This window comes from Saccostrea cucullata, unplaced genomic scaffold, assembly GCF_032062105.1.
Source record: "Saccostrea cucullata isolate Sc308-1 unplaced genomic scaffold, CSIRO_AGI_Scuc_v1 ctg3338, whole genome shotgun sequence".
NCBI classification, from domain to species: Eukaryota; Metazoa; Mollusca; class Bivalvia; order Ostreida; family Ostreidae; genus Saccostrea; species Saccostrea cuccullata.
In genome coordinates, this window is record NW_026932468.1 from 1 (window position 1) to 52,975 (window position 52,975).

At 33.7% G+C, this 52,975-nt stretch overlaps 2 protein-coding genes across 2 annotated transcripts; both read left to right on the forward strand.

The window, feature by feature from the left end:
* Positions 1 to 11,187: 11,187 nt before the first annotated feature.
* LOC134235176 (uncharacterized) lies at positions 11,188 to 15,011 on the forward strand. Its single transcript, XM_062717277.1, has 2 exons — positions 11,188 to 11,402; positions 13,571 to 15,011. Exons 1-2 carry the CDS (start codon positions 11,188 to 11,190, stop codon positions 15,009 to 15,011), a joined length of 1,656 nt encoding a protein of 551 aa, XP_062573261.1.
* A 68-nt stretch (positions 15,012 to 15,079) lies between these two features.
* Positions 15,080 to 19,747, forward strand: LOC134235177 (uncharacterized). Its single transcript, XM_062717279.1, has 3 exons — positions 15,080 to 17,788; positions 19,006 to 19,263; positions 19,523 to 19,747. Exons 1-3 carry the CDS (start codon positions 15,080 to 15,082, stop codon positions 19,745 to 19,747), a joined length of 3,192 nt encoding a protein of 1,063 aa, XP_062573263.1.
* Positions 19,748 to 52,975: the final 33,228 nt, after the last annotated feature.

Here is a 52,975-nt window from a genome sequence, read left to right on the forward strand (position 1 = left end):
TATTTATATATTTATTTATCTATTTTGTTTCTCTTTTTGTTTATCTATTGTGTACTTATATTTATTTTTGACATTTGAATTATAATAATAAAAGAATAATTTCAATACAAGGAAAGGACCGAAGGCATTCCGAATAAATCGTTCATCTTGCGTTCACCGTTCGTTCACCGTTCACTTTGCGCTCGCGTTCGCGCTCTGTTCGCGTTCTGCGTTCACTCACCGTTCACCGTTCACACATCGTTCACCAAATGCGTTCACCGTTCGCACATCGTTCACTCACCGTTCGCTCTGCGTTCGTTCACCGTTCGTTCACCGTTCAGGTTGGAAGTAGTACGTTTCAGGGACTGTAGCACCAAAAGGAAGCATATTGACCCCCGTCTTTTTATTTGAATTTTAATTAAACTATGTACTAGTATGTAGAAACGTAAAAATAGTACTGTAGACGTCTTTAATTTCATGTATCTAAAATTTCAGGGTTTGTTAGATAGTTACCTTTCACAATGGTTTAAATTTCACGGAGAATGGTTTGTAAATATTCAGGTACTATGACTGTATATAGGAAGAAATGATGTAAAATAATAATCACGATGGTTTAAAGTTCGCGGAAAATTCTGAAATCGTGAACATAGTGAAATTAAAAACACCTGAATGTTTTCCACCTCCACAGTACTTGGTAAAAAAAATTAAGACTTTAAATATAAGGATCGAACTGTCAAAACAAGCACTTTAAATGCATTTTAGTCCATGGCATATTTAGATATTTCCCAGGTCTATGCCAGTTTTTTTGAGGGGAATGAAACTTTATAGCATGTTTGAAAAGAAAACCACCCATATGCAAGTCGACTCATTTAGATATTTCAAATCAAATTTACTATGAAACTTTGAAGTCTTACAAATGTGTGCTAAAGTTGCATTTTTAAAGGCGTAATATTGTATAATCGCATACATGAATTATTGGCATTTTTTAAACGACAGGTTTTCATATAATTGTTTTTTTTTCTTAGTTACATTTATGTAAGGAAAATGTAGTCTTTTGTCTCGCCCTACCTGGACATACCATTGCCATAAGACATCAACAATTAACTTTGAAAAATATAATTAGTGAGCATAAGTTGATCATATGAATAAAAAAAGATGATGCTAATTAAACGTTAGATAATTCATTGATATACTCGTGTCTTAAGCGATTTTATTTTGATGGTGCTAGTCCACGAACTTTCCACGAACAGCCCTCTTAAAAATAAAACATAAAAGTCACAGAAATGTAAGCTTGTGATCAGTTGTTTCAGAAGTAAAACCATCTTAAAATTTACGAATTTCCAGCAAAATTAAGAAAACTTTGGAAACCACTCAACTTCTGCGTCCTCTTGCCGCTATTTAAACTTTCAATCAAAATTATGGGGTTTTTTTTTAGCAAGAGTATTTTCTTGTTCTTGTAAGAAGTAGACCTTTTAAAGAAAAATACGTTTATAAACCAGAAATTCAATGCTATATCTAAACCAATAAGATTTTAGTATTTAACATGAAAGTATAATAATAATATTTAAAGGCTAATTGAAATAAATCAATATATTATTAATAATGACTGAGAGTCAGATAATTGTTTCTTTTATCTTATTTTTAATTTGATTTAAGAAAATAAATACTCATTTTCCAGATTTACAGAGGCTTATGACCACTGTACAACAAAACAGACATTAACTAGTTAAAAAAACAGAACACTTTTCATTGTTATATTTTAAATCGCAAATTTCAAAAAAGAAATCTACAATTCCTATTAACTAAAAAAATCTGATATTAAATTAACAGTAAATATAGAGAACGTCACCGTTAGCCAATCGCTTTTCAGTCATTGATTAAGGTATATATTTGGCTGTTGAAAGACCATCTAGCAGAATTTTACAGATTAACAAGAACGCAGAATTTTTTATCTTAAAAAAGTAAAGAAAAAATGAGTAGTCAGTGTGTTATCTCCTTAATGTCGGCTTTTTAGCTTTATCTAAAGCGACCATTATATCGCAGAAATATGTTGCAAAAAACTGGAGTTTGATAATAAAATATCAAACTACGAGATTTTAGGAGAACAGAATTCTCATTCTTTGACCGAGTGTGCTGCGATGTGTCAAAGGGAGTGCGTCTTCTTTGATTCTCAACTCTAAACGAAGAAATGTCGTACCCACAAGAAAAGTCTAACGTCTGGTACCTCTGAGGAAGCCGGGTGAAGATCCTACTCAGATAATGGTATGTATATATATTATTTTTTCTTTCTGTTTGCTTCTTTGTTTTTTTTAAGGTTCTTCTCGAAAAGACACGATTTATTCTTTTGATATTTCTTTTTAAGAGGTATATGTGTATTTTCAACATAATTAGTAATAATATTCATTTAAGCTTTGTTATAAGTATCATTCCAAACCATAAGGAAATTATAGCTTGTAATTAACTAAAAAAAATCAACAACAAAAAAATCACCAGCTAGTTTCTCGAAATTGCTATCTTGAAAACAGCTGTCCTGTAAATCTAGGACATGGAGATATACGAACAGTATTCAATCTCAAAGTCCATAAAACAATACAAAATGGGAGCAGAGCAAACTAGGACCTCCAGAACATCAGAGATGGGATCAGGTACCATGGAGGAGTGAGCATCCTGAGAGTGAGATTAAATCTTGTGCCATGGAGGAGTAAACATCCTCAGTCGATCGGCCCCTGTTCTGATCTGGAAAACGGAAAGTTTATAGGACAATTCATTGTAAAAATATAGGCATTTTAATCTGTTAAAAAGTCAGTCTGAATTTGGATAGGATAGACTGTGTTGGAAAACATGGTCATTGTATCAACCTTAGAATTTATGAAAGTTTAATTTCACATACATTATATCATACAAAAAAGTAGATATCATGATTTACTCGATTTTCCAACACCTAATTTGATGGTCCAAATGGTTTATCATCTGATCTAAAATTGCATTCCTCTTAACATTTCTTTCAATCCGCAGGGTATTGAAAATACTGTATATTATTTTAAATACTTTTAATTATGTCATAAATAAGAGATTTGTAGCAATTAGAAAACAAGAAAAAAATTGATTTAAGATAATGAGGAACAGCTTAACCTAATCTGCATGGTAGATGTTGTAAACATTTTAGTTTCAGTAATTAACTTTTATATTTCATGCAGGCATTATATATCCTCTCATTTCTTCTACATAATATGATCCCGGTATTTTTTTTAGATTTTGTTTTCTCTGCCATGCCCAAAGATTGCAATGATCTTAACCATGACGGACAAACCAGTACAGGGATGCATGAAATATACCCCTACAGTACATTAACCATTCCAATCAGTAGACTGCGATATGACGACAATTGGTGGGGGTGGACGGTATGTAGTTTCTTCTAAAATTAAAAGTACATAATGTAACTCATATTGTTTGTTTTAAGATTTAAGATAAAGGTTTAATTTGAATATTTTGAGTTTATATTATAATAAGTATTTGTTCTAAGCAATAAATTGAATTGTTATGCATGTTAATTTTCAAAGACCATTCAGAAACGCGTTGATGGATCTGTGATCTTTGACAGGAACTGGGTGGATTATAAAAATGGTTTTGGTTCACCAGAACAAGATGTCTGGATTGGTAAGTGTAAATCGCTTTCAAATAAGAACTTTTTATTCCTTCAGAGTTTGAAGATAAAATAATTCTGTGGCAGGTAAAAAAAATTATAAAGAACGATAAAGATCTAAATTTAAGGCTAGGTAATGTGTGTTTTACGATTTTCAGATATCTCAAATAACTAGAAAAAAAAAGAAAAGAAGAATTTCATTTAGCGGCATATTACTTTGAGACCAAATATAGCAATTTAGTCTAGAGCGAAGGATTTTTTTTTTCAAACGCAGCACTCTTAAGGCCTACTACGAGAAATCATCGGAAAATAGACGTGCAAAAAAGGGGGATCTTTTTAAACTGAATTTATTTTATTTAAGCTGTTTTATTATCACAGTACACAAATACTGATGGAAATTGCATAGTATAACCCACTCTGTACCGTATGAAGTTTGGTTCCATTGATGGACAGTCACGTGATGAATGCATAGTTCGTGTACTGAATGTAGGTCATGAACAAATTTCAATATTGCAAGGGCATACACTATTTGATATTAAAAATTCAAGCTATTAATTGTTTCTGCATACTTTGTAGTTTCTTAAAAGTGCTGCTGCTTTGAATAGAATTCGCGTTTTAATACATGTAGTTAAATTTTCAGGTAAATAAGCCAATGTCGAAATATGTTTGACTTTTACCAATTATTTTGTGTGTTTATAAAATCATGCCCTCGATTTAAAGAAAGCAGAAGCACTTTTCAAGTTAAAAAAAATATCCTTTATCTATATTCAAAAAAATGGTTAAGATCTATTAAGTGTTTGCCCTTGCGAAAGTAAGATTTTATGAGGCATCTCGATGTAAAATATACGTAACCTGTACATAAGAACACGACATAGTTAATAAAATACGTTCTCTTTGATAGTTAATCATTAATCGCACTAAACAAAGGATATGCACTGGTATTAATAGACTATTTAAAACCTGTAGATAACATTACGTTTAATAATAAAACGCATTTTTCATTGTTTAAAAATTCCTTAATCTGACTCTCACAGCACATGAAATACGTCATTATTATCAAAATGACGTCATGTTTAAAAGTTCATCGCTATCAGTGCTTTGTCTGTAACCAGCTACATGGGATTTAACTGGAAAGTTTTTTAAATGCACTGTTAAGTTTTATTGCTATTTATTACGCTAATACAGTAAAAAAATGGCAAACTATTGAATTTTCAGGTATAATAAGAAATACATAAAAGTCATATTTTTGTTTGACGTTACAGTAAACTTTATCCGTATAAATTAGGCCCCGCCCCCTTATTCAAGCCTTAACAATGCTGCGAAAAGGTAGATTCATATAAAATACGTGGTTAGTGTTTTGAACTATAAGCGATATTTGGGCGAGGGTAAGAAAACGTGATAGAGGGCGAGGCTTGCTTGCTGAACACTCTTACGTTTTCGACCCGAGCCCAAATATCGCTTATATTTCAAGACAGTTGACATGTATTTTATTTATCCTGCAATTATTTTTTTTTTAATTTTGAACGTCCAAAACTAGCTATTTTCGACAGATTTAAGCACATATCTGCAGTTGAAACTATGACGCTATGGCGTAAACATTGCAATATACATGATGTCACAATGTTTTTAGAACGTCGGAATACCTGCACGAGGCTTTATAAGGCAGTGACCGGATAAAGCTTTGGTTTATTATCCCCTCGCGCAACTAGTCGCGGAGGCGATATATCATCGCGAATGTGCGTATGTATGTGTGTTAGTGTGTTAGTGTGTGTGTGTGTTCGGTACCTTGTAGGCAAGATTGACAGAGAACCTTTGCATTTACCTTTCTCAGCGTTTACACACTTGTGTGGCAGTATAAAAGGACGAAGCCTATTAATTTTCAAGTCCATTGATGAAATATTTCTTCAGATATCGCGTTTTTGCTGCCTCGAAACCCTGGCATTTTATGTACGAGTTGACAATAATCTTTTGTGGGCAAGATTGACAGAGAACCTTTGCATTAACCACTCTCAGCGTTTACATACTTGTGTGGCGGTATAAAAAGGACGAAGCCTATTAATTTTCAAGTTCATTGTTGAAATATTTCTTCAGTTATCGCATTTTCACTGTCTCGAAACCCTGACATTTTATGTACAAGTTGACAATAATCATTTCTGCTAGGGAACCAGTTTAAAAGCCGTGTCGAGTCAGTGGGAACCATATTAAAAGAATTTGATGAACGTCGTGGTTACATTGCCAAATTCCAACAGGTGTCTGAGAATTTGAGGTGCACGTTAAATTGAAAGTGTGTTGGGGGGGGGGGGGGGGGGGGCTAAACCAACAAAAAAGGTAAATTCCAATTTTCAATGCATAGAAATTTTCTATATTTGCAAAATGTGGGAGGCTAACCCCCCCCCCCCCCCGGTTCCTGATGCCTATGCCACAAGTTCAAATAAACTCTCGATGTACATTGTTATTTTTTCATTACGAAAAAAAATGCATAATGCCTGGAACTGTGAAATATACTAATTAGGTAGGTAAATAATTAAAATTACTTTAACTTGTACATGAAGCATAAGTGATAGGTTTCTACAACTTACAAGGTATAAGGGAAACTGCCCAATTACGTATGCATAATATCTTTCCCATCCCACCCAACTTAAATGCTATGCAATTGCATTTTTGTTAAAAATAGACACCCCCACCCCACTAACTAACATGCTATGCATGTTGATTTCTGTACAAAATAGACACCCACCCCCTAAAATTTTGTTAAAGAAATAAATAGAGCTGAAAAACAATTTAATACTTTATGTTAAACTTTACTACCTAAAATTAGGTATCAATGTTATGCCCCCCCCTAACCAAAACGCTCCACTAATTATTTTGTCTAAAGTAAGGGAGTTGATCCTAATGCTACGGGTTTGAATCCCACTGTGGGACGTGGACACTTAATTGTCCTTCGAATGAGACCGTGTAAACCAAGGGCCAATGTCGGAATAGATGCTGGTATAAAAAGATTCCTCACTGCTCAATGGCCGTCAGTGCCTATTATAGGAAAAAAATGTGCAACTCTTCGCGGGCAAGCCTTCATATGAGCAAAATATTCATGAGGGACATTAAAGAAGATTACGTTGTACTATCAATCTTTAACATGTTTAACATTTCCCTCTAGAGAATTTATTTTCATGAGATATTGCCATTACTAGTGATGTTCCTGCCGCGAGGGGATGCTCCGCGTAGCGGTTCCCTTGTTAGGTTAGCTTTATTAGGTCAATGCAAGGTGTATTTGCAGGATAAAATTTTTTAAAAGAATTAATTGTATTGCAGTGGGTTAATCAGCTGATCACATATATCTTATTACAGGAAATGACGTAATCTATCAATTAACAAAAGAAAACTCATCATCCCTGTATGTGTCCATCACTCTCCAGATTGTTACAACTCTGTATTTAATATACGACCGATTCTCATTGTCTCCGACGAAGCAGGAAAATATCAACTCTTTCTTACAGGAGCTGCCACGGGGACCTTAGGTGAGTATATTCAGTAAAGTTTCTTAAAATAAGGTTCAAATTACGTTTATTATCATAATGATACTTTTTTTTGTATTGAAATATGTTGAAAAAAGAGAAAAAAAAATTCTGATAGTTTGTATATGTTTTTTTTTATTACACTACAATTAAATATACTAGCGGAAAAAAAGAAACTGTGCAGTATTGTAAACATGAATAGATAATAAAAAGAACAATGACCAAATTTTTATTTCTTGTAATACTATTAACAAATACATTCATAACAACATTTCATAATTCATTAAAGTTAAGGTCAAACAACGTCAGTTTATGAAAACTGGAAAGACACTGGTATTCAAACTTGACTTAACAAAGTCAATAAAGTGTGTGACCACCATTTGCATTGGCGCATGCTTGACAACGGCGCCTTATTGATGACATTAAAGTGTTCAGATATGCTTGGGAGATGTTGTTCCAGACGGTCGTAAAGGCCTGGCCTAAGACAGCCAGAGTCTCTGGCTGATTCAGCGAACGACGTAAGCGTCGTTCAATTTCATCCCAAACGTGCTTGATCGGTGAGAAATCGGGGGAAACTGCTGCTGGCCAAGGCAAGACATCGGCATGCTGTTGAACGAAAACGTCTCTCACTACGCGTGCAAAGTGGGGTCTTGCGTTGTCGTGCTGTAAGGTAATGTGATTTTGCTGTCCCTGTATGAAGGGTATCACATGGCGCTGAAAAATGTCGTCTCGATAGCGCACACCGGAGATATTTCCATTGACGTTTGAAAATGTCGACATCTTCACAAAAAATTGATGTTCAAAGAAGATTATTTGATCGGAAACAACAACAAACAAACACCTCAACGCTTTTCACATTTTACAGTTTGTAATACCTATTTAATGAAAATATTATATTTTAGAACATTTACAGGTATACATCATGTCTTATATTGTTATAATTATGAATGAATTACTCCGTAATACATTTTATACATTTTTAAAGGCGCGGTCTCGGACATATATTAATAAAAGAGTGCTTTAAAAGTGTACCACGCCTGTGGTTTATTGTTACACTAAAAAGGATGCTATGTGGATTGCGCAGTGTTTTGTTAACTTGTATTTTATGTCCCCGGCCCCGCTTTCGCGAAAACGAGGGGACATTAAATCTCATTCGTCTGTCTGTCTGTGAGTCCGTCACAAAAACTTTATCCCTGCCTATAACTTTTGATTTAGTGGAGCTATGACTTTAATACTTCACATGTATATTTCTTGTGATAAGGCGTTTCCAATATGGTACCACCGAATTTGATCTTTGACCTTGACTTTGGAGTTTGACCTACTTTTACACAAAAATTCCAAAAATTTACTTTGGCCATAACTTCTGAACGGTAGATATTAGGACTTTCATATTTCACACATATATTTCTTGTGACTAGTCCTTTTATAAAATATCAACTACTTTGACCTTTGATCTTGACCTTGTAGATTTCCGTACTTATGAAAAAACTTTAACCTTGACCATAACTTTTGAACGGTAAGGGTAGGGCTTTCATACTTTATATATGTAATTCTTGTGAAAAGACCTTTCACTGGATATACGGAACTTTGACCCTTTGACCTTGACCTTGAAATTTGATCTACTTTTCAAAAACTAACTTGGCCACAACTTTTGGACAGTAGATACTAGGACTTTCATATTTCACAGATGTATTCTTTGTTGCAAGACCTTTCATTTGAGATCAACAACCTTGACCTTTTGACCTTGGATATTTTTTGTACTAAGTCTTATGAAAAAACTTTAAGCTTGACCATAACTACTTTTGAATGCTAAGGGCTAGGACTTTCATTTTTCACATATGTATCCTTGTGAGAAGACTTTTGATTTGTTACCAAGAACTTTAACCCTTTGACCTGTAAATGTCATAATTTTTATTTTACTATAATTTTAATGGAGTCTATTTTATTTGCAATATTTTTTGTAAATCAATTTTATGTGTAACAATTTTTGGTAAAAATTCCGGATAGGCAATCTTCTTATATTTGGGTCCGGCTACTATTTGTATATTACGTAATTTCCGCCCAGCATCTTTGTACATCCATTAACGTTAACGCAGAACGATAGTTAAAACGAACTTAGCGACTTGGTCAGGAGAACAAGGTAATTAGCATATGCTTATGTATTCATATGCTCATAGTAACGTTTAAAGTCCCTGATCTCAGAGTTAATGTTTCTGATTTATATATTTATAACGATTACTCTGTATGTAGAGCATTTTTGTACAAGCATGGCTAGGGTGGTTTTATACATGGCGCCATTTTGACCCACGTGTAGTGATATTTTGATTGATAATTATTAGTCCCATTGGCAATTTGTATTTTATATATCATATCAATTTAATGATTAAATAGAACTGATTTATTATGTAAATTATCGGTTGTGAGATTATTTGTTGTGCACATGGAATTTTGTGTGATTTACTTAGAGTTATTGCCCTTTGTACGGTAATGTAAGGCAAGGCGCCAAGTTTGTTTACATGTTTTAAGTGAAGTAGCACAGTTGTATTTCCTGATTGTCACTGGGTAATTAAGAAGTGAATTAAATTAAACGTATAGATATTATTCATATTACATATTACTAGTCAATTAGCTGATATTATTGAATATTGAACTCTAGTCTACATGTGTATGTATACCAAAGGGTCATCTTAGTGCATGTTTGTGTACTTTATGTAATTTTAGATTTTCTTGTTATGTATTAATTATGATAAATTTTGTATTTGTTTTTACAGTTCTTACGTTGATGTTACCATCAATAAAGACATCACCGGTATTATTAGACTTATCCCTTTTTTACCAAGCCACTAATAGTAAGAACTTGACTTCAGTCTCATCAAGATGTCAAAGGTTGATGACAAAACGACCCCGGATGGTACAACGCCTGATGTTACGGATACAGCTAATGGTACAACATCCAACGAAAACTATGATACAACGATGAATAACGAAAACAACGAACCAGTGAATAATGAGACACAACAAACGACAAACAAAGACACTTTATATGTGGGACAGAGGAAGTTTAATGTACATAAACCCACCGACCGAATGTTAGATTACATGGACCAGGAGTCTAAGAGACGTGAAAAGAGGATTCAATTGTGCTTCGATCGATGGAAGTTCAAGGTCAGAGAGTGTAGACAAAATGTGAAAATAGAGTCCAGTGAAGAAGATCTTGGAAACATGTTAGACGAAATATTGAAGCTGGAAAGAGAGGTCATAGAGGCTTTTGAACATTTGCGTAATTCATGTAGTGCACCACACCAAAGTGTAGTTCGGAAAGTGGACGCCTGTGTTGCTATTTCTAAAGACATGACTCATCTCATCAATGAAAAAATCTCAGGATTTGAAGACACCATAGACAGTCGTAAAGGTTTAAAGCATAATGAGTATGCTAGGTCTGTGTTTAGTGACTTAAGTTGGTCTAGTGTCTCGGAGAGTGATTCGATAAAATCACAACTGTCCTCAAAGTTCGTGGATGCCCTCGCAGATGTAGCAACCAAAAGGGTAGAACTGGAGTCGATAAATTAAGGAACAGCAAACAAAGTTTGAAGCACTGCAAGAGCAACAACGAAAACTACTAGAAACTCAGCAGCGGGAAGTGAGAAAATTTCAAGCAGAGAAATCAGTTGCAATGGCAGAAGCAAGACTCAAGGCCTACTCGGATTTGATGCAGGGGGATGTGAACATTGCTGCAGCCGCAAGCAGACGTCAAACTGAACACGACACTTCCTTTAGAAGCCGTCCAACTGACCCCCCGGCTGTTTCGACTATTGTTAGCCACCCTACAATTACACCAGTCGTCACGTCTACTACTCGTCCTATTGTTACACACACTGGGAGGTCTACTTATACTCCGTTCAACCCACCTACTAACAACGCTACAGTCAACTCGAACAGCACCACAAACGATGATTCTACAACAAGTATCTTAGCAAACGGACTCAGTGAACCTTAATAGACTACCTATACCTGAGCCGTCAGTGTTCACAGGAGATCCACTTAGATTCGAGAATGGAAGACGGCCTTTATGCATTGATAGAACGTAAAGGCATTCCTGAAAGAGAGACTATTCTTTTTGAAGAGATACGTGGCCACCAGGCCATAGATGGATTCTTCTACATGGAAGCAGCTCTGCATATGAAAACGAGACAAGTCCTGCAGGAAAGAGGACACCCATTTGTTATAGAAGGGAATTCAAAGGCTCTCAGAGATTTTGTAGACAAAATGTGAGATGCAATCAGGTTCCAAGCCTTAAAAGAAGACTGCTCTGAAAATCAGAAACTATTAAGCAAACTTCCTAATTGGGCTGCACTGCGTTGGAATCGTCAAGTTCAAGAAACTATTGACTCTAGAAGTTTGTGGACTTCGTCGTAAAGGAGGCTCGCATTGCTTGTAATCCAGTCTCGTCAATCTATGCGCTCAAGGACACTGACACTAAACCTGCCAGAGAGCACAACAAGAGGCCCACGGGCCTATAGGTCAAGAGTATTGTGTAACAACTTTCAAACGTTCAGCCATGAAATTCACAATTTACAATTTTGAAAGAGGCACCATTGCTTATCATAATTATTAAAGCATGCTTACTCTATTTACTTAATACCCAGAGGTCATCAATGAAAAAATGCACTTCCACTTTATAACCAGTTTGCACCTCACCCCAAAAGACACCATAGACACCCAGGTTTAAAGCATATTTCAAAATGCAAATTTTATCAGTAAAATGAGTTGATTCATACCAAAAAGCAGATTTCAAAGATTTAAATTTTCAGGCAGTAACCCCCCTTGACCCTGGGGATGCGTTAAAACCCACTTTGCTAGATGCACCTTTCTTCATCATAAATATATATATACTTGGATAATTGGCTTAAAACCCAGAAGCAAAGAAAAATATTTACAAAGAATAAATGTATTTTTACTATATAATCAATAGAGCAACAACGACTTAACACCAGAACCCAGCAGCGGGCCATAAAATTCACAATTTTGGAAGAGAAATCTTGTTCAATAACTAGTGCAAGTCAAGGCCTACTCGGATTACCCAGGAGCAGAGAAGAAGATTTTCAAAGAAATAATGCATTGACTATATAATTAGAGCCCCGCCCTAACACCAGAACCCCAGCCATAAAATTCACAAATCTGGAAAGCAGTTCATCATAACTATGTGCATTCCTAATACCCAGGAGCAGAGAAGAAGATTTTCAAAGAAATAATGCATTTTCACATCTATAGAGCCCTGCCCTAACACCAGAACCCCTGACCCTGGGGCCATAAAATTCACAATTTTGGTAGAGGCACTCTTGCTCATCATAACTATGCACTTAGTTAGTTTATGTAATACCCAGGAGCAGAGAAGAAGATTTTCAAAGAAATAATGCATTTTCACTATATAATCTATAGAGCCCCGCCCTAACACACACTGACCCTGGGGCCATAAAATTCACAAATCTAGAAGAGGCACTCTTCTCATCATAACTATGTGCTTAGTTAGTTTACAACCCAGGACAGAGAAGAAGATTTTCAAAGAAAACATTTTCACTATATAACTATAGATTCTAACAAGAAGACCCTATAAAATTCACAAAAGGTGCTGCTCATCATAACCTTAGTTAGACTATCTAATACCCAGGAGCAGAGAAGAAGATGTTCAAAGGATAATGCATTTTCACTATATTCTATAGAAGCCCCGCCCTAACACAGAACCCCTTCCTGGGGCCATAAAATCACAAATCTGGAAGAGGCACTCTTGCTCATCACAACTATGTGCTTAGTTAGTTTATCTAATACCCAGGAGCAGAGAAGAAGATTTTCAAAGAAATAATGCATTTTCACTATATAATCTATAGAGCCCCGCCCTAACACCAGAACCCCTGACCCTGGGGCCATAAAATTCACAAATCTAGAAGAGGCACTCTTGCTCATCATAACTATGTGCTTAGTTAGTTTATCTAATACCCAGGAGCAGAGAAGAAGATTTTCAAAGAAATAATGCATTTTCTATATAATCTAAGAGCCCCGCCCTATGAAAACCCCTGACCCTGGGGCCATAAAATTCACAAATCCATTTGTTATCATAACTATGTGGAAAGTGTATTTAAAATCAGGAGCAAAGAAGAAGATTTTCAAAGAAATAATGAATTTTCACTATATAGCCTGTCGAGCCCCACCCTAGCAACGCCTGACCCTGGTTCCAAGAATTTACAATTTTGGTAAAGGACTGAAAATGCTTATTACATTCATGCCAATATTCCTGCTTGATGTCCAGGAGTAAAGAAGAAGATTTTTAAACACTTCATTAATTTTAGTGGTTTTGAATATCCATATATGCTGTCCAAATTTGGTGAAATTGGTTCGTGGTTTCAGAGAAGAGGCTGAAAATGTGCAAATGTTAACACAGACACACGACACATCTATGCGACAAGGACACTGACACTAAACCTGCCAGAGAGCACAAAAACTCGAGTCGCAAAGCAAACATCCTCGCAACGAATTCAACTCATCAGCACAATGCAACGGGAACTGACATGAGACTCAACTTATGTGATTATTGTGAGAAAGAAGGACATCCCTTGTTCAAGTGTGAGAAATTTATTAACTTGTCTATTGAGGATAAACGAGTGGTAGTGCGTAAGAAAAACCTGTGCTTTGGATGTCTACGCAAGGGCCACAGAAACAAGGACTGCAAGAAGAAGCATACGTGTGGTATCTGCAAGGGAAAACACCCAACCTGCATGCATGAAGATGAATCACCAACAAGAAAGCAACAATTAGAGGTCAAGGAAGCCAGTTCCTTTCGTGTGAGCAGAGGATATGGTCACAGCACCTCCATGATCGTTCCAGTGTGGCTTTCTGTTCAGGAGAACCCCTCGCACGAGATATTGACATATGCTCTCTTAGACACACAAAGTGACACTACCTTTGTGCTAGACGAAACGGCTGCTGCCTTGCATGTGAATAGACAACCAACGCGTCTCAGCTTGTCTACCATGACCTCACAGCACACTATCATTAACAGTTTCCGTATACAGAACCTGAGAGTGAGAGGGTTCAAGTCTACCGAATTTGTGACAATAGACAATGCATATACGAGAGACTTCATTCCTGCGGATCGCTCACATATACCTGAAAGGAAAACTGTAATGTGCTGGCCACACCTGAAGGAGCTTAGCAACGAACTACCACCTCTTCAGTCATGTGAAGTTGGACTCTTGATTGGATACAATTGTCCTCAAGCTCTTGTACCAAAAAGAACTCTAACAGGAAACGAGAACCAGCCATATGGCATCCAGACACTGCTTGGTTGGAGCGTGGTTGGATACACAGATCACACAGACTCGGACGTTACTGTTGTTTGTCACAGAACTTCAGTGAAGGAGCTGCATAGCTGTACACCCAGGGATGTCATAAAAACTTTGGAGAAAGACTTTGCTCATGACAAGAATGAAGATATAAAGATATCTCAAGATGACATCGCCTTCCTTAACTTCATGAAAGAAAACATACAGCAGCATGAGGATAAGCATTTGGAAATGCCTCTACCATTCAAGGAGCGACCCTCCCTGCCCAACAACAAGTCACTTGCATTGATTCGCTTAGATCATCTGAAACGAAAACTTAAAAGAGACCAGACATATCAAGAACATTACAAGACTTTCATGAGAGAAGTATTGGAAAGAGGCGACGCCGAACCAGTATCGTCAGATGGTGTCAGTGGAAATACATGGTATATCCCACATCATGGTGTTTATCACCCGAAAAAACCTGGAAAGCTTAGAGTAGTTTTTGACTGTTCAGCAAGATTCAAAGAGGCTTCATTAAATGAATATTCTCTCTACTGACTGGTCCGGATTTAACAAATGCTTTGACTGGGGTTCTATGCAGATTCAGACAACACCCTGTGGCTGTCATGTGTGATGTGGAGAAGATGTTCCACCAGTTTGTTGTACATGAAGCAGACCGAGACTTCTTACGATTCCTATGGTGGGAGGATGGAAACTTGGATGCAGAACCCAAGGAATATCGTATGAGAGTACACCTGTTTGGAGCGGCTTCCTCCCCAGGATGTGCTAATTATGGACTCAAGTTCTTAGCCAAAAGCCAAGAAGAGCAACTTCAAGCTGCATCATTCTTTGTGCAGAATAATTTCTATGTGGATGACGGACTCACCAGTGTTGAGACGGAAGAAGAAGCTATCAAGTTGATACAAGATGCACAGATTCTGTGTGCCAATGGTGGATTGCGTCTACACAAATTTATTTCCAACAACAAGAACGTAATAAATTCTGTTGCTGAATCAGAGAGAGCGGCAGATGTTAAAGACTTAGACCTTTCACATGAACAATTACCTATGGAACAAGCACTTGGTATAAAGTGGAACATTGAAGAGGATGCATTTTGCTTCAAAGCTGTCGACCAGAATGCATCTCCTACTAGGCGCAGTATGCTATCCATTGTAGCATCAATATTCGACCCATTGGGATTTCTCTCCCCTTTCACTCTGACTGGGAAACGGATACTGCAGGAGATGTGTCAAGGTAACATAGGATGGAATGACCCTCTACCCGCAGACAGACTACTTGAATGGGAAGCTTGGATCAAAGATCTACAGAACCTTGATCTCATCAAAGTCCCAAGATGCCTCATACCAAGTGATTTTGGCAAACCGATAACCTTTGAGCTGCATCATTTCTCGGACGCAAGCACAAATGGCTATGGACAGTGTTCTTACCTTAGAGTTGTAAAGGGAACGAAGGTACATTGTGCTTTAGTTATCGCAAAGGCAAGAGTAGCACCTCTAAAGGTTGTAACGATACCTCGCTTGGAATTGACAGCTGCAGTATTGTCAGTGAAGGTCAGTTTATTTCTGAAGAGGGAGCTGAATCTACCTATCAACAGAGAGTACTTTTGGACAGACTCTAAAGTGGTGCTTGGCTACATCAACAACGAGGCTCGCAGGTTCCACGTATTTGTTGCAAACCGTGTACAGATGATAAGAGATGCAACAAAACCTCATCAGTGGCTATACATTGAATCTGCCAGCAACCCAGCCGATCACGCCTCGCGTGGACTGCGTGCATCTGAAGTTAATGATTCTTCATGGTTGACCGGCCCTCCATTACTATGGCAGTCCATCATTGAAAGCAAAGGTGTTGAAACAGAGTTGCAACTTGGAGACCCTGAAGTAAGATCTGCAAGAACTCTATGCACCAAAACAAAGGCTCATTCTAGTATCCTTGACATTCTATCTCGATTCTCATCTTGGACCAAAATGATATCCTTCATTGCCAGAATGCAGAGACTCTCCAATGGTGTCAAGGGAACCTATCCACCAAATCCGAATGAAAGACTTCAAGCAGAACAAACTATCATCAAGCACGTTCAACATGAAACCTTTCAAGATGCTATCAGCGCTCTCGAGAAATCTGAAGGGCTACCAAAGTCTAACTCCCTGAAACCCCTAGAGCCTATTCTACAAGATGGGATACTTCGAGTCGGAGGCCGACTGAGGAAGGCAACCCTGTCTGATGCTTACAAGAACCCAATAATCTTACCCAGAAATGGTCATATCACGCACTTGATTCTTTCACATGCTCACAAGGAAACCTTTCATCAAGGAAGAGGAATTACCCTGAACAAGCTCCGGTCTCTTGGTTATTGGATTGTAGGAGGAAGTAAGACAGTAGCCAGCTACATACGTCAGTGCGTTATATGCAGGAAGTTGAGACGACCGACAGAGACACAGAGAATGGCAGACTTGCCCAAGGAGCGTATGGAACCATCTCCGCCTTTCACATACTGCGGTATGGACTGTTTCGGCCCATTTATTGTGAAACAGGGACGGAAGGAAATAAAACGATATGGGTTACTATTTACCTGCATGTGCTCTCGTGCTATCCACATTGAGATGTTAGATGACATGTCTACAGACGCCTTTATCAATGGTTTGCGCTGTTTTATCGCCATTAGAGGAACCGTGCGACAGTTGCGCTCAGACCAAGGAACCAACTTCATTGGAGCTAAGAATGAGTTCCAGAAAGCACTTAACAAGGAAAGAATATGTTCATTCTTGGCAGAGAAACACTGTGAATTTGTGTTTAACGCGCCCAGTGCTAGTCATACAGGAGGTGTGTGGGAACGTCAAATAAGAACCGTCCGTAACATACTCAACGCCATACTATTACTTTGTCCTGGAAGGCTAGATGATTCCTCGCTGAGAACCGTATTCTATGAAGCGATGTCTATTGTAAACGGTCGCCCACTAACGGTTAGTGAGATAGACAACCCAGACTCACTGGAGCCGCTTACTCCGAACCACATCTTAACTGGGAAGACCACTTCTCCCCTTCCCCCTCCTGGAGAGTTCGTGAAGGAAGACATATATGCCCGTAAACGTTGGAGACGTGTACAGTACCTTATGGAACAATTTTGGTCCCGTTGGAGACATGAGTACTTGGCTCAGATCACCTTACGACAGAAGTGGCATGGAGTTCGTCGGAACATCAAGGAAGGTGACATTGTTCTGGTGAAGGACGTTGACCTGCCACGCAACCAATGGCCTCTCGGTAGAGTTGTCGAAGCCAACCCAGATGATGATGGTCTCGTACGGAGAGTCAAGGTGAAAATGCAATCTGGAGTCCTGGAGAGAACAGTTCACAAGCTTGTGCTACTCATTGCAAATTAATGTAACTGCTATGTTATAGTTGTATGTTGTATTCTAGACGATATGTAGATTGCAAGCTTAACACCTTTATTGATACTTTGAATGTCTAAAATCATGCTGATTTTGGTGGGAGTGTAAATGTCATAATTTTTATTTTACTATAATTTTAATGGAGTCTATTTTATTTGCAATATTTTTTGTAAATCACATATGTGTAACAATGTTTGGTAAAAATTCCGGATAGGCAATCTTCTTATATTTGGGTCCTGCTACTATTTGTATATTACGTAATTTCCGCCCAGCATCTTTGTACATCCTAACGTGAACGAAAGAACGACAAAGGTTAAAACTTGGCGACTTGGTCAGGAGAACAAGGTAATTAGCAATTATGTATGCATCTTATATATGCTCATAGTATTGTTTAACATCCCTGATCTTGTTAGTTAATGTTTCTGATTTAGTATAGATATAACGATTACTCTGTATGTAGAGCATTTTTTGTACAAGCATGGCTAGGGTGGTTTTATACATGGCGCCATTTTGACCCACGTGTAGTGAAATTTTGATTGATAATTATTAGTCCCATGGCAATTTGTATTTTATATATCATATCAATTTAATGATTAAATAGAACTGATTTATTATGTAAATTATCAGTTGTGAGATTATTTGTTGTGCACATGGAATTTTTGTGTCATGATTTACTTAGAGTTATTGCCCTTTGTACGGTAATGTAAGGCAAGGCGCCAAGTTTGTTTACATGTTTTAAGTGAAGTGGCACAGTTGTATTTCCTGATTGTCACTGGTAATATTTTATTGAGATTAAGAAGTGAATTAAATTAAACGTATAGATATTATTCATATTACATATTACTAGTCAATTAGCTGATATTATTGAATATTGAACTCTAGTCTACATGTGTATGTATACCAAAGGGTCATCCTAGTGCATGTTTGTGTACTTTATGTAATTTAGATTTTGTTGTTAATTATTACTGATAAATTTTGTATTTGTTTTACAGTTCTTACGTTGATGTAACCATGAACTAATAAAGACATCACCAGTATATATAGACTGTATCCCTTTTTGACCAAGCCACTAATAACCACCTGGGAGATTAGGGTTAGTTATCGAACATGATAGATTAAGGCTATTCCTCTATCCAACTTAGGGGTCAGCCAGTCGACCTGTCTACCCGTCGACCTGTCAACCCGTCCACCTGTCTTCCGGTCCACCTTTCAGGCCGTCTACCTGTCAACCCGCCGACCCGTCTACCAGTCGACCTGTCCAGCCGTCGACCTGTCTACCCGTCGACCTGTCAACCAGTCGACCTCTCAACCCGTCGACCTGTCTACCCGTCAACCAGTCAACCCGTCGACCTGTCTACCAGTCGACTTGTCAACCCGTCGACCTGTCAACTAGTCGACCCGTCAACCCGTCGACGTGTCAACTGCTGGAAAACTTCTTCTAATTTCCTTTTAATTATCCAACAACGCGCATTAATTCGAATTTGGCGCATGAATCCGATTATAAAGCAAGGCGCATTAATTCAAATTTGGCGTTTGAAAATATTTTTACCGGGACTACTTATCCATATATCCTAGTTGAGCCAGATCTGTCTCCACCCCTGACAGAGATAACGACAGATTGACTGGAGATGACTGTTGTGTCTTTTTTTATTGTTATAGTATTTTATTCCAGGAGACAGCTTGAGAAGCAATGATCCGTCTGGGATGTACTTCAGTACCCCAGACAGAGACAATGACAGGTGGAGTGATAATAACTGTGCTGCTGACTACAGAGGTGACTGGTGGTTTATCCGCTGTAACAGAGCCTTCCTTAACGCTCCGTGGGCCCCTACAGTACGTGGAATACCATTAAAGAGGACGTTAATGATGGTCAAACGTAACTAAGTCAACCTCATTAAATCCTAATGACAAATTCAGTAATAAATGTTTTATTTTAATAGAAAACATATGCTATTATACATGTATATGTGAAGTATTTATTGATTTTTCTTAACAGATGAAAGATCATATATGGTCATATATGGGTTATGCAAACCCTCAAAAGAAGATTTTACATTAATTTTTATCTTTGAGTTCTTTTTTGGAAATATTTAACATCAAGTAACAAATATTTAAACAAATATGTTTTCGGTAAAGGTAGAGGGGATTGAACTATTCTGTAAAGTGATACTAAATGCATTCAGTAAAAGATGTACTTCATGTGTGTTGTAATAAATTTGAAAGTAGAAATATTTCTATTCACAAACACTGATAAATGAAGATGTTTGGACGGATAATAAACCTATTACAGTGGAACCTGTTTTATCCGACACAAGTGTAATACTTTTTTACTGTGATTTCAGCCATTTAATTTTATTTCTCATTTATACTTATGTCAATGATCTTTACACGCTGCAATACTACACCTTCTTTATTCCGTCATATACATTTGTAATCTGTTCCCCGCGCATGTCGGATAACACAAGTTTTATTGTATTAAAGATATTAAGATGCTTATAAAAAAGCATAGGTATATTTATATTTGTTTTGTAGTACAATACATCTAGAATTATGCTTCTCCAAAAACATATCCACATCTTTTTCTATCCATGCAGTATTTTGAATGTATGAGCATTTATTATCCATTAATCTAATAAAAACCGCTTAAATTGAAATTTTTGTTATTTTTTAATATCATGGAGAAAATAAACTAAATAGTTGAAGTGAGATGTACTGAATATTTCTTTCAACAAATCTAATCATACCATAAATATGTTTATTTTGCTTGAATTTTAGGTGTTGCAAGAAACGCAATGATACTAGATCCTCAATGATACTAGATTATGAGAGTATGAAATTATGAAAGTAAAAGAAAAACACATTTTCTGAAGATCAATATCTTTTATTGCTACAGGTACAATGTAATAATTTAAAAAAAGAAAAAGATAGATATTTCCACAATCCACAAAATACGTTATAGCAGACTTATATCGGTATTCTAATTTGTTTTTAATTTCAAAAGGCCAAAACACAGATCGGGGTTGAAAAGGTTAATATGTGTAATATGCGTTTTATTCTGACGTCACAAAGGTTAAATACCGTGCAAGAGCAATGTCATAAACGAAAATCAAAATTTGAATCATTTAGATTTATTGTTATTTAGGTTAGAGATAATTCAAGTACTTTAAAGAAATCAAATTTGCAAAACAAGACAAGGAGTTAGAAAAAAAGAAAATAAGCATTGATTTATTATTTTTGAAAGATGTTATCTTTTATCTGCAACTGTCTCTGCAAATTGAACTTAGCGAGCTAACATTAATCAATATGTTTGCAAATAACTTTGCAATTATGAGACTACATCTTTAAAAAAAGATTCAATGTTTAAGTAATGACACAACTAAACATCGATATGTGCGTTCAAACAATTCATTCTATTTTATGCGATCTGACATTATTGGTTTATATATATCAAAAAAATATATATATACTACGGCTTGGATTTTTGTAGTTATATAAATATTAAAAGTTTGAGGAGCTAAGGATAAAAATTCAAGATGTGTTTGTGAAACATAATGCTCTCGTAATGCAGCTTATGATGAATGTTGTAGGTCAAGAAAAAATTATTCTTCGTACCAAAAGAAAAGTTCCTCACAATGAGCACACCTTCGAGGAACAAAAAACATAAAAGCGGCAACAGATCAATAATTATTACCAAAGCTAGAGATTTTCAAAAGTAGGTCAAACTGGACAAGGTCAAGGAGTCAATAATACTGATGTTAATGATGCCCAAAAGAATTTCACAAAGATTACACAGGCAAAAAATAAATGTCGCGGAATCAGCCATTCGAAACTTCTGACCAACGTTTTTCAAAAGAAGGAAAAGTCTGTGGTCCAAGTAAAATGTCGGTATTCAAGAAAAGCTCTAACAACAAGAAATAAACCGGTAATTATAAAATAGTAAACCCCAAGCACTAAATATCCAGGAGATACGGCAAAAGTTAATTTTTTTGAAAGGTTGGTCAAATCCAGTTAAGTTAAAGGTCAAAGGTCATTGCGGCTGGTACTCAATAGAATGTCTTGTCAAAAATAAGCTATGGGAGTATGATGACACTCGACCTATCTGTTAATAGCTATATATGGCTCAGATTAAAATTTTGAAAATTTCTTTAAATATTAGTCAAACTTTAAGTTCAAAGTAAAAATGTCAAAATGGTCGGTGTAACGCACAATCAGTACTGCCTCTAGAGTCCTTGGTATACAATCATGAGCAATCATACCATGAGGTATCCAACCGTCTGGTATCCTACAGGCGACGCCATTTGAAGCCAAGCGACAAGACTTTGTTTAGGTTCACTAATTTATTTAGTAATTCAGTAAAACCAAAAGGCAGCAGTGATATCTGCAAAGAACAAAGTACAATAATATAAAGTACAGTTATAAAGTATGTTCAAAGAGTATATACTGAATGATGGTTCATGTTATCTTTAATAAACTTAGTAGTTCATCTATATAACTATCAAACTACTTAATACTAAAGTCACATACAAGCGTATATAGTGAGACCTACACTAAATATAACACATTGTACTAATACGTGCTCACAATAAATTGTAAACACTAATATGATTAAACTGGTCAACTTAATATGACACAGATATTGACTTCTATAAAGAAACAACTGCCCTTATACCTAGCTTGGCTCTTATTAAATAATAATATACATAGCCGTTACCAAATAACAGACTTCTACATGTACGTGAATCAGCCAAGAAAAGTAATAGACTTATGCGTCAACATCTTTACCATCAACCTGATATATCATATGTCAGGGTCACAAGTCAAAGTTAACAAAGATAAGTTATTCCCTTATCATTATGAACAGAAATGACATTAAAATGTTTAGAAGTCATTGAACATTTGCTACATCATGAAATCTTATACATACAATCTGTTCTCCATGTTCAATTTACCTTGAATCACTATTAAATGCATACAAATGAAAACAATTAATCGGTAAACAAACAAACAAACAGGAATCACATATCGCCTACTAAAAGTAAAAGTAAAACCTAGACCTAGTTCCGAACTTAGGAATCCGTAATTCCGGAATACTACATACGAATTTCACAAGGTCACGTTTATTACACTAAAGTGAGAAATAAAGTTGAAAAAACCTCATTATTATGCATAAGTATGATCAAGAAGCATATCACATTATTACCTACTTAATAATTCTATAAATTCTATCGATCTGCATGATCTCCTAAACTAGCGCACATGTAGCGTCTGGCGGGAAATAAGTTCACCGAATACACAACTCATGTACAAATCAAGAAATTCTAAGACATGCATAATTATAATGATTTACATAAATCCACACTAGGTAACAATTAGCAAAAATACATAATATGAGGGTCGTTCAATAAGTAATGCAATACTCAGTATATCATAATAGATGTTGAGGCATTTGATTTGATTTTTTCATATTTGAAAAGTTCTATTTAAGATCTACTAAATACAGAAAACCCCACGAATTTTCATTGTGTCTTCGCATAGAAATTCATTTTTAAAGTAAGCATGGTCACTACACTGAGCTGAAAACGGTTTATAAATGATCTCCGCCAAGTAGATGAAAATAAGTGCGTATTTAAAAACTGCGCTTTTTACATAAATTGCCGCAAACCTCATATTTCAGATAAAATTTTTATAAGTTTAAAAAATAATCTTTAAGGCTGTATACTTTTCAGATAGATTCAATAATTCAGAAGAAAAAAATAATGGTTCAAATATAACAGTCAATATGGTCAATTGAAATGTGTTGGGACATCACGAAATATCGACTTTATGTGCCACATGTAATTTGAAAATGCTATATTTACATGGAAAGACATTGTTAAAATACTTGACATTAAATCGTCACAGCATTTTGTAGAATTCAGACAAAGGAACAACATATAACAATATTTCAATCAGACAGATGCCCTCTAAGAGAGAACATTCGTTAAATGTGCATACGGTGTACTTAAAAACACATTTTTAAACAAAATTGAAGAATTGATAAACTTGCTTAATGTATGACGAAACATTGGTGATCTTATTATAGTCGTAAAATATGATTAATGATAAAAAATGAGGAATCTAAGAAAAGGGTGTCATTTAATTAGGATAAAGAGAAGTAATGGCTGCAAACATGTTTTATTAGTTTTCATGTATCTAAAGTAGTCCATTAAAACATGAACATGCATCCAAATGCAGGACTAGTAATAGTTAGTTTTATCTTCAAATCGCATAAAGGAAAGTTGAACAGATTTTTTGCAAAGGAAGTCTAAAATTCGGTGACAATGGTATTTTTCCTGTGCTTCACAATGCAGCTGGATATACTCTTACAGAAAAAATAAAATTTTGAAGAAAAGAAAGTATACAAGACTTTTCAATGAACCATATTAGTTTAATCGCAGCCACTGTGAGATCTTTTCGTCCCCAAAACACATGAAAACAATCAAAGGAAGATTGTACAATGTTAGATATGTCATGGGAAATGATATTCCTCAGTGTCTTTGGGGCACCCCTAAAGATGAGTATGCTGAGGATTTCTGTTCATGGATTTAAAGACTTGAGACACATGTAACTGGTAACAGGGAATGCCTTTAGGGATTGAAATTATTAAGAATATGTATTACGTACTTTTCGTACTTTTAGATGACATGTTGCATTATTTATTGAACGACCCTCGTACACACCTGGATACTGTAGTATATCAAAAATACAAAATGCTAAGGTCTGCGGTTCACTTCGAGATGTAGATCTGGCTGCAGCGTGACGAGTAATGACGTCAGCCTCAGCTCCAAAACATAATAAAAATTACGTTCTGATAAAATTGGAAATATTATATTTGCACTTGTCTACATACTTGCACGAAAGAAAAAGTTCTTACACATGGAATACACCGGTGAAATATCACAGCCATAGCTCAAATGACCTAGGCTCAAATCCCAAAATTAGGGTCAAAATATCAAAAGAAAGTATGTAAACCCATGGAAAGGTCCTTTCATATTAGTCAAAGCTAATATATTTACCCGCTAAAACCTCAGTTACATTTCCAAAACGACCAGCGCCGGACGGGTTTTGAAGCAAAAATGGGATTCTTCGGATTGTCTTGGCCGATTTCGACCTCTTTTTATGTCTGCCGACCAATGTTGTGTCCATCGGTCCAAATTATAATTTTTTAGGCGTCGGTGGCCGATTTCGTCAACTGAAGTTATCCGTCGACCAACCTTCGATCATCGTCCGACCATCGGCAGTCGGTTGTCCGTCGTTGGACAATAAGGATGTTTAAAATTTCGGCCGACGGTTAAAATCAAACTGTAGCTCAAGACAGTTCAGTTCAGTTCTTTATTCCGTGGGACGTACATCCCATAAGCATCATAAGTACAACATTGTATTTATCAATTACATAATAGTACAATAACACCAACTAGTAATACATACATTTTATTATATAGCTAATTGATTTAAACATTCCATTCGTAATTTATTAGCATGATATATATATTTCCCTAACTGACTTACATCTTTGGAATTTGTACTACAGAACAATTGTATTAACTTGAAGACACTTGGTCTTCGGGAGTTGTAATGTTTGATGAACTTGTTTCTTAAATCGTGCAAAACTGGACAAATGAATAAAAAATGAAATTCATCTTCAATATCATTTAAATTACACAGAACACATTTCCTATCACTCCTTATTTAGTTCTCGTATCTTCCAGTTTCAATCTTTAAATTATGTACTGAAAGTCTTAGACATGAAATTTCTTTTCTATATTTTACATGGATGGGTTTCTTTAAATAACCTTGTAAACAAAAATAATCAACTAAATGCTTATATAACATACATTTTGGTGATTTACATATCAGATATAGCCTTCTGTTTAAAAACGTCACACATTCTATTGTATGTTATGTCTAATAAAATGCTATCTTTTTGATTACTATGAAACAAGTCAGCTAAACCTAGAGTGCACATTTCGTTCTTTATACTCATAACCCAGAGATTTTTTTTTCTCTACCATATCTTGATCACATGCACTCAAAAGACAATTATTCCTTTACTTAATTTTAACCAATATTTTAATATTCTGCGCTTTCTGTATATATCTAGTGGTATTTTACCTAACTCATAATAAACAGCACTATTACACGTATTTTTTCTTACACCAAGTATTCTTTTACAAAAATTAATATGTACTCTTTCAACATCTCGTCCTTTATGAAAACCCCAAATTTCAGCTCCATAGCATAACTTTTAACATAAGTATCAAAAATATTGATCTGAGTCTCAACATTGAAATTTAAATCTTTCATCTTACTATAAATACTAAACAATGCCTTGTTACCTTGTGTTGCACAGTGCTTCTGTGTAGATAAGAATTTACCATTATAGTTAAATAATAATCCTAAATAATTGAATTGATTTACAACTTCCACATTTTTACCATTATATGTTCATTTTTCTTCATCTCTTACATACTTTCCATTTCTAAAAACTACAATTTTTGTTTTTTGAACAATTACCGTGAAATTCCATTCTTTTGTTTAGCTATACAGAGTGTTTAACATTTCTTGTAAACTTTCAACTGATTCCGCTATTAAAACTGTATCATCTGCATACATTATTAGAATCAAATTAATCATTTGAAGTTCAACTGAAGCACAATTATTTTCAATAAATGTCGTTCAAAATCATTTAGATACATGGAAAATAATACAGGCGATAATATTTCCCCCTGCAGAACAGCCGCATATATACGAAATGTGTCAGTCAATGTACCTTGGCGTTCTATACAGGCTCTAACATTCTTATATAACGACTTAATAATACAAAACATTGTCCTTGTATACCCTCTGTTTGTATCTTGTACCATAACTTAGATCTGTCAATTAAATCAAAATCTTTTGAATAATCTACAAAGCAACAATATAATCTCTTGTTTTTTCTCAATGTCTTGTTAACTAAATAGTGTAAAATAAAAACAGCGTCAATTGTTCTTGCACCTGGCTTAAAACCAAACTGAGCGTCTGTAATAATATTATATTTTTGGTCCCATTCTAACAATCTATTATTCAAAATACACGTAAATAGTTTCACTAGACAGCTAACCAAAGTTATGCCTCTGTAATTATTTGGGTCATGTAATTCGCCCTTTTTGAAAATTGGTACAATACATCCCTTTGACCAGCTATTTGGATACATACCAGAATCAAAAATTTTGTTAAATAATTTACATAGAATAGGAATCATAACTTCTTTACATTTAATAAAAAAAATCATTAATTACACCATCATCTGCGTTACTCTTGTTACATTTGACTTTCAAAATTGCTTTCTCGACTTCTTATTCCGATATAAAAGTATCTAGTTCCACATAACACGAGGCTGAGTGGTGTTTAACACTGTCGTCAGCAACGTTAGATTCGTTCTTGTTCTCAAAAACACTCTTAAAATGTTCAAAAAATTGATCTGCTGTTATATCATTATCTAGTTTTTTCTTATTCTAAAATAACTTAAAAAATTGTCTTGGGTTATGCTTTCTTAAATATTCCATGTTATTTCCCTGGTTTCTTTCATAGATTTGCCTATATTTCTTTGCAGTTTTTTTTTTAAAATCACGTCTCTTATCACAAAGTGAGTTTCTGTTCACAGAACATTTCTTTGTATTAAATATGTGTAGACTTTCTTTATAGTCTTTATATTTAGACTTACAGATGTCATTAAACCAGGGTTTATCATTACTTATTTTCGGATCTGTTTGTACAAGACCGTCAGTGACTTTACAAAAAGGTGTCATGATATCACACAATATCTTACTGAAATTCTCCACAGAATTATCTACCTCCTCTTGTGGACTGTGTAGCTGAGAGCTCGATGATAAGCTGACTTGAATATTCAACCTATTAAGAATACATAACACAATCAAAATTTTGAGGCATGAATTGATATATATAATTTGAACGGAAACAAAATAAATAAATAATCCGAAAGATACAAAAAAAAATCTTAAGTATTATTTGCTGCTTAGATCTGCACTATTTGTCGTTTTATGCAATTCCATACAAAATTTTGCACACATTTTCAACATTGATTCACATTTTTATAAGAATCTATCACTTTGCCTTGCAAACATTACTCACGTCACCTATCTGAATATAGATCTATGCTATTATTTATCCAAGTCATCGGTTTCCCAGGAAATAATGTGACTGCTCGATACTGTGTCTGCCGATCATGTTCTTTCAGCCAACAAGACAAGAAAAATTTATTTGCCCGACCATCGGGTTAAATGTGACCTAGGCATTACAGATAAATAAAAAAAAAAAATCACAAACAGACAGACGGACAAACCCTCAGAACAAAATATATTTGGCGCTAATTTTTGGATTACAAGTGCAGAAGAATTAATAAAAAAGCACTTTGTGCTTAAGAAACATATACGTATGGTGAGAGGCGATCAGAGTTATAAGTTTCCTTGTGAAGATAACGAGAAGCTATGAATAGTATTTTTTAAATCATGAAGATGAATCTAGATCTCCTCCGAGGAAAGGAATTCACTAGATTAACTCAAAATGACAGTTTTAGATAATTTACAACATTTTACACTGTACTTAATGAAAATATTTTTAAAAAATTGGTTGCAAATGTTTATTTTAATGTAAAGAGAATGAAACATTATGTAACAAATCACTCTTCTGGCTCCAAATAAACTTGAGAAAAGTCACAAAATCAAAGCTTTTACAAAATAAGGTCAAAGTCTGAGAATCAAGTAAAAGGATAAAACAAAATATTGGTTTTCCAGAGAAATAAACCGGTAAAATAGTAATCCCCAAACACTTACCATTTCAGGAGCCACGGCCAAGGTTAAAGTTTTCAAGAATCATTCTCTCTAAGAATCAAAGAATTTAGAAAAAAAAGTCAGAAATAATACATCACATATTCGGCTGATTTTTTGCATGTAATGTAGAAACACCATGTATAGAACATTTTGGGGGTCTTTTTTTTTTTTAATTTTGAGTCCTGGTTGCCATGGAAATCAAAACCATCATTTTAAGCCCAAAAATACAGAGCAACCTAATGAAAGTATACCATCTTCATATAAATTTCATTTTATTTTTACATATTACATATGTTTTTCACATATTCTTTTTTGCATACTCTGATCAACTATTTGTTGGAGTAACTACCACAACTGATAAAATTATTCAGTAGTAGGTCATGAAAGAGTTGTCTTTCAGTCAAAAAGTGTGAATTTAAAAAAAATTAACATATTTGAAGAAATACCAAATGTTTGGCATTTTCTAAGCATAATAGCAAGAAAACGCCGGCAATCCATTACAAACAACTACCATCACTGAAAAGTTCATTCCTTACTCAACAGAATATAAAATTTCTAGCATAGTGTTATTTCTAAAAATAAAAAAAAATTAAAACGGAAATGGTTGCTACGGAGAATTTGTATTAATTTGTAGATTCAACATTTGGTTTCTTTTTGTACATTATAGCTTTCACAAATCAAAAGTAAAACAAATTACACTAATAATCCTCATCATTTTAAAATATTATGATAAAAAATTCAAGTTCATAAATTAGACAAAAACAATGCGTAATTATAGTAACCAAAAAGTCAGGGAAAATCACTATAGCTATTGACGTAATCATTATGCAGAATCTGTGCTCTCAGTGCATGATTTAATTTCTTCAATTCAATAGATAACACTTATTATATTTGTTATTTCACGTATGTACATTAAAAAAATAAATAAACATACAAATGTCTTAAATCACGTTGCTATGGTAGCCAAAAAGTTTGGAATACTTCCTTATTTCCCGAGTTTCCATTCCACAACTTTTTTATTATACCGAAACAATCATACATGATTTAATTTTTTTTTTACCAGATATTCCTACATTTGAAAAAAAACTGTAGAGGCATAATAACATATGCATGCGGTTTAACACATTGTATGCATCGTATCCTAAAACAATTAAATTATTATGCGCCCGGATCGAAAGATCGGAGGCGTATATTGTTTTTGTCCTGTCTGTCTGTTTGTCTGTTTGTCTGCAAACTTTGACCTTCGCCTTAACTTTTGAACCATGAACGTTAGAGACTTTATATTTGCTATGCCAACTCCACTAATGAAGCTCTTTCAAATGACACCAAGATCAATGACCTTGTGACCTTGATTGTGACCTATATGTTAAAAATAGAGGTTTTTTTCAAACTTTAACCTTTGCTATAACTTTTGAACCATAGAAGATGGAGACTTGGTATACATACAACACTTATTAAGCCTTCCTAAAAGACACCATGGTCAATGACTTGTGACCTTGACTGTGGCCTATACGCTAAATATAGCTTTTTTGACGGCAAACTTTAACCTTCGCAATAACTTTTGAACAAAGAAAGATAGAGACCTAATATTTGGCATGCATACTTCACCAATAAAGCCCTTTTACACTACACCAAGTTCAATGACCTTGTGACCTGACTGTATCTTATATGCTAAAAATAACTTTTTTGAACCTTCACCACAACTTTTGAACGATAAAAGATAGAGACTTCATATTTTGTATGCATACTTCACAAATCAATTTCTTTCAAATGACACCAAGATAAATGACCTTGTGACCTTCACTGTGACCTTTATGCTAAAAATATGTTTTTAAAATTTTTTTAAAAAGTTTTTTCACTGACATTTCGAAGAATAAAATGATTATCGTTGTCTTTATTTTGTTAGAATTCAAGTATAATTTTGACATCGCATGTCGAAATGTTTTGACGTCATAATTACATTGCTAATAGCTTGACGTCACAGACTCGAGATTCCTTGAACGCTCCGCCCACTGGACACTTTGATTGGTTTAAATTACTAATGAATATTCTTGAGGTAGTAGTCACAAGGAGTAGCTCTGATTTTCCAGGGAGTAGTCTTCAGATGAGTGTAATAATCTCTTCTCTTTGAAATAGACAGTTTTATGATATTTATTTTATATAGAGTAATTACGGTAGAAGTAAAATAATGCTTGCTACCACAATGTTTATGATACTGACAAGAATACAGCAAATAATATGATAGCTTGAAGTAATTCTTGATTATTTTTCCTTTTTCAATGAAATAAATTGAATTTAATTGTATTAATTTCACTAAATATCAAAACAGTAATTCATGATTTATTTAAAAATGGTTGCTATGGCAGCCAACAGTTCCTTTTCATTGATATGTATAATATACAAAATCTACTGCCCTATTGCAATAAAATAAATCCCATTAACATTGTCATTTCACTAACATGAAAATGAAATTCATAATTTAAAAAAAAAAGTTGCTATGGTAACCAACTAATTCAGGAATGATCCAAATAATTATTGATGCACCCGTATACAAAATCCATAGCACTGCCACCAATGTTTGATTATACTTCTAATTAATTTATTTACCAGGACAAAAACATATGAATTTAAACTTAAACTGATCACATATATCTGAATTACTGCAGCAGGGTTTGTTTTCATGAAAAATAAATACCTACATAAAATTAAGACTGATCTTTTTGAAGCAAGTTGCTTTATTAATTGAAACATATACACGTTTTACCATGTACATGCACTTTTTATTTGAAATAGGACAAGCACATAAACAAAAAAAAAACCACTCCCACCCCTACTCGATTCAACTTGTTTTTTGGTGTTGTTGAAATGATCTTTTGCTGTTCCTTCAGTGAGGAATTATTACACCACCGCTACGAAGGGGAGGGAGATATACTGATTTACCTTTGTGTGTGAAGTCCGTCCGTCTGTATGGCTGCCTGTGTGTCTGTACGTAACAAATTTTTGGTTGCAGTTTTCTCAGCAAGTATTCATTGAAGAAGCTTGAAATTTTAGCACAGTATGCGATTTTATAAGGTCAACATGTTAAAAAAAAAGAATAAATAAAATAAATAAACATAATATTTGAAAAAAAAAATGTATGAAAAAATACTCTAGATTCGTTATTTTTTGTAAGTAGTTATTATCGCGATCGGGCTTTTCAACGTCAAACTGCTAGATTAGTGTTTTGCGAATGGACGGTTGATCAAGAGATTTTACATAGATTTCAATTCCATATTAATAAAGGCGGGTAATTTTATTTTGCGTGTTGTTCTTCTCGTGAAATTACGCGATAATTAATTCCACGGGTATATTGAGGACTCTACATTATATTGAGGACTCTACAGTAGATTATCAATTGGTACAGCTGAAATATCTTGCATGACAATAACTTTTTAGCCCCCCCCCCTCCCCCTCCTTGTTTTCATGCACACAATTAAAAAGATGTTATGAAGTATTTAGCTTTTGTCATATACTGAATTCTTTTAGTTTAATTTGGTTAACATATATAATTTTTATCAATATATGATTTATATAATTTTCATAAACATCTGATATACGATATATCCTGGTGAGCTTGAGATAAAAGATACCACAGAGTCCGACACTTCTGTTTCATACTTGGATATCTTACTTGAAAAAGACACTAATGGTAATCTAACAACCAAGCTATATGATAAACGTGATGACTTTAACTTTTCTATCGCCACCTTCCCTTACTTATGCAGCAATATACCTTCATCACCTGCATACGGAGTATATATATCTCAGCTGATTCGATACGGAAGACGATGTTCTACGTACGAAAAATTGATTGTAATAATTATTTCTTTCGAAAAAACTTTTTTAGTTTATATGTATTAATTTAATCGCATTAAGAACATGGAGAAGACAAGTAGAAGGTGTCTCAGCCCAACTATTTATTCTTATACATAGTCGTCGATTGCAAATTTGCAAATTAAACATGGAATTCCCCCCAAGGTAAGATACAATATTTAATGCCCATATTACATGTACGTATATCTTTGCAAAATATTTGAGTGCATAAGCCCCCTCCCGGTACCGATGCCTTTGCTACACCCAAAGAAATTCATTTGCATATGACGTTGAAAACTTTCAATAAATATTAGGTTACATAAAATTCATGCAAAGTGGAAACATTTGAACAGTTAACATTAAAGAGAGAAATGATTTTTAAAGATTAGACTGAAAAATCAAAAATCGCTCACTTTCACATCCTTAAGTGAACTTAACGCTGAAAAGTTATCCATCAAGTTCAATTATTTGGCATGCCTAAGATTTGCAAGAATATCGATCATACACAATTTTTTCAAAGTGCATTAATATGGTCGATTTTAACGCACTTTGAAAAAAATTTATTTTTTCAAAGTGTGTTGATTTGGTCCCAAAATTAACGGACTTTGAATTTTTTTTTCAAAGTGCGTAATTTTTCAAAGTGAGTTGTAACAGTGCAATCCATTTTCAAACTTTATCACATCTATACGCACACATGTATATCTCTCAAACACAGTAAAGCCTTAACTATGGATAATACTGCACAAGTTGGATTACATTTAAAAATCCTGAAAATATCTAAAACAGACAGGATTTACCCCTCAAAGTCGTTTTCTGCTGTGTACTTTCATTTTCATTTCCGAAAAGGGATATATCTATTGAAAAAATGTGTGTGTAAATTTGGAGATTTTTACAAACATTACAATCAATTTATGTTCTTAAAGTAAACAATACCTCTCCATTTTTTTTCAAATATGTTCTTCATAATTGTTTAAGGTAAAATTCAAAGCATCAGAATATTCCACTACCGCCTGTGTTTTTTGTGTACATCGTTATGTTCAACCCCCCTTTTTTAAAAGCATTTCTTTATATATTATTTGGCATAAAACGACAGGTCCAATTTTTTCTTCATTTTTTTTTTTTTTTTTTTGGTTAAAAAATACAAATGACCAATTATTTCGAGGGAAAAAAGTGATAATAATCCCTTTTATCAATTGAATTTACACTAATGGGAAGAAATGTCATTTTAGGTATTTTCCATCCATGTGAAAAACCAGGTCAGCTGGTCGCCATGGAAACAAAACGAATTTATCACTTTCAATAATATTTTTTTTTTTCAAATCTGGCTTATAATGTAATTATATCACCAAGTTTCGACAAAATCCATGAGAATCAATTTCAAGCCCATTTTGATGCTTACAGAGAATGACTCTTAAAAAGTTGTTTAAAATCCAAGTTCAAGGTCAAAGGTCATTTCTGCTGGTATGCAGGAGAAGGTCTTGTCAATCAAATGAGTTTGAAGAGTATGATATCACTTCATTTAGCCATTCATTAGTTATAGTTATTATATATTAAATTTTTGAATATTTCTTCAAAAGTGAACCAAACGTAAAGATCAAAGTCAAAATGTGAAAATACTTGTACCAAAGAAATGTTCTTACACATGGAGTACATCACTGAAATATGAAAGCCATAGCTCATATGACCAAAGTTTAAATTTAGAAAAATTTCCCAAAAGTGTCAAATTCCAAAATGAAGGACAAAATGTCAAATAAAATATTTGAACCCATGTAAAGGTCCTTACATATAACATACACCTGTGAAATATGAAATCCATACCTGAAACCAATCAAATGTTATAGCCATGACTAATATATTTACACACTTAGAGATCAATCAGAAAAAAAATACAGACAGATGGACCGACCGTCAGAACAAGATATATCTGACCCGATTCTTGGATTACAAGTGCATAGAAATTAATAAAAAAGAACTTTGTCAGTTTTTTTTCTAAAAAATGTATATGCATAGTGAGAAGAGATCTGAGTTGTAAGTTTTCTTGCGAAGATAACGAGACACCACAATATAACCTACATCCTGTCTCCATCTACATGCTATTCATAGCTTATTTTAAATAATGAGGATAAATATAGATCTCTTCCGAGGGTACGAATATACTACATAAACTTGAGAAGACTCCTTTTAATTATCCAAAACATTTTACACTATGTTTAATACAATAAAAAAAATATAATGGGTGCAAATGTTTATTTTAATTCAAAGAGAATGAAACATTATGCAAATTTTTATTTCTTCAGGCTCCAAATAAAATGGAAAATCCTCACAAATAAAGGGGAGTTTTAGTCCGTCTTCTCCTGTATAGTACGTGTAGTTTCTCTCAGTCACCCAGCGCCACTTACCGTCGTTATGATAAGTCAAAGGGAGGCCAAAGATTGGGTCAACTGCTGTCTCACCATCGTCGTTAGGATTCCAGTTCTGATACGTCACTGATGTCTAATTATCAAGAATTAGTCTTTGCTTGTCGCCAAATGTTAAAACATTGGCACGAAATGCAAATAAACCTCTGAGATGAACTTAAGCAGAATGCACAAGCAAATTATTTTTTAAAAAAGACCTATATCTTTGATACACTTCAGAATTATATTTTCCAGATTTAATATGAAGTGTTTTTATTATCTAAAAGTTTAAAATTTAGACTTGCTTAAGGCAAAAAATGAAAGAATGTTATGAATAAATTGTTTAATTATATACCCTTGTGTACGGGGTTAATGTTTTAAAACCTCACTAGAATCCACAGCATGTAATTAAAAACAAATTTTAATTACCATTACGTATATGTTTAAATTATGCTATAAGTAAATTGTTTGAATACCCGGATGTAAACAGTTTACCATAAAATGTACCCGTATCTCTACTAAACATCTCCCATACCCGTTCCCATAGCAGACCAGAGGCTCTGTTCCCGGGTTAACGTCATGTGACGTCATATAGAAGATGATGCTCTTGTACGTGATAGTGATGATATTTTCCAGTGTATATTTGGTGGGAGAATTAAGGAATCGTAACCAGTTACTACAGACCGGATCTTCTGTATCGATATTGTAAGTCAAAGTTATTCAGAAATAATTTAAGCACTGGCTCGGTTGTATCTGTTATACAGGCCTTAGGTCCCCTCTGAAAATTTAAAAGTCCACAAAAAATATTTTAAAAATCATCGACACGACACAAAAATTAAAATTGATCTAAATCTCACCAAGTTCAAGTCACAAAATAAGCTCAATATATTCAAGGATGTAAAAAAAAAACCAATATCAAGAATGCATGTATGGCTAAAAAATAATATATTTTTTACATAACAAACGTTCAAAGTGTTTATTCATGAGTGCACTCTAACAGATCAAATGTGTATCCTCTTATATATAATTATCATTTATGAGAAACATATTTTTATCCGTTTATATCTTGATCTTTTTTTATATGGGAGATATGCTTTAAAGTTGAAGTATCAATTTAAGAGGAATGTTTTTTTTATCTGATGTGTCCTGATATGAGAAATAAGGTTTAAATCAGAAATATAGTTACATGAGAAATACGCTGGGTATTTTAAAGACATACAAATGTTTAATTCGATCTCTCTATTCCAGAGAAAGGGAAATTGTAATGCCTAAAAAATAATTATTGTCATACGACGAAATCAAGCGACTAATGATAGTACATTAACCACACTCTGCATAGTAGTAACAATTAAGGTCAAGATCTAGTAAATGAAAGGTGCCTACAGATTTATCAAACTTGAGAAATAAATTCCTTTATTGATGTTTTACAACTGTAGCTTGGTCAAATCAGGTGTTTCGGGGGCATAATTTGTAGGTTAACAAGATGAAAAACTGTATTTTAAACTGTCATTTTCAATGAAAAATTAAGAAAACCAGTCATAAATATGGGAGTTTTTCTCATATTCGACAAAGGAAATGTATCCAGATTGTCTACATTCTCTCAGAAAATTGTAATTAGTATGTTCAAGGCCTCTTCTCTAAATTAATATCAAATTTAATATAGGTATCCGGTTGACTTTTCATATGATTTCAAACTGAATGTCATTAAAATACCCTATCTTCTACATAATTCTGCTAAAGACGTAAAGTACGGGAAAAAGAAAGTTGAAATCGATTATGACGTCATAATGGATGTAGCACCAAAAAGTAGTCTCAAGTTATTTACTAGATCTTGACCTTAAAGCTATATATTTTTATGAAAACAAGACAGGAAAGGAAGAGCAGCTTCCAAACAATCTACCGCATTGATTTTTTTTAAACAAGGTACGAAGAAAATGAATTTATGAATCTGTTAAATCTATGAAATTGTACACATGCAGGTGTTTTAACTAAAGGTCTCGCGATCGTTCTTGAAATATGTTTATGCTGATAATTAATACGTTTCCGTTTGAAAATAAAAAAATACATGTACAACTAAGGCGCAAAACATAGGATGCATTGGATATTTTCCTCTGTTTGAAGATGTCATAAACTTATTTAAACGGGTAAAAAAAAATACAGTTTATTACCTTATAGAAATTAGTTCATTATTTTTTGAAATGTCGAAAAATAAGCCACTTGCATATTAGGACCATTTATTTTTTATATTTTTCGTTGTTTTTATATAGTATTGCTGTTTTTTTTTCTATATAAAAAAGCCAGGCACAGGCGGACCTTAGATATTGTTAAAAAAAGGAATGACCGTATGTTAGTGATAGACTTTTATTGAACGCATCATTTATTGTAAGGAAGGCCTTTCTACAAGTATCTAATCAATCTTTACCTCTTTTAAAACTATTTTTCTTAGCATTGCGATTTAAATCTACATAAGTCCTTATAAGATATTCACAAACTGACCCAAATGTCCATTTCACGTGCTTTAAAAAAAGAAAAACAAGCAAAATATAAATAAACACTTATTAATGTAGGCGTTATCTATCCTATCAGATGGTTAGCGAACCTTAATATAAACAGTTTTTCTTCTCAGCCTTAATATTCCCTTCCATCTGAGCAATCTTATAGAGTTATTGTCAATGTAATAGAGTTCCAATTAATGCAATATAGTTCCTTTTAATATAATAGAGTTCCTGATAATGTAATAGAGTTTCTGCTAATGTAATAGAATATCTGTTTATGTAATACAATTTGTGTTAATGTAATAGAGTTGTCGTTAATGTAATAGAGTTGTTGTTAATGTAATAGAGTTGTTGTTTATTTAATAGAGTTCTAGTTAATGTTTTAAAGCTCCTGTAAATGTGATAGAGTTCTTGTTTACGTAAGGGAGGTCCTGTCAATGTAATAGAATTCGTGTTTAAATAATTAAGTTCCCGTTTATGTAAAATAATAACTGTACATTCTATTGTAATAGGGTATTGTAAATGTAATACAGTTCCTTTTAATGTTACAGAGTCCCTGTTAATGTAATAGAGTTCCTGTTAATGTAATAGAGTTCCTGTTAATGTAATAGAGTTCCTGTTAATGTAATAGAGTTTCTGTTTATGTAAAAGACTTCCTTTTTATGTAATACAGTTCATGTCTATGTACTGGAGTTGATTTAAACTATTATAACGGAAGCCTATTCCACGTTTTTATTCGATCGATAAAATAACCCGTCTACTCCAAATGAGACACAACAACGAGACACAAAAAACCCAACTCAGACAGGCACAGCATTTAAACATATCACATGACAAACAGCTGATGTACAATATAAATTAAGTCGCTTTCGCTTAACTCAGCAGAAACTCCATACTTACATATACAATACTAGTAGTTGAATTTTCAATTAATTAAAACTCATGCTAATAAAGTAATATCAATATTATTTTGATTTTTTTCGGAATATTTAAGGAGTGTTTAATATGGGAGTCCTTAACCTAACTGTGTTTATGTCTCATTGTTCAATATTAGATATTTTCATTTACAAACATAAGCACTATAGAGAGTGTTAAAATGACATTAGAATAATGACATCTATATTTTAGCTCTGAAATTGAGATATAATTTTGTGTTCTTGTTTAAATGAAGATTATTTTGACTGAAATCCATGGGTTTAATTTTCTTATTGACTGATTGCTTATACATGTACAAGCTTATAATATTAAATATTCATCACCAATTAAGAGATTTACAGAAAAAAAATATTTACAATATTTAATTAAATTTTGATTCGACTATCAGTTAATTATACTTTATCCTTTGATTTTTTTTTTTTAAATCTAACTAAAATAATTTAATCTTTTGAAGTAGTATTTTTTATTTTTTTGTAATTATAATAATTATTTACGCATTTCTTGTTAATTTTATTATAACATTTTAAAAATTTTAGTAAACACATTAAAGACATTTGAACCTCCTCGAACCGTGAGTACCAATTTAAGGTACCTAAATTTTATCACAAGAAAAAGTTCAGATTGGGTAATAAATTTATTCAAAATGTTGTACAGGAAATGTATCTGTATATACTAATAAGCCAGTAAAAATCGCTTAATTGAAACTGAAAAATCACTATGAGGTGGAAGAAAATTAACAGAAAAACGACAGAAAGTTCACTGAAGCACGACAGAAAGGCCACAGAAAGTCGACAGAAAAGTCACTGAAAGTTGTTGAAAATGTGTTCGCTGAATTTTGACTGAGAGGAACCTTAAATGTGACTGAAAGGCAATAGAGAGATCACTGAAATGAATGTACCAATCTGTGGCTGATTGGTTACTGAAAAATCAATGAAGGTCGTCTTTTAGTTTTAATCGAAAGGTCTTATTTCATCCTCTGACATATGACAGAGGAAAAAAGGAAAGTTTGTTCATGAGAATTGATTCCAACCCACCAGAAGATAGGTATAGGGTGTACATATATGTCCATGTACTATCTATCACTTATTCAGTAGTAACGCATTAACTATTGTTATTTTCACAGTAAAAGATTTTAAAATATGATTTATCTTTCCTTCACAAAATCTGTTTGAGGAAATTTAGCATGTTCCTAACCATACTCACAGTTTTAACCTTGTTTTCCCATGTTATAAGTCATGTTTGAAATCAGTTGGCACAAAGCTGACATAGTGGACAGAAAGATATCTCTCTCTCAGCTTCTCTCTCTCTCTCTTCTCCATCTAAACATTTTTATATTGATGATATCTGATTTATAAAAAAAATAAACAAAAAGTACAGTAAATTTAGCATTTTGTCTTTAACCTTAATGACAATCTAGAAACAGAAGAGTGAATCAGTATATAACATAACTTGGGTGAATACAAGAATTGGTTCGGTCAATTTGTTAATATCATGAGTAACATTTTGTGTCTGTTGGCATATTGACGCATGTAATTTTACAAATTAAAGTTCAATTAAAGATATATTAGATTATACAGATTCTACAATTCAGCAATCAAACACATCTTTCCCACTGAAGACATATCTTTATAATGACTTAACCTTGAAACTTACATATGTTTACGTTTTGAGCACACATTTGAATGCAATAATTTTAAATACTTTTTTAGTATTTTTAAAACACTGAAAATGACATTTTGTAGGTAGTGATGATATCCATAAGCTTGCAAAGTCGATCAACTTTTACTTCTATTTCACCATTACTTAACAGATGATGCAATTTTTAGGAACTTTATAAACAGTTCTCTGATGCCGATGAGAGGAACATTTACAGACTCTGTATTGAAAGGCCTGTTTACAATACAAGAGAGAGAGAGAGAGAGAGAGAGAGAAACTTGATTGACTATCTCCTTAATAACATAACCATCAATTTGCTTAACTGTCCAATACTTATTCAATGTCATTTGCTTGTTGTTATGCGGTCTTATATAGATCTAATGTTTATGAAAACCAGGAAATGTTATAGCCAACGAACGGGAAATCTTGGAACGATGGAGAGTTGATTTTCAAAATCTGTTCAACGGGTGTGGAGGTACCGAATTTGATAACGTCCATTACAACGAAACAAAAGCAGATAAAGATATTAGAGAGCATCGGATGGAAGAAGAATTTTATCAGTGTAACGAAGAAATTAATTATGATATATCGTTTCAGGAAATTTCTGATATAGTGATGCGTGCAAAATCCAATCCGGCTTGTGGAATCGACGAAATTCCTTACAGTGTTTTGAAATATCCAGTAGCCATCAATACAATCCGTCGTTTTTTTCAACATATTTTCGATACAAGCATGATACCCTCGGTGTGGAGGAAAGCAATAATATGCCCTATTCTTAAGGATCCCTCTTTAGAAAAACGAGTCCCAATGAACTTCCGTGGCGTGAGTCTGTTGCCATGCATTAGCAAACTGTACAGTTCCTATATAAACAAAAGAACTATGAGTTATCTAGAAAATAACGATATTTTAGCAGATGAACAAAATGGTTTTAGAAGGGATAGATCGTGTGAAGATCATTTATTTACATTGAATAGTTTAGTCCAAAATAATAAAAATCTCTATGTCACATTTATTGACCTTCAAAAATACTTTGATTTTGTCGATAGGGGTATGATGCTTTACAAACTTGTTAGATAATATAGATGGTAAAGTTTATAACTCGATAAAGAATATTTTCCAAAGTTCAGAATCTTGTGTAATAGTGAATAACAAGCTCACCAATTGGTTTAGATGCAAACCTGGAGTTAAACAGGGTGATAATTTATCCCCTACCATGTTTTCAATTTTCATTAATGATCTTGTACAGGATATTAATAATCTTAATTTAGGAATAGAACTAGATGATCGAAAATCGTCCATCTTTTTATACGCAGATGATATCGCTTTAATAGCCAAGTCTCCATAAGATTTACAAAGTATGTTAGATAAACTACATAGTTGGTGTAGACGTTGGAGAGTACTTATAAACATCAATAAATCTAAGTGTGTACATTTTAATAAAACTAGGCCAAGAGCAGCCAATTTTGAATTCAATTCACTAGTTGACTAAATAAGTTAGAAACAGTTGAAAATTATAAGTATTTAGGTATTACATTTACGCACACTGGTAAGTTCATGAAAAATGCAGAAAATCTTGCTGAGGCTGGGGGACGTGCACTAGGAAAAGTTATATCTTCGATTCATAGTAATAAAGATTTCAGGTTTAATGCTTATGAAAAACTATTTTACTCTTGTGTCATACCTGTTTTGGATTATGCATCCAGTGTCTGGGGTTACAAAAAATTCCAGCCTATAGATAAAATTCAGAACAGAGCTATTCGTTATTTTATTGGGGTTCACCGTTTTGCTCCTACATTGGGGGTTTATGGAGACACTGGATGGATTCCAAGTCAATACATACGTTGGATAAATGTAATTAGATATTGGAGTAGAGTTTTATCCTTTAGCATAATCGAATTACATTAATTGTTTTTGAACTTGATTACAATAAGTGTAAGAGTAACTGGTGCAGTGATTTGAAAAATATATTACACCAACTACAGCTGGATTACTATTTTGAGTCAAAGCTCATGGTAGATATAAATATGGTTCAATCAAAAATACACAATTATTACTGAGACCTTTGGAACAATAAAATTTTAGTATTCTCAAACTGCGGACTTATTTTAATTTTAAAACAACGTTTGGTAGGGAAAACTATGTTGTCCTTGATATGCCTAAATATTTACGTTCAATTTAGATGTGGCATTTTACCTCTACGAATAGAAACCGGTAGATACCATGGTGAATCTATTGAAGATCGAATTTGCACACTTTGCTTTAGAAATAATGTAGAAGACGAAATTCATTTTTTACTGCATTGTCCTTTATACTTTGAATATCGATCAAAACTTTTTTTGAAAACACTGGCATTAATCAAATGGGGTGGTCAGATATGGATTTACTATGTGTACTTATTTCAAATTATCCTAGACAGGTCGTAAAGTACTTGTATTTTTCATTCATGCGAAGACAGTCCTTCATTTTCAGAAAATTATAATATATTTCAATTTCATTTTCATCTACCAATATGGCGTCTCCATATGAGTGAAAAGTTCTCGAGAGGGACGTTAAACAACATACAATCAATCAATAAATCATCTACCAATAATCCTTATAACAGACACTACAAATCTTACCATACAAAATATTTAAATGTATATTTATCACAATTATGTTTATTTTTCATGCACTTTTTTGTTATTCTCTTAACATTGTGCTCTTATTTTCTTTATATATTGTATTTCAATTTTGTGTTTTAAGTGGCATACAGGCCCGATTGGCCGGGTGTTCATTGTTATTTTAAACAGTCTGTAAACAAAAAAATTTAAACGTACACCTGTCATTATAAATAAATAAATAAATTACTTACTTACTTACTTTACTCTTAAAGAGGTTTGGTTCATTTGCATAATTAGATGTCTGGAATCCTTTTAGTGTTTTGTGAAGAAATAATTATTGAGATACGAGTGACGTAAACATGTCTTTATCTACAAACTCAACACTTGGTTTAACACATAATTCTAAGCATTGATATTTGTTTGATCCCGGACCTAGAATTTCGTTAAATGGCCTATACGTATATTATATTAATGATAACTAATAACTCATCACTACATGTGTTAACCCTTAGGGAAATAGAACTGTACAGTAGAAGACATTTTCCTTTCCTGAGTTAAATATTTCATAAGTGAAAAAGAATTAAATAGATTATCCAATCTGTATGTAATGGACCCAGTTGGCAAAGCAGGTGATCACATTGTCATTGTTTGTAATTTGTTTAATTGAGTAGATAGAATGCTTTTGTCATTAAGTAGAATTTATTATTGCCCGGTAAGTGAAATACTAACTGTATTATTTCACATAAAATTATCGACAGCTTTTTACGTTTTACGAAATGAGAAGTAGCAAACTGAGTGTGCGACAATCTGCAGGGAATGTTCACTCATCGCTGACCATTACCTAGATGTTTCAAAGGTCAATGTTTCCTCAGCTACTAAATTGTATTGTTTGAGGAAAGTTCGGGCTTGAACACTTGTCGAAATCTGTATAGATTTCCCTGTAAGTAAATCAATATAGAAATCATGGAAGTTCACGACCCACAAAACACTTCCCTGTTGTGAATGCATGTATTTCAGTGTGTTAATGATCACAAATGATACACAGCTTTGCAGTCAACGTTGAACAATATTATTAATAATAATACCTTATTTTAAGAGGATGACTCTATTAGTGCGAGCACTATACTTCCTTGGGGCCTTTTTTAAAAAAATGGAATAAAACACAATGATATAGAGTACACATCCAAAAAGGTCCCGTCGTTTAATTTTCGCTATTTTTGTATATTTAATACATTACTATATCTACTGTATGTATGCACATTTTGGACGAAATCGTTAGAGTTGTTTTTGGTAAGGAAATTCCAAAAGTTAACCCCCTTTAGTTAATTACGAGAAGAGAAAATTCTTTTTCAATGAACTAACTACTTAAACTTTGATTTTCAAAAAAGCCAGGTTAGCTATAACTGTCAACTTTTATTGACTTATTCTTTTAACCTATAAACACAAAAATATAGTAATCTTTTTGGTATGCATATCATGAATAAAATTTTCAAAGAACTTAAACTGAAATACTATGAATTAACTTACCCTTGAAAAATCTGTATTTTTCAATTTCAGAAATTATTTGTGAAAAAGTCTGTCTTTTAATTTTGGTAACAAACTTTCTTTAGGTCGCAGTTAGAACAATCTTCATATTTTTGGCATACTTTTTGTACGACGGTTTAATAGCGGAAAATTACCCGCTCCCCCTTTTCCTTAATCACGTTCCCGCGCGTATTTCAGACTTGGGTCTATTACTACTATCATATGTACAGCGTACTCAAATGTTGATTTTTCGGCAATTTTTGAATACACGCTCCACCCCACCCCCTCCTTTTTTGCGTCGAAGACCATTAGATCTAGTGTTTGACAAAACGTCGGTTACAGTGCGGATATATATTTCATCATATGAATCCCTGAGGTACACACTAGTTTGTTAATTCATGAATGCAGAATACATATTCACTACTTGTTTTTTTTTATGTATCAAGAAAAAATTACAAAAAGATTTTATGTCCAAGTGTTTAGTCCATATATGTACGTTTTATGTATTCAATATCACATGATAACTTCACAGAAATTCAGCTTATGTTGAACATATTGATTTTTTTTTAATTAGTTCTTTATTTTCATTTTATTTATTTAAAAATGACAACAGTGTATGTTCAACTCTCTTGTGGTAAAAATGAAATAATTACAGTTTATAACATGTTATTACTTTAAGCAATACAGTGCATGGCCATGGGGATACATCAAAACGGTATCTCGACACCGGATATGTCGACAACCTGCTTATCTCGACGTATTTCACAGTCCAAAGAGCAAAACTTACCTAGTGTATGTCTACTTGACCTAATTGTTTGTCAGCTGGTTGCTCGTCACGCATCGATGACTCCGTATATCTCGACATATCCCAGGTTGTCGACATTTCCGATGTCGGGATACCGAAGGTTACCTGTATATCAATTCATGCCTACATTGATATTCTTTACGTTTTGTTTTGAATAGCGTCATATGCATGCACACCCCTCACAATATATATTGTCTGCATGCTTCTAACGTAAAGAAAAAATCTGTATTTGTCCACATTAACTTCAATATATCAAACTGTTAAATCCTTCATCCACTTTAATTGATATTAATTCATGCCTATATTGATATTCTTTACGTTTTGTTTTGAATCGAGGAAATGCGAACCGACATTGTTGACAGTGACAGAAAGTCAAACGATTTGCTGCATATTCATAAATCCAGATAATTACAGTACTAGTGAACAATTCCTTTCCAATATCTATACTTACAGTACCGACCAGACCCAACCTGACACAAAGCAGTCTCAGAGCAGTCCCGGGGACTGCTTTCTGGGACTGCTAAAGCAGTCCCACAGCAGTCCCAGAGCAGTCCCACAGCGGTCCCAGAGCAGTCCCACAGCAGTCCCAGAGCGGCCCCAGCAGTCCCAGAGAGCAGTCCCAGCAGTCCCAGAAAGCAGTCCCAGCAGTCCCAGTGGGCGGGGTTTATTAATTTAATGGGCGGAGCTAACTCAGAATTGAGATATTAATAAACAATGGAACTATAAAAGGCAGTAGAAATTGATTCTGGGTAGTATGCCGGGACTCCTTACATGTATGCGAAGGTCATTTATGAACAGTACACGCAAAGAAACAAATTGAATGATTATTTATTGAAGGAAGAAGGGTTTCACACGTACATGTATGACTTATACTGAACATGAACATTTAATCACAATTATCGGAAGTATTAAAATAATAATTCAATTTCTTTATTTTCTGTGATTTATACTGTGTCCCATTTATTTTTTATACAGAAAATTAAACGTGAATGAATTATTTTCCACCAGTAAGAATTAGATTTAAATAGATCTTATTATTATATGGCCAATTTCCATACTAGCGGGATTTTAGAAAATTCTTTTTTTAATTTTGCCAAGTATTTTTTTCAGTCATGATTATTTTTACTGACATGTCAATTTAATTATGGTTAATATCTCTATCTCTATAATACTCAGTTTTAAGCGTTTTATTTGTTAATGTTAGAATGTACATATCTAATTCACCAGAATGGAACCATCAGATTATGTTCAAAATTAATTAATCCTGAAAGAAATTCAAACACATTTTAGTAATCAATTTTATTTTTGCATTATATACCGGTAGATGGAAATTAGGGTCATTGTTGACCAGCATGTTCAATGATGTGAAACGCTGATACGTATACCAAAATAGCATGCACTGATTTTCTGCCCTAAGGCGATTGAAACCGCGGGTGTTGATACCAAGTAATAAACATTAATCGGCCAGGTACATATAAACACAAGCAAAAGAAAAAAGAAATAAATCACAATTCCCGGTATTTTCAACTCTTTATTTATGAAATAAATGTTCTCTTTTGATAACTTGTTTATAAATTAAAAACTACCGGTAATTCATTAATAAATTCCCCGTTGATTATTCAAATTGTTTGAGTTATGGAGGAATGGTAGCGTAATTTTATTTCATGGTCATTTAATAAACTGTTAGGATTTATTTTAGGGCTGCATGGGATACTTTTCTAGAGTGGTGCTCGTAAAACATGAAGCTTTTCAATAAAAAATATTATATCTAACTGTATAAGGATTATTTTTAAATAGTGTAAATGCAAATTTTGAGTGCACATAATTTTACAATAAATAATAAAATAGACCTACATGTAGATATTTTTTCTCATAAACCTGTAGTTTATTTTTAGGGATATAAATCTACTTTTGACTTCCTTATTTGATAACTGTATTTAAAAAAAAAAATATTTGTGTAAATGTACAGTCTCTGAAAATATTAATTAACTATAATAATCTCTTTTTATGGAAAGATTGTAAGAAATCCTTGCTTTTTTAATAGTTTAAACTCCTCTCTGCTGCTAGTACACAAAACAAGTGGGAGCCTGCAAATTCAGAATACACAAGGGGGCGGAGCTATCATGTCACTCAGAACTTCTTTCACGCATGAGTGAACAAAGCAGTCCCAGAAAGCAGACCCAGGGACAGCTGGGACTGCTGGGTCTGCTTTTTAGAGCAATCCCAGGGCAGTCCCATAGCAGTCCCAGAGCAGTCCCACAGCGGTCCCAGAGCAGTCCCACAGCAGTCCCAGAGCGGTCCCAAAGCAGTCCCGGGGACTGCTTTCTGGGACTGCTTTGGTGTCAGGTTGGGTCTGGTCGGTACTGTACATCGTGTGTATTAGGTATATAGTATCCAATTCTCGGACTTATCAGGTCTTGCTGTAAATGTATCTGATATTATAAATTGATGCTGATTCCATTGATGTATGCGGAAACAGTGAATAAAGGGAGGAAAACAAACCCACATTTTTAGAGTTGTTCCTCTTTGATAAGTAAGGCTCTGAGAACGACATCGTTGTTGTAAAAAGTTTTTGTTTGCTTATTGGTGTTGTTATTTTTTAATTAAAGAACAACAAAACAATATTTATATCGTGTATGTGCAAATTATAATATACACAATTACTCGCAACGTTATTATGTAGCCAATTGTACATAACGACATAACGTACATAACGAGAATTTATGCAATGTAGGCTAAAATAAAATTTTCAGGAAAAGAAAATGCTATGCTTTGCTCAAGAACACAATTCATTGTGTATGAAAAGAATTGTTTTCAAATTGTGTAAATTTTGAACACTCTGAAATCTACAGTTTTAAATTGAGGCAACCAATTTTTCTGCTCAAGAGTCAAGAGTTTAATCAAAATATTATGATTCACAAAATTAAAAGCCTTACTGAAATCAAGAAAGGTTACACCGACAAGTTCACCAATATCCGTTGCTTGAAAGTTTTAATCAATTAATTTAGTAAGAGCAGTTTGGCAAGAGTGTAGTTTTTTGAAACCTGATTGTGATTTCCAAAGTAAATAAAAGTCTAATAAGAATATGGGGATGTGATTACCAACATGTTTTTCAATTAGTTTCGACAAATACGGGAGGAAAGATATTGTCCTATAATTACAAGGATTAAGTCTATCTGTATATGGGTGTTGCCTTTAAAAATTTTAATTCATCTGGAAATATTCCTGTAGAAATACTGAATTGATAAAATAAGAGATAGATTTGTGTATGACTGGTGCAGCGTGTTTTAGCAGGTGTGGTATCGGTACCAGTCGATTTTAAAAATGAAGTTCGTTTAATGATTGCATTTTTCCAGTTTAAAGCTATCTTAAAATTGAAAGTTTGTAGTTGGATAAAAAGTATGGAGATAACGAACGGTATTCAATCGTAAAACAAATTTTTGAGCAGAGCAAACACAGATTTCTAAAATATAAAAAAGAAGTTGATTCAAAGAGAAGTGAGCACTGTTATAATCGGACAATAGCGAGAAAATCCAAAATTCCATCGACAATACAGTGTGTAAATAAGTTTGAAATTGGTACAAAAACTGTCAGCTAGCATTTGACTTATTGATAGATTGTATATGCTGACAAAGTCATTTATCGACCATATAACTTAGGAAATTATGACATTTATTTTAAAAAAGACGTTAATGGTAATTTAATAACCAAGCTGTATGCATGAAATAAATTCCAGAAAACAACCCTTATTCAATGTCGACTCTTTCCGTACATCTATTGTATATGGGTATATATCACAACTCCTGCTGCCGTTACAGGAAAAATATTATTAGATCTCAATGTTAAATTACGTCACAAGGCTCCACATGATAATTTTTCTACGTTTTATGAAAGCCCTCGAGATTGTAGAAGCAAACCCCTTATAAGGGAGCATAAGTTTAGGGAAGGGTGCCTTTTTTCAGTTAATGATGGATGCTGCAGTATGTAATTTTAATATAGAATTTTTGTGATTCATGTGATTTTTTAGTGTTTACTTGTCTAAAGAAATATGCATGATTATGTGTTTTAAATCTACATTTCGCTTACCTCCGAGTACTAAACAAGTTAAGACATAGCAACATCGTAATATTGAGCATTAGTAGAAAATTATAGCAAACATTAACTGAGTTCTGAAAAAATCATTTCATCTTTATTATTGCTTAATAAAAAAAACGTGTAATTCAAATGAATTTTTTTTGCCTAGTATATCAAATGTTCTTGAGTACTGCCTGAAATGCTCCATAAATCTTTTTAGCTCAAGTGAGCTTTTCTGATCAAAATTTGTCCGTTGTCTGTCGTTGTCGTTGTCGTCGTAGTCGTCGTCGTCGTCGTAGTCGTCGTCGTCGTCGTTGTTGTTGTAAACTTTTCTCATTTTCATCTTTTTCTCAAGAACCACTGGGCCAATTTTAACCAAACTTGCTACAAAGAATCCTTGGGTAAAGGGAATTCAAGTCTGTTCAAATGAAAGGCCACGCCCTTTTCCAAGGGGGAGATAATTATGAATTAAAGAAAAATTAATGGCATTTTTAAAAAATCTTCTTCTAAAGAACCACTTGGCCAGGGAAGATGAAACTCATGTGGAATCATCCTCAGGTAGTGTAGGTTTAAGTTTGTTCAAATCATGTCCCCCGGGGGTAGAGTGGGGCCAAAATGGCCGATCATAGTTTTACATAAGAGTATATAGGCAAAATCTTGAAAAATCTTCTTCTCAAGAACCACTGGGCAAGGAAAGATGAAACTCAAGTGGAATCATCATCAGGTAGTGTAGATTCATGTTTGTACAAATCATGATCCCCGGGGGTGGTGTGGGGCAAAAATAGCCGATCAAAATTTTACATAGGAGTATAAAGGCAAAATCTTTAAAAATCTTCTTCTCAAGAACCACTGGGCAAGGGAAGATGAAACTCAAGTGGAATCATCCCCAGGTAGTGTAGATTTAAGTTTGTTTAAACCATGACCCAAGGGGCTAGGGTGGGGCAATAATGGCCGATCAAAGTTTTACATAAAAATATACATGTATAGAAAAACCTTTTTAAATCTTCTTTTCAAGTACTTCAAAGCCATAATTAGTAATATTTATATGGAATCATCCTGAGGTAGTGTAGATTCTAGTTCGTTCAAATCATATCCTCTGGGGGATTCAATTTTAACCCCCCCCCCCAGCCTCAGTAAACTCAGTTCCGATCTGATATGTGCCTTTTAATAGTCAATGTTCTCAGGTGAGCGCTGTGGCCCCTGGGCCATGACTTAGGAGTAAATATTAAGTGGAATTTTAACAACTGAAATGTTAAGGATATACTAGTAATGTGGCAAAAACAACAAAAATGTGCTTACAAAACATTTTAAAGTGTCTAATTCAGGTGTGTTATACTGACAAAAATATTTAGATATATTTCAGCACAATTAGAAAACAATACACAAAAATATACGTTGTGAAAACAAATATTAATATACAGCTTAACGAACTTTTTAAGCTCACATTGTTTTTCGCACAAATTGAGGTCACATTGTTATAATGGTAAATTTTGTAACGTGACAACAAAATATATTTCAAAAATGATTTATAATTTAATTTTGATCATATTCGATTACTTTAAACATAATTCTCATATAATAGTTGGTATGATTTTTATATGCTCTTAGGTGATATATTATGAGAATTTCCAAATGTTTTTTTTTTTTTTTTCATGGTTTCTCGTCAAATGCAACCGTCTTTGTATCCATTCATTTTCAAGCATGCTTTTGTCTTGCCTTCATACAAAACAGTGCAGTTCATGTAATTTCTGTATTTTCTGTACATTAATGTTACAGTAAGGCACAAGATGAAAGAAGTATTGCTCATCTGTTCGACTACTTTCCATGTTAAAAAGTTGTCATTTTTAGGTTACTTTCCTGAAATCTAGCATCATGAAAGTACCTTTCAACGCAAACTTTCAAGGTTTCAGGTCATAATTGTAAAAGAATTCTCTTTTAAATATCTACAATTTACTATGTTGAAAGATACACAATACTTTATTATCCAATCCTTTCGCATGATTTCTTAATGCAGTGTGTCATTTTTCGGCGCTGCAGTTCGACAAAACCAAGACAGACAAGTAATAAAAACGTGTAAAGTACCTAGAAAACTACTTATCTGTAAGAAGTCAATTTGAAAATTTTAACCGAATAGTATCAGAGAAAGCTTGATAAATTAATTTGTAAATACCTATGACAAAATCACATATATTAAAACATCATACAATTGATAAACAGATTCCTTTTTAGAATATTGAGTTCTAAATCTTAAGATAATGATTTTAGAGAATAGGCACCTTTAAAGTGGAATATTTAATAATATGAGGGTTATGCCTCGTACTGAAACTCGGTAATTTTAAGTTTTATTGTGAAAAGTGTGTTGAGCTTAGGGAAGTTTTTAAGCTCAAATGGATCTTACTTCCGATGTACTAATCAAGTTCAGACATAGCAACATCATGATATTAAGCGTTAATAGAAAATTACTTTTTTTCCAGATTGACTGATTCCTTATACATGTACAAGCTTATAGTATTGAATATTTATCACTGATTAAGAGAATAACAGAAAGAAAAAAGACAAACATTTACGACATTTAATCAAATTTTGATTCGACTATCAGTTCATTATACTTTATCCTTTCAATTTCTTTTTCTTTTCTAAATCTTTCTATAAAAATTAAATCATTTTGAATTAGTATCATTTATTTTATAAAATGATAATAATCAGTTAGGCATTTTTTAATCACTGATTTTTTCAGCGTATCACAGTTTAACAATTTAGTAAGCACTTTAAAGACAACTTAACCTTTTCTAACCGTCAGTACCCGTTTAAGGTACGTGAACTTTATCACGAGAAAAAAGTTCAGACTGGGTAATAAATTAATTCAAAATATTGCAAAGGAAATGTATCTGACTATAAACTAATAAGCCAGTAAAAATATCGCTGAATTGAGACTGCAAAATCACCGAAAGGTGGATGCAAAGTAACTGAAAGACGACAGAAAGGTCACTGAAGAACGACAGAAAGGCCACAGAAAGTCAACGGAAAAGTCACTGAAAGTTGTTGAAAATGTGTTTGCTGAATTTTGACTGAGAGGAACCTTAAATGTGACTGAAAGGCAATAGAGAGATCACTGAAATGAATGTACCAATCTGTGGCTGATTGGTTACTGAAAAATCAATGAAGGCTGTCTTTTAGTTTTAACCGGAAGGTCTTGTTTCTGCCTCTGACATATGAAGGAGGAATTAAGGAATGTTTATCCATGAGAATTGATCCCAACCCACCAGAAGATAGCAATAGGGTGTACATATATGTCCATATACTATATATCACTTATTCAGTAGTAACGCATTAACTATTGTTATTTTCACAGTAAAAGATTTTTATGATTTCTCGTTCCTTCACAAAATGTTTTTGAGGAAATTTAGCATGTTCCTAACCATTATCACAGTTTTAACCTTGTTTTCCCATGTTTTAAGTCATGTTTGAAATTAGCTGGCACAAAGCTGACATAGTGGACAGAAAGATATCTCTCTCTCAGCTTCTCTCTCTCTCTCTTCTCCATCTAAACATTTTTATATTGATGATATCTGATTTATAAAAAAATAAACAAAAAGTACAGTAAATTTAGCATTTTTTCTTTGACCTTAATGACAATCCAGAAACAGCAGAGTGAATCAGTATATAACATAACTTGGGTGAATAGAAATTGGTTCGGGTAATTAAGGTCTTCCGCTCAGGCGGAAGACCTTCTACTGATTCTGATGGTTAAGATTATTCCTATTATTCTTTTTTTTTCCTAGACGCCAACTTTGAGACCTCGTAACTCGCTCATTTCTTAACGAATTTCGCTCAAATTTTCAGAGTTTTTGGACGTTACAAAACTCAATTAAAATGTTTTCATACATTTCAAAAATTCCCTTCCGC

Excerpts from the sequence above, each read along its gene's own strand:
- LOC134235176 (XM_062717277.1), top strand. The coding sequence starts at position 11,188 with ATGGAAGACGGCCTTTATGCATTGATAGAACGTAAAGGCATTCCTGAA. Across the intron at positions 11,403-13,570 it reads AGAGATTTTGTAGACAAAAT|ACACACGACACATCTATGCG; the intron begins GTGAGATGCAAT and ends ATGTTAACACAG.
- LOC134235177 (XM_062717279.1), top strand. The coding sequence starts at position 15,080 with ATGTGTGATGTGGAGAAGATGTTCCACCAGTTTGTTGTACATGAAGCA. Across the intron at positions 17,789-19,005 it reads GTCTCGTACGGAGAGTCAAG|GGGTCAGCCAGTCGACCTGT; the intron begins GTGAAAATGCAA and ends TATCCAACTTAG. Across the intron at positions 19,264-19,522 it reads ACCTGTCAACTAGTCGACCC|TATTTTATTCCAGGAGACAG; the intron begins GTCAACCCGTCG and ends TTATTGTTATAG.